The sequence below is a fragment of the Kogia breviceps genome, chromosome 1 (genome assembly GCF_026419965.1).
Source record: "Kogia breviceps isolate mKogBre1 chromosome 1, mKogBre1 haplotype 1, whole genome shotgun sequence".
In the NCBI taxonomy this organism is placed as follows: domain Eukaryota; kingdom Metazoa; phylum Chordata; class Mammalia; order Artiodactyla; family Physeteridae; genus Kogia; species Kogia breviceps.
In genome coordinates this window covers 115378307-115450395 of record NC_081310.1, presented here as the reverse complement: position 1 = coordinate 115450395, position 72089 = coordinate 115378307, and the positions used below count along the sequence as shown (strand labels likewise).

General features: G+C 38.8%; 1 protein-coding gene and 1 non-coding gene across 2 annotated transcripts; both read right to left on the bottom strand.

Moving 5' to 3' along the window:
• Positions 1 to 13398: 13398 nt before the first annotated feature.
• On the bottom strand, positions 13399 to 13501 carry LOC131746777 (U6 spliceosomal RNA). Its single transcript, XR_009332650.1, has one exon. It is a non-coding gene; the product is annotated as a U6 spliceosomal RNA (small nuclear RNA).
• A 9871-nt stretch (positions 13502 to 23372) lies between these two features.
• On the bottom strand, positions 23373 to 55469 carry CD53 (CD53 molecule). Its single transcript, XM_059081992.2, has 8 exons — positions 55351 to 55469; positions 37099 to 37178; positions 36016 to 36204; positions 33910 to 33984; positions 33240 to 33335; positions 26244 to 26324; positions 24893 to 24976; positions 23373 to 24035 (listed from the first exon to the last, which is right to left on the bottom strand). The coding sequence occupies exons 2-8, from the start codon at positions 37159 to 37161 to the stop codon at positions 23964 to 23966; spliced, it is 660 nt and encodes a 219-aa protein (XP_058937975.1). The 5' UTR covers positions 37162 to 37178; positions 55351 to 55469; the 3' UTR covers positions 23373 to 23963.
• Between the last annotated feature and the right edge of the window lie 16620 nt (positions 55470 to 72089).

The following is a 72089-nucleotide window of genomic DNA, read 5'->3' as shown; positions in this document are numbered from 1 at the left end:
TTTGTACAGCTCCTGGGGTTCAGCTTTCAATTTGGCCCTGTCTCTGCATGTAGGTCACCTAGGGTGTCTCTTCTTCGCTCAGACAGGACAAGATTAAAGTAGCAGCTGATTGGGGGGCTCTGGCTCACTTAGGCAGGGGAGGGGGAAGGGATATGGAATGTGGGGCAAGCCTGCAGAGGCAGAGGCTGGTGTGATGTTGCAACAGCCTGAGACGCCATTTGTTCTCCCAGAGAAATTGTCCCTATATCACAGGACCCTGGCAGTGGTGGGCTGAACAGGCTTCTGGGAGGGGAGGTATGGATAGGGACCTGTGGTTGCACACAGGCTTCTTGGTGGCTGCAGCAGCAGCCTTAGCATTTTGTACCCATCTCTGGTGTCCACGCTGATAGCCGCAGCTCGTGTCTATCTCTGGAACTCATTTAGGCAGTGCTCTGAATCCCCTCTTCTCTCGGACCCCAAAACAATGGTCTCTTGCCTCAGGTCCAGACATTTTCCTGGACTCCCTCCCAGCTAGCTGTGGTACACTAGCCCCCTTCAGGCTATGTTCATGAAGCCAACCCCAGTCCTCTCCCTGGGATCTGACCTCAGAAGCCCAAGCCTCAGTTCCCAGCCCCTACCTGCCCCAGTGGGTGAGCAAACAAGCGTTTCAGGCTAGTGAGTGCTTGTTGGCACTGATCCTCTGTGCGGGAATCTCTCCACTTTGCCCTCTGCACAACTGTTGCTGCACACTCCTCCGTGGCTCCAAAGCTTCCCCCTCACCACCACCGCCCCCCACCCCCCCAACCCCAGTCTCCACCAGTGAAAGGGCTTCCTCGTTTGTGGAAACTTTTCCTCCTTCACAGCTCCCTCCCTGTGGTGCAGGTCCTGTCCCTATTCTTTTGTCTCTGTCTTTCCTTTTTTCTTTTGCCCTACCCAGGTACGTGGGGAGTTTCTTGCCTTTTGGGAAGTCTGAGTTCTTCTGCCAGTGTTCAGTAGATGTTCTGTAGAAGTTGTTCCACATATAGATGTATTTCTGTTTTACTTGTAGGGAGGAAGGCTATCTCCACGTCTCACTTCTCTGCCATCTTGAAGGTCTCTCTCAATCATTGTGGTTTTGATTAGAATTTCCCTGATGATTACTGATTTTAAGCACTTTTTTCATGTACCTGTTGTATTTATATTTCTTCTTGGGAAAAAATGTCTGTTCAGGTTCTTTTCCCCATCATTAATTTTTTTTTCTGAGTTGTATGAGTTCCTTGCATATTTTGGAGATTAGCCTATTTTCTAATATGTGGTTTACAAATATTTTCTCCCATTCCATAGGTTGCCTTTCTCTTTTTTGATGGTTTCCCTTGCTGAGAAGAAGCTTTTTAGTTTGATGTAGTACTACTTGTTTATTTTTGCTTTTGTTCTTTTTGTGTTAAATCCAAAAAGAATAATTATCAAAGCCAGTGTCAAGGAGCTTACAGTCTCTGTTTTCATCTAAGAGTTTTACAGTTTCAGATGATCTTATGTTCAACTCTTTAAGCCATTTTTCATTCAATTTTTTGTAAAAAAATTTTGTGTGTGTGTGTGTAAGCCAGGGGTCAAGTTCTTCTCTTTTGCATGTAGCTGACAAGTTTTCTCAATACAATTTATTGAAGAGACTGTTGTTTCTCCTTTGTATATTTTTGGCTCCTTGTTGTAAGTTAATTGACCACATATCCATAGGTTTATTTCTGGGCTCTCTATTCCGGTCCATTGGTCTCTATATATTTTTTATGCCAAAAATCATTCTGTTTTGATGACCATGCTTTGTAAAATAGTTTCTTTTAAATATGTATTTATTTTTATTTTGGCTGCACTTGGTCTTAGTTGTGACATGTGGAATATTTGTTGTACCATGTGGACCCCTTAGTTGCAGCATGCAAACTCTTAGCTGCAGCATGAGTGTGGGCTCTAGTTCCCCAACCAGGGTTTGAACCTGGGCCTGCTAAATTGGGAGTATGGAGTCTTACCCACTGGAACACAAGGGAAGTCCCTGTAAAATAGTTTGAAATCAGGAAATGTGATGCCTCCAGCTTTGTTCTTCTTTCTCAAGATTGCTTTGGCTATTTGGGGTATTTTGTGGTTCCATATAAATTTTAGGGTTGTTTTTCTAATTTATGAGAAAAGTGTCATTGGAATTTATAGGGACTATGTTGAATCTGTAGAGTTCTTTGGGCAATATGGACTTTTACTTTTATTTTTATTTTTTGGCTACATTGGGTCTTTGTTGCTGTGCGGGGGCTTTCTCTAGTTGTGGTGAGTGGGGGCTTCTCTTCATTGTGGTGTGTGGGCTTCTCGTTGCAGTGGCTTCTCTTGTTGTTGAGCACAGACTCTAAGGTGTGCAGGCTTCAGTAGTTGTGGCAGGTGGGCTCAGTAGTTGTGGCACATGGGCTCTAGAGATCAGGCTCAGTAGTTGTTGTGCATGGGCTTAGTTGTTCCACAGCATTTGAGATCTTCCAGACCAGGGTTCAAACCCCTGTCCCCTGCATTGGCAGGTGGATTCTTAACCACTGTACCATATGGGAAGTCTGCAGTATGGACATTTAACAATATTCTTCCAATCCATGAACAAGAACATCTTTCCATTACTTTGGGTTTTCTTCAGTTTCTTTTAGTTTTCAGTATATAGAACTTAGAACTCCTTGGTTAAATATATTTCTAAGTATTTTATTCTTTCTGATGCTATGGTAAATAGGATTGTTCTCAATTTCTCTTTCTGATAGTTCAATGTTGGTGTACAGAAACAATTTACTTTTTATATTAATTTTTATCCAGCAACTTTGTTGAATTCGTTTATTAGTTCAACAGTGTTTTTGGTGGGGTTTTCAGAGTTTTCTATACATAATATTATGTTATCTGCAGATGGAAATAATTTTATGTGTTCCTTTCTTATTTGGATGTTTTTTATTTCTTTTTCTTGCCTGATTGCTCTGGCTAGGAATTTCACTACTATGTTGAGTAAAAGTAGCAAGAGTGGGCATCCTCATCTTGTTCCTGATCTTAGAGGAAACGAATTCAACATTTCACTGTTGAGTATGATGTTAGCTGTGGGCTTGTAATTTATGGACTTTATTACTTTGTGATACATTCCCCTATAGTCAATTCATTAAGAGTTTTATCATGAAATGTTGAATTTTGTCCAATGCTTTTTCTGCATCTGTTAAGATGATCATATAATTTTTATTTTTCAGTTTGTTAATGTGGTATATCACATTGATTTATTTGCAGATGTTAAATCATCCTTGTTTCCCTGGAATAAATCCCATTTGGTTATGGTGTATGATCTTTTTAATGTAGTGTTTAATTTGATTTGCTAATATTTTGTTGAGGATATTTGCATTGATGTTTGTCAGGGATTTTGGACTATAATTCTCTTTTCTTGTAGTGTCCTTGCCTAGCTTAGGTATCAGGGTAATGATGACCTCATAAAAAGAGTTTGGAAGTGTCCCTCCCTCTTATTTTTTGGAAAAGTTTGAGAAGGATGTATATTAGTTCTTCAAATGTTTGGTAGAGTTTATCAGTGAAGGCTTCTGATTATAAACTTTTATTTCTTGGGAGGTTTTTGATTACTGACTCAAGCTCTTTATTAGTAATTGGACTGCTCAGATTTTTAAATTCTTCATGATTCAATCTTGGAAGGTTTTATGTTTCTAGGAATTTATCGCTTTCTTCTAGATTGTTCAATAAACAAGCATATACTTGTTTTTATGATTCTTTGTATTTCTGTGGTATCAGTTGTAATGACTCTTCTTCCATTTCCAATTTTATTTATTTGAGTCCTTTCTCTTTGTTTCTTGGTAAATATAACTAAAGGTTTGTATATTTATTTTCTTTTTCTTTTAAAAAAACTGCTCTTTGTTTCATTGATTTTTTTTCTATTTTCTTTTTAGTCTCTATTTATTTCCACTCTCATCTTTATTATTTCCTTCCTTCTACTAACTTGGGGTTTAGTTTCTTATTATTATTCTAGTTCCTTGAGGCTTACAGTTAGTTTATGTCAGATCATCCTTTTTTCTTAATATAGGCATTTATCACTCTAAACTTTCCCCTTAGAACTGCTTTTGCTCCATGCCATAAGTTTTGGTATGTTGTGTTTCCATTTTTATTTGTCTCAAGTTTTTTTTTTAATTTCAATTTCTTCTTTGACCCTTGGTTGTTCAGGAGCATGTTGTTTATTCTCCACATATTTGTGAATTTCCTAGTTTTCTTTTTGTATTTGATTTCTAATTTCATACCATTGTGGTAGGAACAGATGCTGGATATAATGTCAATATTCTTAAATTTATTAAGACTTTTGTGGCCTAAGTTATGATCTCTCTTGGAGAATGTTTCATGTGAGCTTGAGAAAAATGTGTATTGTACTACTGTTGGATGGAATGTTCTTTAAGTGTCTGATATGACCATCTGATCTAATGTAGTTAAAATTGAATATTTCTATATGGATTTTCTGTCAGGATGATCTATCCATTACTGAATTGTGGTATTTAAGTTCTCTACTATTATTGTATTGCTGTCAATTTCTCTCTTCAGATCTGTTAATATTTTCTTTATATATTTAGGTGCTTCTATATTTGGTTCAGAAATATTTACTACTTTTATATACCCTTTGGTGAATTGATCCCTTTTTCATTATAGAAAAACCTTCTGTGTCTCTTGTAACAGTCATTCGCTTAAAGCATATTTTGTCAGATATAAGTATAGCTCCCCCTGATTTCTTTTGATTTCCATTTGCATCGAATATCTTTGTTCCATTCCTTCACTTTCAGTTATGTGTGTTCTTAAAGCTGAGGTACATCTCTGGTACACAGCATATAGTTGGGTCTTGGTTTTTGTTTTTTGGGTTTTTTGAATCCATGTAGTCACTCTGTGTGTTTTGATTGTAAAATTTAGTCCATTTACATTTAAAGTAATTATTGATAGATGTGGACTTACTATTGCCATTTTTTTTGTAGTGGTATTGTTTGATTCCTTTCTCTTTATCTTCTGTGTATCTACTATAAGTTTTAACTTTGTGGTTATTTGAGATGTATAAAATATTTATAACAGTCTCTTTTAAGCTGATCACTTGTCTTTGAATGCATACAAATGCTCTACATTTTTACACTCCCTCTCTCCACATTTGGTTTTGATATCACTAATTTATATCTTTTTACAATGTGTATCCATTAACAAATTGATGTAATTATAGCTGTTTTTTAATACTGTTGTTTTATACTTTCATATATTTTTCTGTTATTAATTAGACCCCTTTTGTTTCAACTTGGAAATGTTCTTTAACATTTCTTGTTAGGTCAATTTAATGGTAATTAATTTCATAAGCTTTTGGTTGTCTGGAAAACTCTTTATCTTTCCTTCAATTCTAAAGGCACACCTTGCCAGGTAGTGTATTCTTGGTTGGAAGATTTTTGTTCAACACCTTGAATTCATCTTCCTGCCTGCAAAGTTTCTGCTTAAATATCTGCTGAAAGTTTATGGGGTTTCCCTTGTAAATTATAAGTTGCTTTTCTCTTGCTGTTTAAGATTCTCTCCTTGTTTTTAACTTTTGACAAGTTAATTATAATGTGTTTTGTTATGGTTCTTTGGGTTTATTTTTTTGGGTCCCTCTCTGGGATTCCTGAACCTGGATATCTTTATCTTTCTCCAGGTTAGGGCAGTTTTCAGCCATTATTTTTTAAAAATAAGCTTTCTGCCCCCTTTCTCTCTCTTGTCTCCTTGTGGGACCTCTATAATGCATATATTGGTTGGCTTGATGATGTCTTCTATCATCATCAGGCTATATTCACTTTTTTTCATTCTTTTTTATTTATTCATCTGATTGGATGAATTCCACTGCCTTGGAATTCTTTCTTCTACTTGGTCTAGTCTGCTGTTGAACCCCTCTAGTGAAATTTTCAGTTTACTTATATTTTTCATCTCTATGATTTCTTTTTGGTACTTTTTAATATTTTCTATCTCTTCATTAAAATTCTCCCTTTGTTCTTGCATTACTCTTCTGATATAAGTGAGCATCTTTATGACTATTATTTTGAACTCTCTATCAGGTAAGTCACTTATCTACAATTCATTAAGATCTGTTTCTGGAGATTTATTTTGCTTTTTTGTTTGGAACTTACTCCTCTGTTTCTTCATCTTCCTTGATTGTATTGGTTTCTGTGCATTAGATAAAACAGCCACCTCTCCCCATCTTGATAGAGTGGTCTTTTATAGGAGATTGAACCTCATTGATGGCTTGGCCTGAGCTCCTAACTGTCTTTCAATCTTCTGTGACTGTCCAAGGCTCCTATTCATTTTCAGTGGCTCCCAGTAGTTTAGGGTATGCCAAGACATCTCAGTGTCCCAAAAGGGAGGATATCAATCAGCACCTAGATGCAGGTTGATTAGAACCTGGATCCTCAGGTAGCACCTGGGAAAGTATGCATTTAAGCTCCTCCAAGGGAGAAACTGGGAGATGGCCATTTTTCCTGTTCCTTCTGTATTGATCCTTGGTGTACAGCCATGGAGAAGGGGGTGTTCCTACACCTGTTAAGAAAGTGTTTCTATATTTATTACAGTCCTGTGGGACTCATGAATGCAAGCAGCACTGGCTATAGAGCCAAGTGATCCAGTGACACATCCCTCATATGGGACCTGCAAATCCTGGGGCACTATATGTGTGTACAAGCTCCTTTTAGGAAGACACTGTCAACTTAATCTTGTTATTGGATCAGGGTGTACATAAGCTTTCTTGGTCTCTGGGGAAGATGGCAGTCAGTCTCTAGTGCCTGCTAACTTCAGACAATAGTTTTTAAAGTACGCAAATAAACCTCTTTCAGGGAAAGATTTGGAGATGTATGATTTTGCCTGCTCCCTTTGCACTAAGCCTTGGGGGATAGCCTGTTAAGAACTGTTTCTTTATATGCTGTATGAGTCCTATGGGACTTTTGAAGGAAGTCTCTGGTTATCAGAGCCAGGCAATCTGGGGACATACTCCTTTTGTGGAAGCTCTAAAAACTGGGTTACACACATGTGTACAATCTCCTTCCAGTCAGATACTAATAATTTGGAATGGGATGAAGGGAGAAGGTGGGATGTGTGTCTGCCATCTTCTCTGGTCTTTGGGGAGAATTATAGCCAGTCCCTAGTACCTGCAAAACTGTAAGGCTGGCCCTCAGATAGTAGATTTCAAAGTATTTTGATAACTGTCTTTCAAGGAAATACTAGGAGATACATGATTTTACCTGTTTCCTCTGTGCTGAGTCCTGGAGGGAGAGGCATGGTGAGTTCTTATGCGCCCATTAGGAATTGCTTTTTTTTGTTTGCCATTGTATTGTGGGTCTCTTGGACACAATCCCCACTGGGTTTCAGAGCTAGGTGTTTTGGGAACCTGTCCGTCTGATGGGAGTCTCAAAAGTTGGCGTTCAAACTTTAGCGGGGTCCAAACTCTTCACTCTTTGAGAAGAATCTGGGAGTTGGCTGTTCCCTCCCAACTGTATGGCACTGTGCTAAAGGTGGGGTTTATGGTGTAAGAGAGTGTCTCAGTCTTTCCTACCCATTTCAGTGTCAGTATTTTCTCATTAGTCTGTTGTGTAGAAATCACTCAGCTAGTTTCTAGATCTCTTTCAGAGGAAATTTCTATGTATGTAACTCTACATTCATTGCATCCATGGGAGGAAGGAAACTCAGGATCCTCCTATGTCACCATCTTGTTGACTCCCAATCTAGAATTTCTTTCTTTCTTTTTTTTTTTTTTGTGGTACACAGACCTCTCACTGTTGTTTCCTCTCCCGTTGCGGAGCACAGGCTCCAGACGCACAGGCTCAGTAGTCATGGCTCACGGGCCCAGCTGCTCCACCGCATGTGGGATATTTCTGGACCGGGACACGAACCCGTGTCCCCTGTATAAGCAGGCGGACTCTCAACCACTGTGCCACCAGGGAATCCTTAGAATTTCTTTTAAAGAGGTTTTTCTGGTGATAAATCCCTGTATTATTTTTGCCTCAAATTGTCTTTATTTCACTTTTATATTTTAGATTGCAAACTTTATTTTTTAGAGCAGTTTTAGATTCACAGAAAAATTTAGCAGAAATTACGGTTTCCATATACCTCATGTACTCATACATGCACATCCTCCTCACACTGTTGGCATCCTTCTCCACAGTTGTACATTTGTTAAACTTGATGCACCTACAATGACAAATCATGATCATCCAAAGCCCATAATTTACATAAGTGAACATTCTATGGGTTTTGGCAAATGTATAATGACATGTGTCAACCATTATGATATCCTACATAATGGTTTCACTGCCCTAAAAATACTCTTTGCTCTGTCTATTCATCCTCTTTCCCCTGAATCCCTGGTGATCACTAATCTTTTTTACTGTCTCCATAGATTTTCCTTCTCCAGAATGTCATATAGTTGGAATCACAATATTTAGCTTTCAGATTGGCTTCCTTCACTTTGTAATATGCATTTAAGATTCCTCCATGTCTTTTCATGACTTGATAACTAATTTCTTTTTAGCACTGAATAATATTCTATTGCCTGGATGTACCACAGTGTGTTTATCCATTCACCTACTGAAGGACATCTTGCTTACTTCCAAGTTTTTGAAATTATGAATAAAATTACTATAAACCTGTGCACAGGTTTTTTTGTGTGTGCATAAATTTCAACTCCATTAGCCAGGGTGTGTGAGTGACTTCAGTGAGAAGTGGCCCTCTCCCAACAATAAACGTGTAACACAAGCAAGAAATAAATCTGTGTTGTTTTCTGCTACTGTAGAATATCTAGCTTATTCTAATAGATGATGCTCTTATTATCTGTTTAATGTCATTGCAGCATCTGTAATGATGTCCCCTTTTCCATTCCTGGTATTTTCTTTTTCTCTCTGGTTCTCTCTCTCTCTCTCTCTCTCTCTGTCTGTCTCTCTGTCTCTGTCTCTGTCTCTCTCTCTCCCCCTCTTTCTCCTTTCTCCCCATCCCCTCCCTAAGTCTCACCACCAGAAGTTTGTCTTTTCAAAGAACATACTTTGGACTTTGCTTATGCTTGATTTTTATTTTTTAACTTCTGCTCCTTTGTTTAATTTTCTTCCTTCTGCTTTAAAAAATGTTTTACATTTAATTATTTTGCTTCTTTTTTTCTGACTTCTTGAGATGTTAGCTCATTAATTCTCATATTTTCTTTTTTTCTAATATATGCATTTAAGGCTGTATATTCTCTCCAAATTGCAGTGCCTTCCCATAGACCATGATATATAGTATTAGTGTTATCATTCAGTTCAAAATATATTCTAATTTATATTAGAAAATTTACATTTAATTTATATTTCTTCTCTGTTCCATGGGTTTATAGGAAGTGTACTTCTTAAATTCTAAATGAATGGAAATGCTTTTTTGTCTTTCTTTAGTAGATTTCCAGTCTAAGTGGATTATGAGCAAAGGACATATCCTATATATTTTCATTTGTTTGAAATTTTAGATATTTCTCTTGTAAACAATATATAGCTTAACATTAAAAAATTCAGTATGATAATTTGTCCTTTGACTACTTAATATCATTCATTTACATTCAATTTAATTACTTATAAATTAGGGTTTCTTTCTACCCTCTTATTTTGTTCTTTACATTTATCATATATGTTCACTGTTTTATGTTTTTCCTTGACTTTGCTTTAATTGACTAAATATTATTTTATCATTATTATATTCTCTTGGAAGTTTTAAAATGTTATTTCTCCTCATATGGTGCCTACTCTAGAAATTATAGCATGCACACTTTACTTTTCAAAGTCTGAATTTAAAAAATATTTATCTACCTCCTAGATATACAATGAACATTTTAACTCCATTTATCCTCTTCTTGACTTGTTGTTGTCTAGTGTTTTAAATCTGTCTCTTTTTCCACCCCAACAATACATTATTATGATTATTCTACAGAATCAATGGTCATTTACATTTACCCACATATTTACTACTATTTTTTTCTCCTTCATTCTATTTGTATTTCAGATCTTCCATCTAGGATCACTTTCTTTATGCCTGAAATTTATCCTTTAGAATTTTCTTTCTTTAGTGAACATCTGCTGATGACGCATTCTCTTGACTGTTATTTCTCTAAGAACATTCTTATTTCAAACTCAGCACTTTGAAGTCCACTGTCTTCGGAGAGATTTACTACTGATCAATGGTCAATCTGTCATTTCTCCAGAAATAATCTTTCTTTGGCTGCTGTCAAGATTTTTCTGTCTTTGGTTTTCTTCAGTTTTCATATGATAGTCATGACTGTTGATTTATTTTTACTTATCCTTGAAATTAAATGGACTTTTTCAATCTATACATTGGAGACTTTCATCAATTCTTAGATATATTCTCTTCAAATATTTCCTTTGGCTCATTTCTCTCTATTCCTTCCAGGACTAAAATCAAATGAAATCAAACTGTATTTTATGTATCTCTTGTCCTCTGTACATTTTCTACATTTATATATATCTATGCTGCATTCTCAATATATTTTTCTCTTCTGTCTTCCTGGTCACAAATTTTGTCTTTTGTTTGTATTCAATCTGTTACCACCTACATCTGTTGAGGTTTTTAATTTCAGTTATTGCTTTTTTCATTTCTAGATGTTATTTGGTTCTTTTTAAAGTCTGTGATTTTTTTATAGTTTCCTATTTCTGGTAGAAATTTTAACATTTGTAACTTACTTTTATAACACGGTAAACACAGTTGATTTAAAACATGTGTTTGAAAAGTTTAACATCTGACCTTTGTCTCTGCTGACTCTGGTTTATGTTGGTTCTTGCTCATGTTATATTGTTGCTTTCTTTTTTGGCTCAGAAACTTTGATTGCTTGCTAGCCATTGTCCTTGAAAAAAAAAATATTTCAGAACATTTCCTGAGGCATAAGATGGATTTTCCCTCTTCAATATAGGTTTTTAATTTACCTCTCTTAGGTCTCTGGGAATGTTTCGTTGGGACAACTTCAAACCAAATTTAAGTTCTGTGAGTCATTAATCCACCTAGACCTTGCTTACCTAGTGTGCAACAACATGGGAGACTTGGTCTGCTGTTATAACCACACAAGTATGTTTCTTTTTGCTTTTCCTGTTCTTTTTCCTTTCCTACTTGGTTCAAAACCACAGCAGTCTATTCCACAATTAATCAGAGTTTGAAGGAAATGTAGTGGGTAAACCTCTGGATTGTTATGACTGAAGTTGTGGTTCAATATAAAAGTCTCCCACAAGAATTTTTCCCCACCCCCAAAAAATCAAAATGCAAGTACTTGTGGCATTAGTTCATACCTTTTGACATAGGAAACTTTGGTGTTCTAATATTATACTTCTGTTTGCCCATTACTAGAACCACAACTGCTATGGTTGTTTTAAAATTCTTTATTTTTACTGGGCTTTATCATGCTATGTCTAGGTGTGAGTTTCTATTTTCCCTCATGATAATAATTCATTGGACTTCTTATTTATTAATTGTATTTTTCATCATTTCTGGAATATTCTCCCCTGTTATTACTTCAAGCATTGTGTCTACCATGCTTTGTATCTCCTCTCTCTGGAACTCCAGTTACACATATGTTAGACTCTCTAACTCATTCCTCATCATTTAACTTCACTTTTATATTTTTCCTCTTTCTGTGTGATACTGTGTTCATTTGCTAGAGCTGCTGGAACAAATTACCATGAATTTGGTGCCTTCAAACCACAGAACTTTATTCTCTCATTGTTCTGAAGGCTAGAAGTCCAAAATCAAGGTGTCTTCGGGGTTTGTTCCTTCTGGATGCTCTGGGGAAGAATCTGTTCCATGTCATTCTCTTACTTCTTGTGGTTGTTGGCAATTCTTGGTGTTTCTTGGCTGTAGACCCATCACTTCATTCCCTGCCTCTGACTTTACATGGTCTTTCCTTATGGGTCTTCTCATCTGTATCTGTGTTTCAAATCTTCCTCTCCTTTCTCTTATAGAGACAACAGACATTGGATTTTGAGCCCACCCTAAATTTAGGATGAACTCATCTCAAGATTATTAACTTAATCACATCTGCAAAAACCCTATTTCTGAATAAGCTCATATTCATAGGTGCCAAGGATTTTTTTTAAGATTTATTTATTTTTGGCTGCATTGGGTCTTAGTTGCAGTGCACAGGATCTTCATTGAGGCACGCGGGATCTTTCATTGCAGCACATTGGCTTCTGTCTAATTGTGGCGTGTGGGTTTTCTCTTCTCTAGTTGTGGTGTGCAGGCTCCAGGGTGCGTGGGCTCTGTAGTGGTGCACGGGTTCCAGAGCATGTGGGCTCTGTAGTTTGTAGCATGCAGGCTCTCTAGTTGAGGTGCACAAGCTCAGTGGTGGTGGCATGTGGGATCTTAGTTCCCTGACCAGGGATTGAACCCAAGCCCCCTGCATTTTAAGGAAGATTCTTTACCACTGGACCACCAGGGAAGTCCCAGTGCCAAGGATTTGAATATATCTTTTTGGGGGACACAATTCAACACACTGCAGCTACATTCTGATTAATCTACTTGTATAAATCTTCCTGTTTATTAATCTATCTTTAATTGAATCAAATCTGTGTTAAATGTTTTCATTTATGTTTTTAAATTTTCAATTATTACATTTTCATTATTCAAAGTGCTTAGTCTTTTAAATTCTTCTCTGCACATTTTAAAAAACTGTCCTTAATTTTTGTAAATATATAAAAACATGACTATATTTTGTGTCAAGTTACTGCAATATCTGAAGTTTCATACGCCCTTTCCTATTTTGTTGTTTCTCTTGGTTAAGAGTGCCTTGTTTTCTCATGTGTTTAGTGAATTTTGTCTGTGAGTAGTTCAATGTCATTGAAAATTTGCTTTTTAAGATTCATGGAGATCTGATATTATGTGGGTTCCTTCAGAAAGTGTGTGCATTTTGTTTCTGTCAGAGCTAAGGATAACATTTTATTTGGAACTACATTAAATTTTTAGTTTGATAGTTTAAGAATGATTCAGACACTATAAATTTGCACCTTAAGTGCAAATTTAATCTCACACCTTAAGCCAGATTATGAATTCAGTTTTGTAGGGCTGTTACCTTCCTCTGCTAAACTGCCAAGTTTCAGACAGATTTTCATGTAATCTTTGGTGAAAGTGAGCAGTATTTCTAGCTCTCTCTTACACTAATGTGAAACCCTTTGTGGTCTTTGACTTAAAGGGGGAAAGATCTCTTCTTATACTCCATATTTTGAGCAGATCACAAATTTTTCCTCCTGTACTCCATGTGCCATGAGACTATGAAAACTGATACCCAAGTTCACCTAGTTTGGCAAACGCCCTCAAATTCCTTTTACCTCTCTCGTTCACACCATCACTATATCCCTGGATTGAGAATTTCTTATTTTCTTTGCAGCTCAAAAGTGCTTTTTTTTTTTCAGTATTGAATGCTTTGAAAATTTGTGTATTATCCTTATGCAGGGGCCATGTTAATCTTCTCTGTATCATTCCAATTTTAGCATATGTGCTGCCAAAGCAAGCATTCAACAGTGTTCTTAATAAAACATTTTAAAGTTTTTATCTAGCATCTTAGTTATTTAAAATAGGAAGTTTAGTCTAGTAATATTGTCTGTTGTCTTATCAGAAACAGAAATCCTCTTTTTCTTTTTGAATCAATTTGGATGATTTCTATTATTTTAGAAAATTATCTCCACCACCTACATTTTAAAAAATGATTGGCCTAATATTTTTTACCATATTCTCTCAAGAGCTGTAAAATTTTAACTATATCTGTGGTTACGGCCCAATTTTTATTTATAGTTAATTTGTACATTTACCCTCTCTTTTTCTAATGTGATCAGGCCAATGTAATTAATATAAACAAATAGTTGATAAAAGAAAATGTGATAAGAACTATGAAATTTCTATGAGTGTGTTATGGAGGTAAACACAAGAGACATTTTGTCAAGATTTAAATAGGAATACGTATGTAAAGCTCTTAGCACACTGTCTCATACTTGATAAAACCTCAATAGATATTGATGCCAAAAGCTCAGCCTCTGTGCACCAGTGCCAAATTGAATCTTGGAGACAGAGTTTTGGTTGAAGTAGAAAAGAATAGCTTTATTGTTTTGCCAAGCAAAGGTGGACACAGTGGGCTCCTGCTCCAACAACTATGTGTCCCAACAGGGGAGGATTTGATGAGGGGTTTTATAGCAATGGTACAAGGGTGATGTTGCTGACAAGATTAGGGTGTATGCAGGGCCTCCACTCCTCTAATCTGATCTCAGGTAATCTTTTTCCTTTTTTTTTTTTTTTTTTTTTTTTTTTGCGGTAAGCAGGCCTCTCACTGTTGTGGCCTCTCCCATTGCGGAGCACAGGCTAAGGACGCGCAGTGCACAGGCTCAGTGGCCATGGCTCATGGGCCTAGCTGCTCCACGGCATGTGGGATCTTCCAGGACCAGGGCGCGAACTGCTTTCCTTGCATCCGCATGCGGACTGTCAACCACTGCTCTACCAGGGAAGCCCTCAGGTTATCTTCTTGATGAGTTTCTCTGGTTCATTTAATGTAGCCTCAGGTGGTCTTTCTCTGGTATGAAGAATGATGACATGTTAAAGAGCTTAAAGACATTGTTATGTGCATCCCTTGAGGTGGAACCAGGAACATGCCTTAAGGCTGCACTATTGTTTCCTGGCTGCCCCTCCCTTGTCTTTGCATCCCTTCCTTTCCCAGATTAACAACTGTTGGAATCTGCCCTTTGGAACTCAGAGAAGGTCATGGAGGCCAAAGTCAAGAAACAGGAGACAGAAAGGCTTTTGTGCCCAGGGTTCTGCTCAATTTCAATATTAAACTTTACAGTATTAAGGAAAACTTTCTTAGAGAAAGCAGAGGGTAAGAATTGTCCAGACAAAGGGGATCAGTGGATGAGTGGGAAAAGCTTAGTACTGATAAAACTTAGAGCAACTAAATAAATTTTAACATAACTAAAGCATAGAATAAAAGAGTGGTAATGGCCAGGGGTGTGTGTGGGGGTGAGGTTGAAGACCTAAGAGTAAAGCATATCATGTAAAGCCTGGTAGGCATAGTAAGGAATCTGGACTTTATTCTAAGAGAAACATAGTTATTGAAGGGTTTCAAGCAGGAAAGTCTCCTGATTTTTTTTTTTTTTGTGGTAAAAGTCACATAATATACAACATATGATTTTAACCATATTTAACTGTACAGTTCATTGGCACTAAGTACATTCACATTATTGGGCAAATCTCACCATCATTCATCTCCAGAATTTTTCACCTTCCTAAACTGAAACTTTGTCCTCATTAAACACTAACTCCCCATTCCCCCTCTCCAAACCACCCCTCACCCCTTGGCCCCTAGCATCTTTCAATGTACTTTCTGACTCTATGAATTTGACTATTCTAGGTACCTCGTATAAGTGGAATCAAACAGTATTTGTCTACACCTACTGTATATTAGAATGCATTTTTAAGGTTAGCTTAATATATGTCTTACAAACAGATTGTATCTTCTTTTTTTCCCCCTTGTGCTATACAGTAGGTTCTCATTAGTTATCTGTTTTATACATAGTAGTGTATGTATATCAATCCCAATCTCCCAATTTATCCCAGCCCCCGCTTTCCTCCCTTGGTGTCCACACGTTTGTTCTTTATGTCTCTGTCTCTATTTCTGCTTTGCAAATAGGTTCGTCTATACTATGTTTCTACATTCCACATATATGTGTTAATAATCGATATTTGTTTTTCTCTTGCTGACTTACTTCACCCTGTATGACAGTATCTAGGTCCATCCATGTCTCTGCATATGGCACAATTTTATTCCTTTTTATGGCTGAATAATATTCCACTGTATATATGTACCACAACTTCTTTATCCATTCCACTGTTGATGGACATTTAGGTTGCTTCCATGTCCTGGCTATTGTAAATAGACCTGCAATGAATATTGGGGTGCATGCATCTTTTGTATTATGGTTTTCTCTGGGTATATACCCAGTAGTGGGATTGCTGAGTCATATGGCAGTTCTATTTTTAGTTTTTTAAGTAACCTCCATACTGTTCTCCATAATGGCTGTATCAGTTTGCATTCCTACCAACAGTGTAATAGGGTTCCCTTTCTCCACACCCTCTCCAGCATTTATTGTTTGTAGATTTTTTGATGATGGCCATTTTGACCGGTGTGAGGTGGTACCTCATTGTAGTTGTGATTTGCATTTCTCTAATACTTAGTGATGTTGAGAATCTTTTCATGTGCCTCTTGGCCATCTGTATGTCTTCTTTGAAGAAATGTCTATTTAGCTCTTCCACCCATTTTTTGACTGGGTTGTTTGTTTTTTTGATTTTGAGCTGCATGTGCTATTTGTATATTTTGGACATTAATCCCTTATCAACTGCTTCATTTGCATATACTTTCTCCCATTCTGAGGGTTGTTTTTTCATCTCGTTTATGGTTTCCTTTACTGTGCAAAAGATTTTAAGTTTCATTAGGTCCCACTTGTTTATAATTGTTTTTATTTTCATTATTCTAGGAGGTGGTCAAAAAGATCTTGTAATTTACGTCAAAGAGTGTTCTTCTAAGAGTTCTGTAGTGTCTGGTCTTACCTTTAGGTCTTTAATCTATTTTGAGTTTATTTTTGTGTAGGGTGTTAGGGAGTGTTCTAATTTCATTCTTTTACATGTAGCTGTACAATTTTCCTAGCACCACTTATTGAAGAGGCTATCTTTTCTCCACTGTATATTCTTGCCTCCTTTATCAAAGATAAGGTGACCATATGTGCGTGGGTTTATCTCTGGGCTTTCTATCCTGTTTTATTCCTAGGTATTTTATTCTTTTTGTTGCAATGGTAAATGGGATTGTTTCCTTAATTTCTATTTCTGCTGATTCATTGCTAGTGTATAGGAATGCAAGAGATTTCTGTGCATTAATTTTGTATCCTGTAACTTTACCAAATTCATTGACTAGCATCAGTAGTTTTCTGGTGGCATCTTTAGGATTTTCTATGTATAGTATCATGCCATCTGCAAACAGTGACATTTTACTTCTTTTCCAATTGTATTCCTTTTATTTATTTTTCTTCTCTGTTTACCATGGCTAGGATTTCCAAAACTATGTTGAATAATAGTGTCAAGAGTGGACATCCTTGTCTTGTTCCTGATCTTAGAGGAAATACTTTCAGTTTTTCACCATTGAGAATGATGTTTGCTGTGGGTTTGTTGTATATGGCCTTTATTATGTTGAGGTAGGTTCCCACTATGCCCAATTTCTGGTGAGTTTTTATCATAAATTGGTGTTGAATTTTGTCAAAAGCTTTTTCTGCATCTATTGAGATTATCATAGGTTTTTATCCTTCAATTTGTTAATATGGTGTATACATTGTTTGATTTGCATATAGTGAAGAATCCTTGCATTCCTGGGATAAACCCCACTTGATCATGGTGTATGATCCTTTTAATATACTGCTGGATTCTGTTTCCTAGTATTTTGTTGAGGATTTTTGCATCTATATTCATCACTGATATTGGTCTGTAATTTTCTTTTTTTTTGTCGTATCTTTGTCTGGTTTTGGTATCAGGGTGATGGTGGCCTCATAGTTTGAGTTTGAGAGTGGTCTTCCCTCTGATATATTTTGGAAGAGTTTGAGAAGGATAGGTGTTAGGTCTTCTCTAAATGTTTGATAGAATTCTCCTGTGAAGCCATCTGGTCCTGGACTTTTGTTTGCTGGAATATTTTTAATCACAGTGTCAATTTCAGTGCTTGTGATTGGTCTGTTTATATTTTCTATTTCTTCCTAGTTCAGTCTTGGAAGTTTGTGTTTTTCTGAGAATTTGTCCATTTCTTCCAGGTTGTCCATTTTATTGGCACATAGTTGCTTGTAGTAATCTCTCATGATCCTTTCTATTTCTGCAGTGTCAATTGTTACTTCTCCTTTTTCATTTCTAATTCTATTTTTTTGAGTCTTCTCCCATTTCTTTTCTTGATGAGTCTTGTTAAAGGTTTATCAATTTTGTTTATCTTCTCAAAGAACCAGCTTTTAGTTTCATTGATCTTTGCTACTGTTTCCTTTGTTTCTATTTCATTTATTTCTCCCCTAATTTTTATGATTTCTTTCCTCCTATAGACTTCCCTCTTAGGACTGCTTTTGCTTCATCCCAGAGGTTTTGGATGGTTGTGTTTTCTTTGTCATTTGTCTCTAGGTATTTTTTGATTTCCTCTTTGATTTCTTCAATGATCTCTTGGTTATTTAGTAATGCATTGTTTTGCCTCCAAGTGTTTGTGTTTTTTATGCATTTTTTCCCCTGTAATTGACTTCTAATCTCATAGCATTGTGGTCAGTAAAGATGTTTGATAAGAGTTAAATTTTCTTAAATTTACCAAGGCTGGATTTGTGACCCAAGGTGTGATCTATCCTGGAGAATGGTCTGTGTGCACTTGAGAAGAAAGTGTAATCTGCTGTTTTCGGATGGAAAGGCTTATAAATATCAATTAAATCTATCTGGTCTATTGTGTCATTTAAAGCTTGTGTTTCCTTATTCATATTCTGTTTGGATGATCTGTCCATTGGTGTAAGTGAGGTGTTAATGTCCCCCACTATTATTGTGTTACTGTCAATCTCTTTTATAGCTGTTAGCAGTTACCTTATGTATTGAGGTTCTCCTATGTTGGGTGCGTATATATTTGAAATTGTTATATCTTCTTCTTGGATTGATCACTTGATATTTACGTAGGGTCCTTCTTTGTCTCTTGTGATAGTCTTTATTTCAAAGTGTATTTTGTCTGATATGAGAATTGCTACTTCAGGTTTCTTTTGATTTCTATATGCATGGAATATCTTTTTCCATCCCTTCACTTTCAGCCTGTATGTGTCCTTAGGTCTGAAGTGGGACTCTTGTACACAGCATATATACAGGTCTTGTGTTTGTATCCATTCAGGGAGCCTGTGTCTTTTGGTTGGAGCATTTAGTCCATTCACATTTAAGGTAATTATCAATATGTATGTTCCTATGACCATTTTCTTAATTGTTTTGGGTTTGTTTTTCTAAGTCCTTTTCTTCTATTGTGTTTCCCACTTAGAGAAGTTCCTTTAGCATTTGTTGTATAGTTAGTTTGGTGGTGCTGAATTCTCTTAGCTTTTGCTTGTCTGTAAAGCTTTTTATTTCTCTGTTGAATCTGAATGAGATCCTTGCTGGGTAGAGTAATCTTGGTTGTAGGTTCTTGTCTTTCATCACTTGAAATATATCCTGTCACTCTATTCTGGACTGCAGAGTTTCTTCTGAAAAATCAGTTGATAACATTATGGGGTTTCCCTTGTCTGTTATTTGTTCCTTTTCCCTTGCTGCTTTTAATATTTCTTTGAATTTAATTTTTGTTAATTTGATTAATAGGTGTCTCAACATGTTTCTCCTTGTATTTATCCTGTGTGGGATTCTCTGCCCTTCCTGGACTCGGGTGGCTATTTCCTTTCCCATGTTAGGGAAATTTTTGACTATAATCTCTTCAAGTATTTTCTCAGGTCTTTTCTCTCTTTCTTCTTCTTCTGGGACCCCTATAATTTGAATGTTGGTGCATTTAATGTTGTTGCAGAAGTCTCTGTGACTGTCCTCATTTCTTTTCATTCTTTTTTCTTTTTTATACTCCTAGGTAGTTATTTCCACCATTCTATCTTCCAGCTCACTCATTCATGCTTCTCCCTCAGTTATTCTGCTATTGATTCCTTCTAGTGTATTTTTTATTCCAGTTATTGTGTTGTTCATCACTGATTCTTTGTTCTTTAGTTCTTCTAGGTCCTTGTTAAATATTTTTTGTATTTTCTTGACCCATTTCTCATCGGTATTTTCTCATGCCTCCATTCTGTATCTGAGTTTTTGGATCATCTTTACTATCATTACTCTGAATTATTTTTCAGGTAGATTGCCTATTTCCCCTTCATTTATTTGGTTTGGTGGCTTTTGCCTTGTTCCTCTATCTGTGACATATTTCTCTGTCATCTCATTTTTGTTGATGGGTGGGTCTATGTTCCTGTCTTGCTGCTTGTTTGGCTTGAGGCACCCAACACTGGAGTTTGCAGGCAGTTGTGTGGAGCTGTGTCTTGGTGCCAAGGTGAGGATCTCTGTGAGAGCTCACAGAGATTAATGTTCCCTAGTGTCTGAAGTTCTCTGTTAGTCCAATGCTCCCACCACAGGGGCTCAGGCCCAACCTCCAGCCTGGAATCTAAGATCCCACAAGCCATGAGGTGCAGCAAAAAGGAACAAAAAAGAGAAACAGACAACAAACAAAAAAGAGCAGAACAATAACAAAGAATAAAAAATAAAATAAAATTAGAAAAATTAAAAATATATTAGAAAAAATAAAACCACAAAACACAACAGCCAAAAAATTTTTTTAACTTAAAAAATTTTTTTTAATTAAAAAATTAAAATTCCCTGGTGCCTCTGCTATCAATTTCATTGCCCCCACAGTGAGCTACATCCAACCCCTGCCTCCCCAGGAGGGCCTCCAACACCTTTAGGTAGTTGTCTGGACCCTCTGTGTCAGCCCCACCTCTGTGTGTGTTTCTTTCACCAGTGTCTGCTCCTGAAGTTAGTCCAGAGCACACGTGCTTGTGCAAGCCAGCTTGGGGGCAGGCTTCTGTGGGTGTGTCCACAGGGGCCATCACAGCTTGAGGAGGCTTTGGAGAATGGTGGTGCTCTGCCTCCCTGGACTTTCACAGCCCTAGGAGGGGCTTTGTCAGGGGTGGCACATGGACCACCAGGACCTGCGCAGCCTTTGTAGGGGACAGTGCTCAGGTCCACCAGGACCCAAGCAGCCCCCAGAAGCCCTGGGGGGTGTTGTACTTGTGTCCATTGGGACCCGAGAAGCCAGAGGAGGCCTCAGCAGGTACAGGGCTCAGGCATGGGACCTATATGGCCTGAAGAGACCTCCATAAGGTTAGGGCTCAGGCCTGGTACCCTAGCAGGCTTGCTGGGGCCTAGTGGTGGGGGTAAACCCTGGTTTGAGGGGTGGTTGAGCCTGCTTAAGTGTGTGCCCCTGCCACTGCCCAAGGAGGCCAGGCTGGTGGGCAGAGAAGGGTGTTGCAATGGTGGCCTTGCCCTCTGTGCGCACCACTCAACAATTGCACCCCACTTCTCTGGTGGCCCGGGCCTCCTCCACCAACCTTCCTGGCTGTGGAACACTTCTCCTTGCTATTCCAGGTCATCTTCCCACCTCCCACAGCCATCCCCTCCCTGGGTCCACCTTCCAAACCCCACTGTCCAGCACCCAACCCTTCTCCCCACCAGGGGACACACAACCCAGGCTAGGGTGTTTAGGGGCCTGGCACAGACCACACACACAGGCCCCACCCTGTCCCTCTCCCCACAAACCTTTACAGGGTACCCTTCTGACCCCCCACCCCTTGAAGATGCCCCCTGTCATTGCTGATCCCCCCACCACTAGTGGGTCCCCCTGAGTGCTGAAACCTCTCCTCTCCCCCAGGTCCTCCCCCTAGGGGTGCCAGCCCTGTCCCATCTCCATCACTTTTCCCTCCCACCGTCCCTCTCTCCTTCCTCCCATGTCCCACCCAGCTGCACAGGGACCCCTCCTGTCCCCCAGCTGTCCAAGGTTCCCCATCAATGCCCAGCAGGTGCTCTGCACGAACTGTTCTGATGCACCCCTGCTGTACTTGTGAGGAGATGCAAACTCCACTTTCTCCTACTCTGCCATCTTGAACCAGGGTTTGAAAGTCTCCTGATTATATTTATGTTTTAGAAATATTATTTTGGCTACTGCATGGAGAATAGCTTTGACGGAGTCAACAGTGGGTACTAGGAGAACAGATAGTAGACAACTGAAGGAATATAGGTAAGAAATGAAATGGGGAGAGTGGATGAATTAGGTATTTTGTAGCTGAATCCTTAGAACTTTATGACTGACTGGATATTGGGAGTGAAGGGCAGGCTAGAGTTAGGACAAAGCCCAGGTTTCTGGCTAGGGCAACCAGAAGGTGGTCTTATCACTCACTGATATGGGGGAATAAAGAAGAGAATCAGGCTTGGAAGATACAATAAGTTTTATTTTGTGCATGTTGAATGTGAGACATGTTTGATACTTGTGATAATCATGAGAATGTCTCCTCTGCTCCTTTGCCTCAGGAAAGTGCAAAAGATATAGATTTCCCTATAAACTACTATGAATTTGACCAATTTTCCTAAAAGGAAGTTGAAGATCCTACACAAATCTTTGAGAATAGAAACCAATTCTGTCACCCCTTTCTTTAACTTCTCTACATTTGACTCTGTATTAGATGTGGTCTGATCTTTTACTTTCAAAGTATGGTTATCATATAGACAATTAAATTTAGCTTCTCCTGACCCAATAAACATGGTGTAGTTGACCACCTCTAAGAGAGTCCCCAGTGATCTCCACCCCATAGTATCTACACACTTGTGTAATTTCATCCCCTTGAGTGTGAACTTTTCAACTTTCTTCTAAGGAATAGTATACAGCAGGACTGATGTGATGGCACTTCTGAGTTAGGTTATAAAAGGAGTGTATGGCTTGTTTTGGGTGCTGTATTTCATGCTGTCTCTTGAATACCTTGCTATGGGGAGAATCAACCTCCATGTCATAAGGCAGTGCTATGAAAATGTGCATGTGGCAAAGAACTGATGCCTATCAGGAGCCATATGAGAACTTGGAAGTGTATCCTCTTCTAGTTGAGACTTGAGATGACAGCAGCTGACATCTTTTTTTTTTTTTTTTTTTTTTTTTTTTTTTTTTTTTTTTTTTTTGTGGTACGCGGGCCTCTCACTGTTGTGGCCTCTCCCGTTGCGGAGCACAGGCTCCGGACGCGCAGACTCAGCAGCCATGGCTCACGGGCCCAGCTGCTCCGCAACATGTGAGATCTTCCCGGACCGGGGCACGAACCCGTGTCCCCTGCATCGGCAGGCGGATTCTCAACCACTGCGCCACCAGGGAAGCCCAGCAGCTGACATCTTGATTGTAGTCATGTGAGAGATCACAAGCCAGAATCACCCAATAAAGCTGCTCCTAGATTCATGATCAACAAAAACTGTCAGATAATAAATGTTCATTGTTCTCAGCAACAAGTTTTGGAGTAATTCATTATGCAGCAATAGATAACTAATATCCCTAACTTGCTGGCAGGGCAATCAGGCTGAGTCATGGAAACTATATTTGAGACAAAGGCATGAAAATGTAGTGATTGACAGAGCATAAGCTATTTTACTTATTGAAGAATTAAAATAGTACATTAACAAAACCTTATCTGAAAGAGAAATAACACCAGAACTCTTTTGAATGTGATTATCATCTAAACCACCAGAAATACCTATCCTGTTGAATTCCTTCATAGTTATGTAAATCAAAGGCTAAGAGATTGGCTGGAATCAGGATGTGAGTTATTGGATAGTTTATTTTGGAAAGACTTAGATGAATCAATAAGACCCTTTAATAAAATTGAAATGAAACCTAACCTCTGGAGAAAGGGTACTCTGTCATTCCTGTAGCCAAGGCCCCCAGTCAAAAGGAAACAAAGGATTGTGACAATGATCCAGTGAACTTGGCCCCAGAGATCCCTTAAGCTTATCTCTTGGTTGACTTTGGAGAGTGGACTGGGCATGATTTAGAGGCCAGAGACTTGTTTGACAATGGGAAGATGAAAAAACTCAAGCTGCAGACCCATCCTTTGATCTTGAGCCATTAGAACCACAGAGTCTCTTGGACTCTCATGTCTGACAAATGCTCAGTTATTAATGAGTGACAAGGCTGCTGCCATGAATGGTAAAGGATTGTCTTGCTATCTGAGATGGGAAGTGCCTGACCAACACCCTCTTCTCTGGTTGTATGAGACAGGGACTCAACAGGGAAGAGATAGGAGGGGGACAAAGACATCAGTTCAGGAGATGGTCATTTAGAGCTTCATGTTACAAGTGGTTTTGGATTTCCAATGATGAAACAAGTCTCTCCAGCACAAGGCAGCCGCAGGTCATAATCCTAGGACCTGGCTGGTTTTGTCAATCTGGCAGTTCAACGTCAGTGCAAAGGACATCCCCAATACCTGAGGAAAGAGTTGGGAAAATGTGAGGTCTTTACAGGTGGAAACATCTCACCCATGGTCCCTGGGATCAGTCCCAGAGAAAAAGAAATTGTCCATCACACTGAGACTACCCTTCCTATTATCACTTCTAATTCTTTCTCAGGAGTTTTCTCCTTTAGCTTTAGAATGGCAGTGGGGAGACAAGTGGGGTTAATGATGGCAAGACAGTAGAGTATAAAGTGTTGGGACATATTTTGTCTCCTTAAGAAATCACAGAACTTCTGCTGCTGGTATAATCAAGCTCTGCACAGGTCAACACTTTGTTCAGTGAGTGATCTCTACCCTTGCCTTTGGTCTGCTTGGTTTCCTAGCAGAGAAAAGTCATTTCTCTCTGAGCTTCTTGATTAGGTCTTAGCTAATCTGTGATACACTCAAGACACTTGGGTATAAAAATGGTAGAAATATCACATAATTAAAAAAACAAAAAACTACCTCCCATTCACCCCTGACTTGTCAAACTAAGCAGAGAAGCAATGAAGAAATTGATTACAGTTTTCATCACCAACTCCTGATTAGCACACAAGGCCAATTTTTCAAGCAGAATGATTTATTCATCACAGGTTTTTCCAGACCAGCTCTGTGAAGGAACAAAGTAAGGTTCTGCTTGGTGGCTTTTAATTTGACAATGAAATACTCATTTCCCTTAGGGATAAATTGACCAGATAGATCTTACAGCATACTTTCTGTATGCCTTAAACTGGTAATAACATCATTTTCTACTAGACTAGGGGAGCTCATATTTATGTACCTGGTACCGTTCTAAAAATTACATGGCATCTCATTTAATCCTCAAAGTAGTTCTCTGGTTAAGCTCTTACCTGGATCACACATACACAGATAGTGATGATTCCAATATACAGGAAATTGGAGTGAAACCACAGTTTTGCTTTTACATAGCAACCCTAGAAAAAATTACAAGTACAAATGACATTACTATATTACTCAACTTTATCAGGTAGCTTATTTGGGAAGATAGTTTGTATTTTGCCTTATGCCAAGAGACTTAGGCCAGGCATTATATTTTTATTTTTTTATATGGATGAAGAAATGGGCATAAAATAGAAAATATTAAACTAGAGACTTTTCTGGTATTGTTATCATTACAGTGTCATCTAAAGTAGAAGCCTTAGATCTTTACACACTGAGTTAAACTAGATCCTAAGAGGCAGGTCAACAACATATGTCTTTGTGTTTTTTGAATATTCATTAGTGTCTTGGGATTGACAAATGGAATATAGGCTATGCAATCCTAGGACTGGTTGCATTTCAGCTTCTGCATCAAAAGCCAGCAAACATATAATAGGCCTGCCAAGCTGCAGGGCAGTTTTTGGTTGGTAGGTGTCACAGTCTTTCTTCACAGACCCTCCCAAATTCCAGAGATTTCCAAAGAACCTCAAGTGAGTAACATGGGGTAACAGGACATTAGGGACTTAGTCTAGTTGAAAGTTGATTTGGACTTCTTCTCTGGGTCTAGTCAGAAGTTCCATCAACTCTCTCTTCCCCAACTCCTCACTCCTTCACTTATGATTCATTGTGCTAAAGGGTTGGATGCTGCCATCTCCAAGGAAGGAGAGCAGGGAAACAGGTAGAGAGAGAAGCTTTTCTGCTTCACCCTTACAATTTCACTTTCAACCATAAGAAGACCTAATTCTTGCTCAAGAAAAATCTAGACATAGTCTTCTGCCACTATCACATAAATTTTCCCCTCTAATGTAATAGTTTATAGTAGCAATATTCTTCATGGCATCTCTAATCTAGATGAACTTATTCTTTTTGTTTTTTTTTTTTTTTCTTATTTGTCTAGTTATATGGGTTGTTTCCCTGGTCTGTCTCTTTTTTTTTTGTGGTACGCGGGCCTCTCACTGTTGTGGCCTCTCCCGTTGCGGAGCACAGGCTCCGGACGCACAGGCTCAGCGGCCACGGCCCACGGGCCCAGCCGCTCCGCGGCATGTGGGACCTTCCCGGACCGGGGCACGAACCCGTGTCTCCTGCATTGGCAGGCGGACTCTCAACCACTGCACTACCAGGGAAGCCCCCCTGGTCTCTCTTTTGTTTAAGGTTTCCTGTTTCTGACTGGGAGGACTAGGTCCTGTATGACTGGAGTTTCTAAGGTAATTAAAAATTTAACCACAGTGGCCAGTAGCAGAAAAGTTTCTAAAAATAAATTACCTTAACTTGTGGATCTGAGGGGCAAGATGCTGGTGGGCTGCCCGTCCAATCACTCGTGCCATTTACACCACAACACTTCAGCTGAAAGCCAAACCCCAAACAAGTGATGGTTAGTAAGGTAACAGAAAGAAAACCATGGGCCTTGGAGAAACCGTAGGCCCTTCAGATCTGACTCTGTACCAGAAAATCCAGAGTTGGTCTGACTACTATGGCTCCTTAGAACTAAGTACTTTCAAATCTGTGATACCATTTCCTTCACAATAAACTTCTTGAAGTAGAGAGGGCATATTTAATTTATTCACATTTTACAAATAAAAAATTAGGCACACAGGAGACTTTATAATGGAGGGATCAGGCTGACCACACCTAGACCCATTGTATGGCTGTTAGCATAGCTGATGCTATCTTGGGCCCTTACAGTTTCTCCTGTCCTACCACTGACCCTACCCAGGGTACAGTAAATCACTTCTATGTCACAAAGAGCTTTGTAATTAATAGATATTGTGACCTCTATGCTCTATTAGTCCCCAAACAATGATGATAACCTTTTCTGATGTACTCCCAGTGCCCACAAGACTAGTTACCATCCATTCTGACTTAGGAATGTATGTCCTGTTTCCAAGCATCTACCTCCATACCCTAAGCTAACTATAAAATTGTCCCAACAGCTCCTTGGCAGTGTGGAGTGTAGCTTCCAGATCATTGTTCTCCAGATCCTAATACTACCCTGTGAGTAAGTTATCCTATAATAAACTGATCCAGTGATTATATGGAGCTGCCTGCCTTGTGTTTTTGTCTCAAGATGCCTCCTCAGTTTACTGGGCACTTTCATTCCCTCCATCCTTGGACAATTGGCAAGCCAGGCAGGAAACTGAAAATAAGGCAGAAATGGGTGAAGGGGCCAAACAGGGAAAAGCTTGTTGTCTGTGGGGGAAATCCCAGGCTGGCCAGCCATTTCCATGTGTGGTGATCTGGCTATATTTATGGAACACTTCAGGCTGGTGCAAGAGTAGAGAGATACACTGAAAACACCAAAGGCCATACTAGATGTATTAACTGAAGAGGTAGCAAAGCAAATATGAGGTGAGAATAAAAGTGAGCAAGCTATTGCAGCTGTTGCATGGCCTTTGTTATGCACTCTAAATATTAGCACAGAAAAGGAATTACAGTTCACCTGGGAACTAGAGAAGACTAAAGAGGAGCTGGCACTAGAGAGGACTGTCTGGATGGCATGTTTTGCAACTTAGGACATTATGTCAAAGAAAATACAACAAGAGGAAGAACATATTAAAGTGATGGAATGTAAGATGGCTAATCTTGACTTAGGAATGCACGTCCTGTTTCTAAGTATCTACCCCCATACCCTAGGTTACCTATAAGACCATCCCAATGGCCCCTTGGCAGTGTGGAATGCATCTGCAAATGCCTCCAAATCATCTGCCCACTCCCAATCCCACTCTGTAAGTTACCCTATACTATAATAAGCTGATCCATTGATTATATGGAGCTGCATGCCTCACTTTTGGGCCTCAAGATACCTTCTCAGTTCATTGGGCAGTTTTTCTTCCCTCTGTCCTCCGACACTCACCAATAAGTCTTAAGATCACACAAAGTAGGACAATCAGATATTCTGTGCCTGCTTACATGATGCTGTAGGAAATATTTATGTTAGTCTCACCTCAAATGGAACCTTTATCAAGTCTCCAGATTCACAAGTATGGGAGACAGAGACTCCCTGATGCTAAAATATTTTGAGAAGCAAGTAGACAAATCCAGAAATTGGGGGATTCTATAGGACAAACAACCTAATTTCTTTCCATAAGTGAATAGCATGAACACAGAGAGATACTATAATAGATTAAAAGAGATTTAGAGACATATTATCCAAATATAATATGTGGACCTCGTTTGGATCTTGGTTGGAAGAAACCAATTAAAAATAATATTTTTAGGTAAATGATTATAGACATTTATTAATGATATTAAAGAATTATTGTAAAATTTTAGGTGTATTAAAAAGACCTTATTTTACAAGAAGATTAAACAACACACTTCTAAATAACACATGATCAGAGAAGAAATCTCAAGAGAAATTTTAAAATATTGGAAAATGTATATAAAAATGAAAACACAACTTATAAAAATATATGGGATGCAGCAAAAGCAGTGCTTAGAGGGAAATTTATACACTGAATAAAAATATTAGAAAAGAAGAAAGATCAAAAAATCAATAATCTCAGTGTATATCTTAGAAAACTAGAAAAAGAAAAGCAAATTAAGTTCAAAGTAAGAAGAAAAATAAATGAGAATTAAAGCAGAAATCAATGAAATTGAAAACAGGAAATCAATAGAGAAAATCATCAAAATTAAAAGGTGGCTTGGAAAGATTGATCAAGATGGTGGAGTATGAGGAAGTGAAGCTCACCTCCCCCTATGAACATATCAAAAATACATCTACATGTGGAAAAATTCTTACTGAAAACTCACTAAAAACTGGCAGAAGGACTCCTCTACAACCAAGTCTGTAAAAAAATACGCATATAATTGGGTAGGAAGGGAAAAAAAAGTGATTAGGTCAGGACCTGTGCCCCTGGGAAGGAACTCAGAGTGAAAGGGAGAATGCATGGGTGAGATACTGACCCTGGGGAGTGAGTGGTGAGAACCATAAATTTGGAGCCCCAGTCGTGGGGTCCTATGCTTGGGAGAAAAGGTGCCTTGTCTGACTGAAGTACTGGTTGGATCAACAGGAGGGCTGTGGAAGCCTGGACTCCACTCGTGAGGAGCGCATGCATGCTGGCTTGCCTCCAAGGCAGAGTGGAGAGATGTTTGCTTTAGCAGCTGCCAGATTTCTTGCAACCTCATACTCACATGTCCTAACCCAAGCCAAGCAAACGTTCTGGCCCCACTTATTCCATGTCACAGTGCAGCCTTGATCTGGGGTGGCCATGACCAAGGAGAAGATGTAAATCGTGGGACACAGAGGTGACCCAGTATCAGGGCGGAGCCTGGGTGGGGCAGCAGCTGCCATTGTTGGTGTTTACTCAAGCAGTGCATCAGAAACATCCTAGATGGAGGCTGTTCCACCACCTTCCCCATGCCCGTCATACCCTGAGAGTCCATGCGGACCACACCTCCTCTGAGGTGTGGCTCCACAACAGGGCAGGGGAGGCAGAGGCTGGGGGCAGTGATTGGCTGTGAGGGACAAGGGGATTTGCACCCACGGCTGCTTCTGAGCAGAAGGAGGGAAACAATTGCAGGTGTCTGTGAAGCAGCACATCAAAGAGCTCAGATGTCTGTCTTCAGCTGACACAAGCCAAGAGCTCACAGGGCTCCCACTTGCTTCAGCACTTCCCCTTTCTGGGTCAAGGGTCCAAGTGCAGGCAGAGGGGAAAACACACACTTAAAGGGAACAGAGCCAGTTCAGGTCTGACTCTTGGGGCTTTGGTTCCAGCAACTTGGATCAGACCCTGCCACTGATAGGACAGTGATGATCACTGAGCAGAGGGGAAGTTCCACCTTACATCTGGCTCTAGATCTAACCCTTCCATCTCTAGTCCCATTCCCCACCAAGGTGATAGCTGTCAACACACACTAAGGAAAGACATGACTTGCATCCACATCAGATCCAGCTCTCCCACCAAAGGCTTTGGGCATGCATAGTCTATACAGGGACATTCCCACATAAAAACACTCCTTCAAGACTGCAGTAGGTAACTCTTTCACATAAATTCATAGAGGCAGAGAAAGTTAAGCAAAACAAAAAGACAAGGGACCTGCTCTCAACTGAAAGAGCAAAAGAAAACCCCTGAATAAATAAATAATGCAATATAAATAATTTACAGATAAAGAATTCAAAATATTGGTAATAAAAATGTTAACTGAATTAGGGAAAATAAGAGATGTACACAGTGAAAACTTTAGAGGGGAACACAAAAATATAAAAAAGAAAGAAAGAAAGAGTATACAGAGTGGGAAGGAAGACATAAAACCGTTTTTGTTCACAAGTGATATGATCCTCTGTGAAGAGAATCTGAAAGAATTGACATAAAAAATTCCTGGGACTAACAAGCAATTATAACAAGGTTGCAGAACATAAAGTTAATATACAAAAGTCAATTGCTTTCCTATATTACAACAATGAATAAATGGAATTTGAAATTAAAAACACAATACCATTTACACTAGCATCCCCCATTACTTATGTATTCAATATAAATCTAACAAAATATGTACAAGATCTGTATGAGGAAAAAAATTCATAAAACTCTGATGAACAAAATCAAAAAAGAACCAAATAAATGGGGAGATATGCCATGTTCGTGGATAGGAAGACTCAGTGTTAAGGTATTAGTTCTTCCCCACTTGATCTATAGATTCAGTGTTATCCCAATCAAAATCCCAGCCAGTTATTTTATGGATATGAACCAACTGATTCTAAAGTTTATATAGAGAGGCAAAAGACTCAGAATAGTCAATACAATATTGAAGAAAAAGAACAAAGTTGGAGGACTGATGTTACCCAGCTTCAAGACTTACTATAAAGCTACAGTAATCAAGAGAGTATGGTATTGGTGAAAGAGACAAATAGATTTAGAGAGCCCAGAAACAAGCCTGCAAAAATATAGTCAAATGATCTTTGACAAAGGAGCAACGGCAATACAATGGAAAAAAGATAGTCTGTTTAACAAATGGTGCTGGAGCAACTGGACATTCACATGCAAAAAAAAAAAGAAAGAAAGAAAGAAAAAAATCTAGACTGAGACCTTACACCCTTCACAAAAATTAACTCCAAATAGATCATAGACCTAAAAGTAAAACACAAAACTATAAAAATCCTAGAATATAATACAGGAGAAAACCTACATGACCTTGGTTATGATGATATATTTTTAGAAACAACACCAAAGGTATGACCCATGAAAGAAATAATTGATAAGCTGGACTCAGTTAAAATTAAAAGCTTATATTCTGCAAAAAACAATATCAGGAGAATTAAAAGACTGGGAGAAAATATTTGCAAAAGACACATCTGATAAAGGATTGTTGCCTAAATGTTAAAAAAAAACCCTCTTAAAACTCAACAATAAGAAAACAACCAACCTGATTTAAAAATGAACAAAATGACCTTAACAGACACCTCACCACAGAAGTTATACAGATGGCAAATAAACATATGAAAATCCATATCATATGTCATCAAGGAAATGAAAATTAAAACAATGAGCTACCAGTACACACCTATGAATGTGGTCAAAATCTGGAACACTGACACTAAATACTCATGAGACGTGGAGCAACAGGAACACCCATACATTGCTGGTGGGAATGAGAAATGGTACAGATGCTTTGGAAGACCATTTGGAGGACTTTAAAAAATTATACATACTTTCACCCAATGAACCAGCAATCATGTTCCTTGGTGTTTATCCAAAGGAGTTGAAAAGTTATGTCCACAGAAAAAAAACTGATCATGGATGATTATAGCAGCTTTATTCATAATTGCCAAAACTTGGAAGCAACCAAGATGTCCTTCAATAGGTGAATGAATAAGTAAACTGTGGTATATCCAGAAAATGGAATATTAACACTAAAAGTAAATGAGCTATCAAGCCATGAAAAGACATGGAGGGATCTTAAAAGTATATTAGTAAGTGGAAGAAGCCAGCTTGAAATGATTATATATAGTATGACTTCAACTATACGACATTCTGGAAAAGGGAAAACTATGGAGACAATAAAAAGATCATTGGTTGCAAAGGATGGGGTTAGGGGGAGGTATAAATAGGCAGAGCACAGAGGATTTTTAGGGTAGGGAAACTACTCTGTATGAATTATAATGATGCACATATGTCATTATAAATTTGTTCAAATGCATAGAATGTGCAACACCAAGAGTGAACCCTAATGTTAACTATGGACTTTGGGTGATAATTATGTGTCAATGTAGGCTCATCCTTCATTTTAAAAAAATGTACCATTCTGGTGAGTGATGTTGATAATGGGGGAGGCTATGCATTTGTGGGAGTATATGGGAAATCTCTGTACCTCCCTCTCGGTTCTGTTGTAAACCTAAAATTACGCTAAAAAAATAAAGTGTTTGTTAAAAAAGAAGTTATTATCTTTATATTTAATTTTAATTGATATAATATCTACTATTTGCTTTAATAAATACTAGAAAAAAAAGCACAGAGGGTTAGCTAAAACTACATCGGCAAAATGTTGACTATTGATGCTGGGTGATATGTACCCAGAGATTCATTTTTCTATTATTCTCTTTTCTTTTGTATAAGTCTAGAAATTCTATAATAAGAAGGCTTCTAAACAGTATTTTTTTAAAAAAAGAAAGAATTGGTGATCCAGAAAGGTTAAGTGACTTTTCCAAGACTACCCAATCCTGGTCTCTGGGCTTTAATTCCTGTGCTATTTCTTTTACTCCACACTAAGAAGGCATAGCAGGGCCACAGGCAGCTCCATGTGGTCATAATGGTATTGTCTGAGACACAAGCTATGCCAGTGTCATGCTGGCTCCCTGACCCCAACACACCAAGGCAGGAATACCAAGTTAATATATATGTGTTTGGGTGGGTTAGGGCATGAGGAATGGGGTGCTGGTGAGCTAGATAACAGGAATGATTTGGGCTACTCAGGACTTCAAAAGAGATTTCTTGCATTAAACAATTTCTGTTTTCAGAAAAATTTTGGAAAATACATAAACGAATCCAGTATAACATGTTTGGGTCTTTCTTACATCTTAGTAGGGTTTACAAAATGAGCCTGAATGGGTGAAGGGTAAAAGAGAGAATGTAGAAAACTTTGTACCAATCAAGCTGATTCCTGTGCTCTCCTGTTTGTGATAGCCAAACATTATTCTGAACCTAGGGGCTGCGGACCTTAGATTCTGAAACTTTCATGAAAAGAAGACCTGTCTAGTCCCCAGGGACTGAGCTTGGAAAATTATGTCTGGGCTGAGCTGAGGAGGATTCCACTTGTACTCACAAATGACTGGATGGAGTCCCATGCCGCCTTGGTGCTGTTGTCTGAGTAATATTGCTGGATGCTGTCAGTCAGACCCTCAGCCACATAGTCATTCAGCTGGGTGGGGCACATTCCAGCATAGAAGACATTGTAAAAAGCAAGTGAGTTCAAGGAACAAGGAATTTCTAATGTAGCCTAACAAAATGGTTCCATCTGCTCCTCCCTTCCAAATGGTCTCCTCAGAACTAGGAAGTGAGGGGAGGGAGCTTATATTTAGGAAGAAATGCTGAGGATGAGATGGCATTGAAGGAAGAAGTACACAGTGGTCTCTTGTCCTTCCAGAACTCTGGCTTTACAAAGGAGGAAAACGGACAATCAAAGCATGAGTTCTCTTAGGCACTGAGACAGATATTCTGTACTGCCAAACACATGGAGAAAAGTAAATAGGTAAATAGGAGGAAGATAAACTTGCTTTTTTACTGTTCTTCCTATTGATCCTTCAAAACACCACTTAAATACAATCTCCTTCATGATTTTTTTTCTCTCCCCAATTGCAATTAATTCCTCTTTCCTTCTTCCTTCTACTTTGATTCTAACTCTATCATAGGACTTATTTTGTGCCAATTTCTTCCCCACTGCACACTACCCACTCTTAGCAATACAACAATGAATTTTATTCTCTATAACTTACCTTCTGTTCATACACGAAGAGCAGGATGGCCAAGGTCACCTCAGAAAGGAGGATAATCAGCAGCAGGACAAAGAACTGGGGCAAAGAAGACAGATGCTCACAGCACTGATCCTCATTCCTCCCCCACTTCTACTCCACCCTGGGAGCATCCTGCCTGTTCGAGCTTTCATAAGCTTTCTCTTGTTTTGTGAGGAATATTTCTTTTCCTACAACTAGACTCCAAGACTCTAGAGGGCAGATCAGCTGTCTTCTAACTTTGTTCTCTTCTTCCCATTGTGCTTCTACCCATTGTGCCCACTGAGCTCCATGTGCATAATGAATACGCAATACCATTTGTTGAATCAGTGAAGAAGTTTTGGCATCAGCCTATTGAAACAACTGAGCAAAAACTAGTAAACTAAACCACGTGTCTTTAGAGTTTGGGGCCTTGTCTTTTCTTCAAGCAAAGGGCTATTTTGGAGTGGAGGAAGGTAATGGTAGAGCTTGAGAGGAGCCCTGTACAGATGGAGAGAAAAGGTGCTCTAATCATGGTCTTAACTCATATTTATCTCCAACTCTAGGTGCTTATGCTAATCACAATTAACAGAAAACTCATTTTCACATATTCACTATCCTTCATTTTTTACCCCAACACAAATTTTGACTACTTAAAACCTTTTCCCCAAGTCTATAATCTTCCATCTTTTACCACTAGTCTGGGAACTATCTGAGAACAAAGACTTTCTTATTCTATCCTCTTTTTTAAAAAAAATTTATTTATTTATTTTTGGCTGTGTTGGGTCTTCGTTGCTGTGTGCTGGCTTCTCATTGTGGTGGCTTCTCTTGCTGCAGAGCATGGGCTCTAGGTGCACGGGCTTCCGTAGTTGTGGCTCACAGGGCTCTACAGTGCAGGCTCAGTAGTTGTGGCACACGGGCCTAGTTGTTCTGCAACATGTGGGATCTTCCCAAACCAGGGCTCGAAGCCATGTCCCCTGCATTGGCAGGTGGATTCTTAACCACTGTGTCACCAGGGAAGCCCTCTTATTCTATCTCTTGACTCCAGTTTAACAGTTGACCCATAATGGAAAGAAGATTAACCACATGACTTGAGGAAAAAGATAGGTGATTGGGAACCCATATTTATGGATAGAGTGGCACTGTTATACCGAACTCTGTTCTGAGCATACCAGACAAATGAAGAGCTCTTCCTCCATAGATCTTACAGGAAAAACCCAAGTCTAAAGGTACTCCTTAGGATAGGTAACTGACAGGGAGCAAGTGAAAAGCTCTAGCATCTCTCTTGTTAGACCTCAATGGCTGCAGCCTAGGCCTTCACCCGGTTGGGTCACTCAAACTATGGTGTATCTAGTGCAGATATCAGATAGGTAAGCATCCTCTGCCATTTTAGGAGGTTTACAGCACTCAGAAGAATCTAGAGACTATATTTTCCATCAGTTAGTGACTCTGAGTCAGATCCTGGAAATATATACTAATGTGAGGAGGATTTAAGCAGATGGATGACAGTTGATTCCAACCAGATATAAATAAGAAATGGGAGGGGATAAATTGGGAAATTGGGATTGACATATAAACACTACTATATATAAAATAGATAACTAATAAGAACCTGCTGTACAGCACAGGGAACTCTACTCAATACTCTGTAATGGCCTGTATGGGAAAAGAATCTAAAAACAAAAAAAAAGAGTGGATATATGTTTATGTATAGCACATTCACTTTGCTGTACACTGGAAACTAACACAACATTGTTAATCAACTATACTTCAATAAAAATTTTAAAAATAAAATAAATGATGAAATCATTAGGAAAAAATGAAGAAATTAAAGTTATGAAGGCAAATTATAATGATAAGGTCATCATTAACAGTGTAAAATGGATGTCAAGGAGGATAGCAATGCCCTCTCTTATCTATCCCTGGGACCCCGGTCAAAAACAAAATACTACTGGTCTAGACAGAGTGGACTGATCTGAGGTGCCAATTTTATGTTCCTATGATTTCCCTGCACTAATAGGTGAGCTTCCAGAAAACATCTTGCCTGTGGCTTAAGCCAAGGCATCATGTCGCCCCACTTAGGGCACCACATCAGCTGTGAGAGTAACTCACCGACATAAGCAGGCACTTATTCTCCTTGATGGATCCCATGCAGCCCAGGAAGGCAACCACCATGATAATGGAACCCACGATGACAAGCACATTGCCCAGCGTGAGAGAGGGTAGGTTATGGAAGAGCACTCCAAAGTTGTTATGGATCAGGAGGTAGATCCCAAATCCCAAAATGCAACAGCCACAGAACTGAAAGGAAGAATCACATAACATTCTGAAATAAAATGTGGTTCTTGAATATCTCCTCATACTCACTTACTTGAGATTAGAATCACCTTTTTCTATTGGTTCTACCCAACAAACTCTTTACCCAGATTTCCCCGTGCACCTAGAAAAAAAGTTGTCACTTCCTGTGATGTCCCACTCATGCCTCATCCTACCCATATCAGATACCAGGAAAAGCTCATTCCTATGGGTAACACAGTATCTTCATGCTTCAGATTCTCACTCTTGCTTCCAGATCTTCATGATTCAGATCCCTACTCCTTGTTCCCTCAACTGCTTATATATGGTCTTCCTTTTGGAAACCAGAACCATGTAAAGGGAATACCCTGGTTGAGAAGTTCATCTTTCTTGGCAGAAAACTACAGAAGTCAAACTTTTAAGAATCTTCTCATAGAAACATGAGTACCAACCTATCCTATATCTGAAATTCAATTGCTGAATCTGGTATAGTGACACCTCCCCAGAAAAGGTGACTTCCTTTTCAATCAGCTATTTTTTCCAAGGGGTCAGGTTTGGGCATTGGTGGGGAGCAGGAAGAAAAGAGCCATTCAAGACAAGGAATGTAGAGTCTTAGGCTTCTGACCCATAGATGTCAGCAGTGAGCAATAATAGCCTAAATTTCCCAGAGAAACAGTATCCCCTACTGCACTGGTATCTTTCAATTTTGCAGGCTTATACTATGGTAGGATAGAAAGAGGGGAGAAAATTATCATTCCCTTCTTCTTAGACTGGGTATATTGCACCTGACCTGGGCATGTGTGGGTTCCACTCCACACCAGGCTCTTCAGGAGAGCAGAGAGAAGTAGAGTGTAGCTAGGAAGAGGTGAGTTCAATCATGCTCAGAAGAGACAGACTTACCCAAAAGATCAAATTGAAGAAAAACAGGACATATTTCAGCAATTTCAAGCTACTCATGCCCATGCTGAGATATTCTTGCCCTAAAAAGTAGAAGGAATAAAAGAGGACATAAATGACCTGACTCTGCAAAGTGGCACCAGAGATCAGAGGACACATATGTCCAGGGTTCAAGGATCTCCAGCATCACCTTGGGTTTGAGCTGTGAATCTTTTCTGGAAAGTTTCCCCAAACTTCTTGCTCTTTTAGTCTCTGAACTGAGGAACCAGTTGGTTCATCTTGGACACTCACGTTTGTTTCATTTCAGCAAGCTAAGGATGCTGAACATTGAATTAAGCACTCTAGAAGTAAGCAATAGAGCCATTCTTAGAGGAGGGTTAGTCAGTGACACATACCAGACCAGTGCTCAGGGACTGAAGGAAGCCCTGGGATCAGGGATAGCTGGTCAATCAGCTGTGGAGAAGGTCAGTGACTTGATATACCCAGTTTCTTATGTACCCTGAGATGCATATACACTCTACATTTAGTCTATGAACTTCTCCACATGAAAAATGGGGGGTAACATATCTATGCCTCATTCATTCTACTGAAGAAACATATATGGTGTTTTCTGTTCTAGGTGCTGTGGGAGGTATAAACATGACTAAGCAATAGCTATCCTCCAGAAATTGTCAACCTTACAGCAGAGGTAACACTGACCAACAAATATCCAGTGAAGAAACAAAAAGAGATTACAATGAGAGCTTGAATTTTTTTTAAATAGAATTTTGTTTTTCAGTGAGGACATCAGTATCCACAGTCTGGTCCTCAATTCTAGAGATCCAGATACACAGTTTTGAATTTTCTCTCAGAAGTAATGAGTTTATGTAGAGTGACTCATACTTTAAAACTGCACATAAGGCTGATATACAAAGCAAGAAAGTCAATTTATTGTTTTTTCTCCCATTAGAACTATGCTTTTTCTAGTGCATAGATTGCTTTTATAATCCATCATACCCTTGTTGCAGTGTCAAGATACCCAGAAATCAGATGGTTTTAAGGGATAGTTCATTCAGGCTATAAATAAGCCTGATGAGCTACTTATGTTATATAATAGAGTAATCTTCTCTGTTAAAAAGGTCAAATACTTATATCTATCTCATACCATTTTCCTATTTCTTTATTTTGTCCTTCTCTTTTCCCTTCCTTCTTATCTTGACCCTCAGAATTATTCTTAATTGTTAATAATTACTTTAACCAAGTTAAAATAAAGGTAGATTTTAACTTTATGTGGAAATGCTTAGGAGGTAAAAAAATAAAAGTATGATGATTTATTACATAGGCTTTGAAGTCAAACTTGAAGTCAACTTTCACACATGCCACTGAACAGGTGTATGAGATTTGTAAACCTACTTAACATTTCCAGTTACAATTTATCCCTGTGTAAAATGAAGTAATACTTATACATTATAGGATAGAAGTAAAGGTTAAATCATCTTACCACAGAGATTGCTATATGACCAGTACTCAATAAATGGAACCCATGTTTATTTAGATGGATTTGAGTATTTCCCAGGCCTCATAGTCAAGGGTTAGCTGCTCAAAAAGACTACACTCATTTGAATGTGTTCATTTGAATGTCACCTCCTTCATCAATCCAGATGAAAATCTTTGTATTTCCATGGCAGTTAGTACTGTTCTTTGGGACTTGACATATTCATTGTTCATTACTTGATATTGCCTGTGCAAAGGGCTATCATAAGGAATCTCAAAAATTTGGAGATAAGGACTGGTAAATTTTATATCTTAAGAGTTAAATTAATTAAAAATTCTAGTTAAATAATTTATCCATAGATATATCTTAGTCTGGGAGATACTTGGTCAATGTACAGAGAAAAAAGAACAAAGCTGGAATTATAACCCTCCCAGATTCACACGTACTATTGGGTTGGCCAAAAAGTTCTTGTGGGTTTTTCTATAAGATCTTATGCATAAGATCAATACAAAGTTACAGTAATCAAAACAGCATGGTATCAGCCCCAAAACAGATACATAGATCAATGGAACTGAATAGAGAGTCCAGAAATAAACCCATGCACCTATGGTCAATTAATCTATGGCAAAAGAGGCAAGAATACACAATGGAGAAAAGACAGTCTCCTCAAAAAGTTGTGCTGGGAAAACTGGACAGCCACATGTAAAGCAGAGAGGTTAGAACATTCTCCCACACCATATGCAAAAATAAATGCAAAATAGTTTAAAGACCTAAATGTAAGACCAGAAACTGTAAAACTCCTAGAGGAGAACATAAGGTGAACACTCTCAACATAAATCATAACAATATTTTCTTGCATCAGTCTCCTAAGGCAAAAGAAATAAAAGCAAAGATAAACAAAAGAGACCTAATTAAAGTTAAAAGTTTTTGCACAGCAAAGGAATCCATCAACAACAACAACAACAAAAAAAACAACCTATGGGATGGGAGAAAATATCTGCAAATTATGCAACCAACAAGGGGTTAGTATCCAAAATATATAAATAGCTTATACAACTCAATATCAAAAAAAAAGATAATCCAATCAAAAATGGGCAGAAGACTTGAACAGACATTTTTCCAAAGAAGACATGCAGATAGATGGCTAACGGGCACATGAAAAGATACTCAGCATCACTAATTATTAGAGAAATGCAAATCAAAACCACAATGAGGTACTACCTCACATCTGTCAGAATGGCTGTCATCAAAAAGTCTACAAATAACAAATGTTGGTGAGGATGTGGAGAAAAGGGAACCCTTGTACACTGTTGGTGGGGATGTAAATTTGTGCAACCACTAAGGAACTATGGACGTTCCCCAAAAAAACTAAAAATAGAACTACCATATTATCTAGCAGTTCTACTCATGGTTATATACTGAGAAAAACCAAAAACTCTAATCCAAAAAGATAATTGCACCCTAATGTTCATAGCAGCACTACTGAAAATAGCCAAGACATGGAAGCAACCCAAGTGCCTATCAACAGACGATTGAATAAAGAAGATATTGAATTGAATAAAGAAATATATATTATATATATATTAGCCATAAAAAAGAATGAAATACTGCCATTTGCAACAATGTAGATGGACCTAGAGAATATTATGCATAGTTAAATAAGTCAGAAAGTCAAATACTATATGATATCGCTTAAATGTGGAATCTAAAAAAATAATACAAATGACTGTATATGCAGAGCAGAAACAGATTCATGGATATAGAAAATAAACTTGTGATTACCAAATGGGAGAGGGAAGAGGGAGGAACAAATTAGGGGTATGTAATAACAGATACAAATTACTATATATAAAATACATAAGCAGCAAGGATATACTGTATAGCATAGGGAATTATATCCATCATCTTGTAATAACCTATAATGAGTATAATCTGCAAAAATAATGAATCACTATGCTGTACACCTGAAATAACACAATATTATAAATCAACTATACTTAAATAAATAAATAAAATCCATAGTACTTCTGTATATTAGCAACAAATAATCAGAAGTCAATTTTTAAAAAATACATTTACAATAGCATCAAACTATGAAATATTTAGGGATTAATCTTACAAATGATGTGAAACACCTACACACTGAAAACTAAAAAACAAACATAAATAAACAAGAAAAACATTGCTGAAAGAAATTGAAAAAGATAAATAAATGGAGAGATATACCATGTACATGGGCTAAGAGACAGTGCTGTTAAAATGTCAATTCTTCCCAAATTTATAGATTCATTGTAATTGCAATCAATGTCACAGCAGACTTCTTTGTAGACATTTGACTATTGATTCTAAAATTCGCTTGGGAATGCAAAGGTCTTAGAATAGCAAAAACAAATTTGATAAAGAACAAAGGTGGAGGACAAGTACTACCTGATTTTGCTACCTTCTATGAAGTTACAACAATAAAGAAGGCATAGTATTGCCATGAAGATAAACAAATAGATTAATGGAACAGAATAGAGAACTAGACATATGTGAACAACTGATTTGCAACAAAGATACAAAGTTAATACAACAGAGAAAGGATATTTTTTCAACATGATACTGGAACAATTGGATATTGCAAATATGCAAAAAAATTAATTTGGATACATATATCTCAAAAATTAAGTAAAAAAATAGATCATAGATCTAAATATAAAACCTACAACTATAATACTCCAGAAGAAAATATAGGAGAAAATATTTGCAACCTCATTAGGCAAAGAATTCTCTGATAAGGCACCAAAAGCACAATCCATAAAAGAACTGATAAATTGGACTTCTATAAAATTTTTAAAAACTTCTGCTCTTCAAGAGATACTGTTAAGAGAATGAAAAGACAAGCCACAGATGAGGAGAAAATATTTCCAAATGACATATGAGATAAAGGGCTTCTATCCAGATTCCAAAATAGGTTATGGGAACCTCTGACTTAAAGGAAGTAGGTCAGAAGCACAGGTAATAACCTGGGCTTGGGACTGGTATCTTAAGTGGAAGGAAGTCTTGTGGAACTGAGCCCTTTACTCATGGAATCTGATTCCATCTCTGGGTAGACAGTGTCAGAATTGAGTTGAATTCTTGGACACTCTGCTGGTCTTCAAGAATTGCTTGTTAGTGTGGGAAAGCCGCCACACACACATATGTTGGAATTAGGTCCAGGAAGCTAATTTACAACCTAGAGCTCTAACAACAGGTGAATGGATAAATAAACAGTGGTATAACTATATAATGGTATACTACTCAGGAATAAAAAGGACTGAACTGTTGGTACACTCTAGAGCATAGATGAATCTCCACATGATTAAGGTGAGTGAAAGAAGCGAGACAAAACAGGAGTGCCTAATATGTGATTACAGTTATATAACATTTTAGAAAATGAAAACTATAGCAACAGAAAGCAGATGGATGATTGCCTGGGGACTGGGCTAGAGGAGTATGGGGTAGGGTAAATAGAGGGGGAGCAGGGAAGGACAGGAAGAAGAGATCATAAAAGACCATGAATAATCTTTTGTGAGTGATGAATATGTTTGTTACCTTGACTGTAGTGACAGTTATTTTATTTTATTTTTTTAGGTAGCTACTGTGTGCAGTCTGTATTCTTTTTCTATTGCTGTCACAACTTAGCATCTTTTTTTAATTTTTGAATTTTATTTTATCTTTTTATGCAGCAGGTTCTTATTAGTCATCAATTTTACACACATCAGTGTATACATGTCAATCCCAATCGCCCAATTCATCACACCACCACACCCACCCCCTCACGGCTATCTCCCTTTGGTGTCCATATGTTTGTTTTCTACATCTCTGTCTCAATTTCTGCCCTGCAAACCGGTTCATCTGTACCATTTTTCTAGGTTCCACATATATGTGTTAATATACGATATTTGTTTTTTTCTTTCTGACTTACTTCACTCTGTATGACAGTCTCTAGATCCATCCCCGTCTCAACAAATGACTCGATTTCGTTGCTTTTTATGGCTGAGTAATATTCCATTGTATATATGTACCACATCCTCTTTATCCATTCATCTGTTGATGGGCATTTAGGTTGCTTCCATGACCTGGCTATTGTAAATAGTGCTTCAAAGAACATTGGGGTGCATGTGTCTTTCTGAATTACAGTTTTCTCTAGGTATATGCCCAGTAGTGGGATTGCTGGGTCATATGGTAATTCTGTTTTTAGTTTTTTAAGGAAGCTCCATACTGTTCTCCATAGTGGCTGTATCAATTTACATTCCCACCAACAGTGCAAGAAGTTTCCCTTTTCTCCACACCCTCTCCAGCATTTATTGTTTCTAGATTTTTTGATGATGGCCATTCTGACCGGTGTGAGGTGATAACTCATTGTAGTTTTGATTTGTATTTCTCTAATAATTAGTGATGTTGAGCATCTTTTCATGTGCCTCTCGGTCATCTGTACGTCTTCTTTGGAGAAATGTCTATTTAGTTCTTCTGCCCATTTTTGGATTGGGTTGTTTGTTTTTTTAATATTGAGCTGCATGAGCTGATTATATATTTTGGAGATTAATCCTTTGTCCGTTGATTCATTTGCAACTATTTTCTCCCATTCTGACATTGTCTTTTCATCTTGTTTATGGTTTCCTTTGCCGTGCAAAAGCTTTTAAGTTTCATTAGGTCCCATTTGTTTGTTTTTGTTTTTACTTCCATTACTGTAGGAGGTGGCTCAAAAAAGAACTTGCTGTGATTTATGTCAAAGAGTGTTATTCCTATGTTTTCCTCTAAGAGTTTTATAGTATACAATCTTACATTTAGGTTTCTAATCCATTTTGAGTTTATTTTTGTGTATGGTGTTAGGGAGTGTTCTAACTTCATTCTTTTACATGTAGCTGACTAGTTTTTCCAGCATCACTTGTTGAAGAGACTGTCTTTTCTCCATTGTGTATCCTTGCCTCCTTTGTCATAGATTAGTTGACCGAAGGTGCGTGGGTTTACCTCTAGGCTTTCTATCTTGTTCCATTGAGCTATATTTCTGTTTTTGTGCCAGTACCATGTTGTCTTGATTACTGTAGCTTTATAGTATAGTCTGAAGTCAGGGAGACTAATTCCTCCAGCTCCGTTTTTTTCCCTCAAGACTGCTTTGGCTATTCGGAGTCTTTTGTGTCTCCATACACATTTTAAGATTTTTCGTTCTAGTTCCATAAAAAATGCCAGTGGTAATTTGATAGGGATTGCACTGAATCTGTAGATTGCTTTGAGTAGTATAGTCATTTTCATAATATTGATTCTTCCAATCCAAGAACATGGTATATCTCTCCATCTGTTGGTATCATCTTTAATTTCTTTCATCAGTGTCTTATAGTTTTCTGCATACAGGTCTTTTGTCTCCCTAGGAAAGTTTATTCCTAGGTATTTTATTCTTTTTGTCACAATGGTAAATGGAAGTGTTTCCTTAATTTATCTTTCAGATTTGTCATCATTAATGTATAGGATTACAAGACATTTCTGTGCATTAATTTTGTATCCTGCAACGTTACCAAATTCATTGATTAGCTCTAGTAGTTTTCTGGTGACATCTCTAGGATTCTCTATGTATAGTATCATGTCATCTGCAAACAGTGACAGTTTTACTTCTTCTTTTCCAATTTGTATTCCTATTATTTCTTTTTCTTCTCTGATTGCCATGACTAGGACTTCCAAAACTGTGTTGAATAATAGTGGTGAGAGTGGACATCCTTGTCTTGTTCCTGATCTTAGAGGAAAGGCTTTCAGTTTTTCACCATTGAGAATGATGTTTGCTGTGGGTTTGTCGTATATAGCCTTTATTATGTTGAAGTAGGTTCCCTCTATGCCCACTTTCTGGAGAATTTTTATCATAAATTGGTGTTGAATTTTGTCAAAAGCTTTTTCTGCATCTATTGAGATGATCATATAGTTTTTATTCTTCAATTTGTTAATATGGTGTATCACACTGATTGATTTGTGTATATTGAAGAATCCTTGCATCTCTGGGATAAATCTCACTTGATCATGATGTATGATCCTTTTAATGTGTTGTTGGATTCTGTTTGATAATATTTTGTTCAGGATTTTTGCATTTACATTCATCAGTGATATTGGTCTGTAATTTTCTTGTTTTGTAGTATCTTTGTCTGGTTTTGCTATCAGGGTGATGGTGGCCTCATAGAATGTGTTTGGGAGTGTTCCCTCCTCCACAATTTTTGGGAAGAGTTTGAGAAGGATGGGTGTTAGCTCTTCTCTAAATGTTTGATAGGATTCACCTGTGACACCATCTGGTCCTGGACTTTTGTTTGCTGGAAGATTTTTAATCACAGTTTCAATTTCAGTGCTTGTGATTGGTCTGTTCATATTTTCTATTTCTTCCTGGTTCAGCCTTGGAAGCCTATATCTTTCTAAGAATTTGTCCATTTCTTCCAGGTTGTCCATTTTATTGACATAGTATTGCTTGTAGTAGTCTCTTAGGATGCTCTGTATTTCTGCAGTGTCTGTTGTAACTTCTCCTTTTTCATTTCTGATTTTATTGATTTGAGTCCTCTCCCTCTTTTCCTTGATGAGTCTTGATAATGGTTTATCAATTTTGTTTATCTTCTCAAAGAATCAGCTTTTAGTTTTATTGATCTTTGCTATGGTTCTCTTTGTTTCTGTTTCATTTATTTCTGGTATGATCTTTATGATTACTTTCCTTCTGCTAAAGTTGGGTTTTGTTTGTTTTTCTTTCTCTAGTTACTTTAGGTGTAAGGTTGGACTGTTTATTTGAGATTTTTCTTTTTTCTGGAGTTAGGCTTGTATAGCTATAAACTTCCCTCTTAGAACTGCTTTTGCTGTATCCCATAGGTTTTGGATTGTCGTGTTTTCATTGTTATTTGTCTCTAGGTATTTTTTTATTTCCTCTTTGATTTCTTCAGTGATCTCTTGGTTATTTAGTAACATAGTTTTTAGCCTCCATGTGTTTGTGGTTTTTATGTTTTTTCCCCCCTGTAATTCATTTCCAATCTCATAGCATTGTGGTCAGAACAGATGCTTGATATGATTTCAATTTTCTTAAATTTACTGAGGCTTGATTTGTGACCCACAGTGTGATTTATCCTGGAGAATGTTCTGTGCGACTTGAGAAGAAAGTGTAATCTGCTGGTTTTGGATGGAATGTTCTATAAATATCAATTTAATCTATCTGATCTATTGTGTCATTTAAAACTTCTGTTTCCTTATTTATATTCATTTTGGATGATCTGTCCATTGGTGTAAGTGAGGTGTTAAAGTCCCCCACTATTATTGTGTTATTGTTGATTTCCTCTTTTACAGCTGTTAGCAGTTGTCTCATGTATTAAGATGCTCCTATGTTGTGTGCATAAATATTTATAATTGCTATATCTTCTTCTTGGATTGATGCCTTGATCATAATATAGTGTCTTTCCTTGTCTCTTGTTACATTCATTATTTTAAAGTCTATTTTATCTGACATGAGTATTGCTACTCCAGCTCTCTTTTGATTTCCATTTGCATGGAATATCTTTTTCCATCCACTCACTTTCAGTCGTATGTGTCCCTACGTCTGAAGCGGGTCTCTTGTAGACAGCCTATATATAGGTCTTGTTTTTGTATCCATTCATCAAGCCTGTGTCTTTTGGTTGGAGGATTTAATCCATTCACGTTTAAGGTAATTATCGATATGTATGTTTCTATGACTATTTTCTTAATTGTTTTGGGTTTGGTTTTGTACGTCCTTTTCTTCTCTTGTGTTTCCCACTTAGGGAAGTTCCTTTAGCATTTATTGTAGAGCTGGTTTGGTGGTGTTGAATTCTCTTAACTTTTGCTTGCCTGTAAAGCTTTTGATTTGTCCATCAAATCTGAATGAGATCCTTGCTGGGTAAAGTAATCTTGGTTGTAAGTTCTTCCCTTTTATCACTTTAAGTATATCATGCCAATCCCTTCTGGCTTGTAGAGTTTCTGCTGAGAGATCAGCTGCTAACCTTATGGGAATTCCCTTGTATGTTATTTGTCATTTTTCCCTTGCTGCTTTCAATAATTTTTCTTTGTCTTTAATTTTTGCCAAGTTGATTACTGTGTGTCTCAGTGTGTTTTTCCTTGGGTTTATCCTGTATGGGACTTGCTGTGCTTCCTAGACTTAAGTGACTATTTCCTTTCCCAAGTTAGGGAAGTTTTCGACTCTAATCTCTGCAAATGTTTTCTCTGGTCCTTTCTCTCTCTCTTCTCCTTCTGGGACCCCTATAATGTGAATGTTGTTGCATTTAATGTTGCCCCAGAGGTCTCTTAGGCTGCCTTCATTTCTTTTCATTCTTTTTTCTTTATTCTGTTTCTCAGCAGTGAATTCCACCATTCTGTCTTCCAGGTCACTTTTCTGTTCTTCTGAATCAGTTATTCTGCTATTGATTCCTTCTAGTGTAGTTTTCATTTCAGTTATTGTATTATTCATCTCTGTTTGATTGTTCTTTAATTCTTCTATGTCTTTGTTAAACATTTCTTTCAACTTCTCAATCTTTGCCTCCATTCTTTTTCCGAGGTTCTGGATCATCTTCACTATGATTATTCTGAATTCTTTTTCTGGAAGGTTGCCTATCTCCACTTAATTTGGTTATTTTTCTGGGGTTTTATCTTGTTCCTTCATCTGGTACATAGCCCTCTGTCTTTTCTTCTTGTCTATCTTTCTGTGAATGTGGTTTTTGTTTCACAGGATGCAGGATTGTAGTTCTTCTTCCTTCTACTGTCTGCCCTCTGGTAGATGAAGCTATCTAAGAGGCTTGTGCAGGTTTCCTGATGGGAGGTACTGGTGCTAGGTAGAGCTAACTGTTGCTCTTCAGTTTTTTTTTTTAAGAGGAAAATTTACAACTTTATTTATTTATTATATTAAAGTATTGTTAATTTACAGTGTTTGTAGTTATGGTTTTATGCATGTATATGTATGTTAAAAGGTCCTTCCTAATTTGCTCCTGTCCATCTCTCCAAATTCATAGCAATGTTCTCGGCCTTATACTTTGAAATCTAGCAAGTAACATTGAATACTTTTCTCCATGATTCCTTTCTTACCTTTGCTCAGCAGTCCTTTGTTGGAATTTGCCCCTTTCTTTCTCTCTGACCCCTTTATTATGTTAGCTACTAATCATCCTGAGACCCAGCTCACTAGATTGTCAGCTCCTTGAGGGATTCATCTTTGAATACTCAAGGCCTAACACAGTACCTAATTACACTAAAAAAGTAAGTTGGTTGAATGAACAAATGACTGGAACTTCGCTCATTAACTCTAGTCTTGTGTAGTGGAATGAACATGACACTGCAGAGTGAGGAGCTTTGGGCTTGAGATTTATTGTGCCATTAAACTAATCTTTTAGACATGGAAAATAACCGACCCAGAAGAAGACTGGGCAAGATGCCTCTTAAAGTCACCTCATGTCCAATATCTTCAGATCCTGTGACAGCTGCTTCAGGACCCTGTAATCTAATTGTCCACAGAGCACCAAATAATGAGGTTCCCACAAACCTGCGGATATCCCCACTGATTCTTTCCTTCACAGACAGGAAAAAGAACCTCTTTCTCCTTCCTGATTTTCCACTTAGACTTGCACCAAACTGAAGGAGAAAAGCTTCCCATTTTGTGAATATCACTACTACTTTTACCATATGCAACATTGAACCCAGCTTTTACATAAATCAAGAGAGAACGTCACATAAATCAAGAGAGAATTCCCCTTTCCTTTCTTCACTGTAGCTGGTCAGTTATTGAGTTCCCACCCCTCCCAACCCCAATGGAAAAACTGACACCCTCTGCAGTCAAAATCTGTGACTAATGTGGCCCTGTGAAGAAAGTCCCTGACGTCAGCTTCCAGGAAACCTCCGTGACTGAACTGCAGTTAATTGCCCAATGTGGAGGTCAGGGAGGAAGTTCACCCTTTACTAATTTTCTTCCAAGCAAAGAGCTTGGGCTGATAAGCTCTCTCATGGATTTCTAGTTCAATCTCTTTCTTTTTTTTAACTCATACTTGCAGGTCATCTAATACAGTCTTGAAGGTAATCAAGCTTAGAAGTGGCTAAAGTTGGACAGAAGTTCCAAGAAACTATCAATTCTTGCTCTCCAGCCTTATCTGATCCAATTTTAGATTTGGAGCCACAGCGAGACATCTTTGGTGTTACACGGACTATTAGATTTATGAGATGTTAATAAATATTTCTCAAACAAAAAAGAAACAAACAAAACCATAGGGAGTGAGAGGAATCCATGATCAATAATTTTGGAAGTGAGATTAAATAAAAATAAAACATAAAATAATACAGTTTTTTTAGTGAGTGACTTCCATGAAAACTGATATATACTAATGTACATTGTGGTTGTCTAAGAGAAAAGTCTACTTATGTAACTATAAGCCTATTCATATATTACAGATTACTTATTAACAGCTCAGAGAACATAGTGTTCCATGGAACACAGTTTGACACACACTAGTAATGGATGTGGGCAAATTTAGTTTTGAATTCTAGCAGTGGTACATACCAGAAGTATGGCCCTGGACAACTTCCTTAATCTCTCTAACTTTTCCAATTTCCTCATCTTTAAAATGATGATACATTAATACATACCTCATAGGTTGTTCTGAGTGTTAAATGAGATAATATTTCCTGGATGGTTCAGTATCAGAGTGTCTGGTTCAGTGAAAACTGAGGAAAAGATCAAGTTCAGAGCTTCCCTAACAGTCCATTCTTAAGGGTGACTCTTAAATTTCTGCTAGATTTTCAGGAATAAAATACATTAAGTGCCAGAAGTCCTTTTTAGTAATCCTTTGCTTGTTTCATTTTTTGTAAATATCTTTTAAAAAAAGTTTTGTGTGTTCTTGTGAAAAAATTTAAATCATAAAGAGAATACAAAGAAGAAAGCATAAAATCTTCTGAAACTCCACATCCCAAAGATAACCACCATTAACATTTTTGGTGAACATCTTTCCAGACATTTCTTGATATACAGATCTATTTGCTAATTTACATAGAAGAATATGTAATGTTCTTACATCCAGCAAGGTAATTATTGGCTTCCCATTTATTCCTACACAGAGTCTGTGGAGGTCTTTAATTCATCACTGAACAATATTGGAGCCATTATTAACATAAGTCTTTTTCTAAATAGGAAAGGAAATCTGTTCTCCATGAAGGCTCCCAAATTATGGCCGTCTTGACAAAATAAATTTAGATAAATGATATAGTTCACTGAACTCTGCAAAATGCCAAGCTCTTCCTACATAAATTTTATTTATAATCCTCATATCAACCTCGTAACTTAGGTGTCAATAGCCCCACTTTTCAAACAGGAAGTCCAAGACTCAGACAGCCTATGTAACTGGTACAAGATCACCCACCTAATAATCAACAACGACAGGGCACAGGCCAAGGTTTTTTCAGTCTCCCAAGCCTACGTTCCTTCCATTGTCCCAGGCTCTGAGTTCTTACCTCCCACTTCCCAACTCAACTCCCCCCACTGTAATGTGATGAGCCTCCAGGAGGACTCCTTCCATCCTTCATAGTTTGAACCCCTGTGAGCAGTGGCTGAGGTAGGATGTGGGTTTTGCATGTATGTCTATTCATGGAGTAATAAGCAGTTACAGGGGGAGGGGTGATACTAAAATTAAATTAAATCAAATCAAACCATCAACTTTCATGCATTAGTTTCCTCTCACCTCTCCATCACTTTGTCAAAGGAATGTGTCTGTCATCTTATTCTTCCCTGAAATTGTGTTATGGTGAAATTTTCCTTTCAAGGCTGTCCTCAAGAGAGAGGAATTAGCGATTTATAAAAGAGAGAAAGAAGGAAGAAGCAAAGAGAAGAGAAAAAATGAGGAAAAATAAATCCAGATGATCTTGGGGGTCTCATTTTCCTCCATTTGGTAGCTTAGGAAGATCATCACTCAACAGAAAAAAATCATAGATGTTCTCAGCAGCTGAGCTGAGACAGGGACTTATATAACTTATATAACAAGGCCTCTCTGTAAATCAGGAACAGTTACATAAAACAGTTACCATTGTTCCAGAGTCAATGGAGTAGTGGTTCTCTTTCCTTAGCATAAAATATGTAGAATTTTGCTGTGGAGGGTCCCTGTCCTAGAGACCTGTCCATGGTGTGTTCAGGCAAGCTATGCCCACAGTGGGCAAAGCTCTCTGTGGGATAACGAAAGCCATTTCTGTGATATTCCTATCAAAAGTTGGAATAGCCTGAATCTAGTCACAAGGAAACATCAGAAATACCAGAATGGAGAGACAGTCTAGAAAATACTTGCCTGTACTCTTCAAGAATATCAGTGTCATGAAATACAAAGAAAGACTCAGGAACCATTCCAGATAGGAGACTAGAGAGATGATGGTGAAAAACAATATATGATCAGAGATTTCCCTTTGCTGTAAAAAATATTAGTAGGCAATTGGTGGAATCTGAATAAAATCTATAGAGTGGTAATAGTATTGTATCAGTGTTAAAATCTTGATTTTGATAATTGTAAAGTGGATATATAAGAGGGTGTTTTCGTTTGTAGAAAATGCACACTAAAGCACTTAAGGGGAAAATATATCATGTCAGCAATTACTCTCAAATGAGAAAGCTGGAGAAGGATAAAGAAAATGTGATAAAGTGTTAATATTTGAGAAATCAGAATGAAGGGGCTTCAGAAATTCTTGGTATTTTTTTTGTAACTTTTCTGTAAGTACAAATTTTTGTCAAAATAAAAAGTAAAAAAAAAAAAAAAAAACGTTGAACATAAGTAAATGATCTGAAGGATACCTATCTCAAAATCATTATGATTTACGTCCCTCATGGTATAAATACTGTGATTCTACAATAACTATTTCTAGAAGAATAAACCATGGGATAATTCTTTAAGGCCTCTATTTCTTCCTAATATAGAGTAAATATTAAGTCATGAGTTCAAATTTACTTGAACAAATTTTAAAAGATGTGAGTTATCAAAATCATTTCTCACCTTTATTCTTCAATCTAGTTCTCCTGAAATATAAACGTCAAACAAAAGTTTGACAAATTAAATAAATATTAAATACTTGATTTGTTAACATATTGATTTCAGATCATCTGGATTTATAGTTAAGTTGTATTTTCATGTCTACCTATGTTAAAAAGCACTGGAAACTTCTTTATATGAACAAATAACACAGTTTAATGATACCTATTTAAAAAGAAGTCTATAAGAAAAGATGTATAGTGTAATGTGGAGAAAAGAACATTTCACAGAGACTCAGGAAACATTCTAGATAACTAGTTAAGTAATTTTATGACTTTGGACTAGTCACCTGACCTGAAAAATACACAGATTGGAATGTTATAATAGTAAAACAGGGCTCTCACTATGAGTTGGACAATTTATTTAAGCTTAAATAATCTCTAAGTTCCCTTTAAGTATCAACATTCTAACACTTGGAATATAGTGCATTTATTTTATTTTATTTATTTATTTACTTATTTATTTATTTTAACATCTTTATTGGAGTATAACTGTTTTACAATGGTGTGTTAGTTTCTGCTTTACAACAAAGTGAATCAGTTATACATATACATATGTCCCCATATCTCCTCCCTCTTGCATCTCCCTCCCTCCCCCCCCTCCCTATCCCACCCCTCTAGGTGGTCACAAAGCACTGAGCTGATCTCCCTGTGCTCTGCGACTGCTTCCCACTAGCTATCTAATTTACATTTGGTAGTGTATATATGTCCATGCCACTCTCCCACTTCATCATAGCTTACCCTTCCCCCTCCCCATATCCCCAAGTCCATGCTCTAGTAGGTCTCTGTTTTACTCCCGTCCTACCACTAATCTCTTCATGACATTTTTTTTCTTAGATTCCATATATATGTGTTAGCATACGGTATTTGTTTTTCTCCTTCTGACTCACTTCACTCTGTATGACAGACTCCAGGTCCGTCCACCTCATTACAAATAACTCAGTTTCATTTCCTTTTATGGCTGAGTAATATTCCATTGTATATATGTGCCACATCTTCTCTATCCATTCATCCATTGATGGACACTTAGGTTGCTTCCATGTCCTGGCTATTGTAAATAGAGCTGCAATGAACATTTTGGTACATGACTCTTTTTGAATTATGGTTTTCTCAGGGTATATGCCCATGGTTATGGAAATGTATCCTTGTGGCTGAACAACTTTAGGCCATAGCTAGGATGTATTGTTGCTACTGCTTGTGTAGGAACTCTACTGTGAAATGGGAAATGAATAGAGGAATTGTTTCTATATCCCAACACAGACTGAGGGCTCACCCACTGGCTTTGGAAAAACGTTATCTTCCTCTTTCTGAAGGCCTACTTCTAGACGGCCTTCCCAAACTGACCACACAACCTCCAGTTGCAATCCTCTCCTCCTCTGTCCCAGCAGCCACCCTGGAGGCCCACTCTGCAGAGCTGTCTAATGTCTCTGCATTACTCTGCTTCAGTGCTCTGTACCTGCAGTGGCAGCTGGGTCCTGGAGGTTCTTGAAGGCAAGTGTCCAGTCCCTAGGCCCATGGTGATCTGCACACATTGGACGCTCACTCAATACAGGAAGTACTGTAGGCTGACTAATTCAGGAACATAAACCAAACCACCATAACTAAGTCAACACAGCATTTCCGGAAACAGAAGCTGAGAGAAAGAGAATGGCTGTAACCTTGTAAAAAGCTCCACCTTTCACTTAAATCTAGGGGGAAAACCTAGGTTGAAGAAGAAGAAATCTGACTCTCACCCTCATTTCAAGCCACATTCCATCAAGCCTGTCAAGTGGAGGTTTCAGGCATAGCTCCATCCAGGGCTGGGCTTGGGACTCTCCTGGTTAGAGATCTTGCCTTCCATTTTCAGGTGTTGGGGTTCTAGAACCAAGTAGGAGAAATTTCCTACTTCCTGTGGTCCTGAAACCATGGTTTGATATAGTCCAATCTCATTTGCTTACTCTCATTTCTAGCATGCCTGGGTGTTCACATCTCTTTGAGTTTGCATATACTGTGTCTTGTCTGAAATGCCATTACCCCCAGTCTCCATAGCAAACTCATCCTTCCTTGAAAATGAACCCAAGCAGTCACCTCTCCCAGGGAGTCTTTGGCACACTCCTGAACTCCTACATTTTGTGCACACGCTTTCTCCATTATAGAAAAGATCACATTGTGTCATATTTGTGTATTTCTGTGTCTGTCTTTCATGTTACTCTACAAATGCTTTGAAATTGATAACCGCATCAGTTATCCTTGGGTCTCCAATGCTTAGCATATGACTAGATGCTGGCATGTTGCAAAGTAGGAGTGAGGAAGTTTAAACAGACCTCAGATCCTAGTCTGAAGCCCTCTGCAGGGTCAGAAGTCAACCTGAGGACATAAGAAACTAAAGCCCAACAGAGTTTGAGGTTTCCAGTGTGTGTCTCTTGTCAATTACCAAATGAAAGGTCTCTTAGATAGCAGTAGATGTAAAAGGCTGGGCTTTGAATCATTCCTTGCTGGTATAAATGTGTCCAATCTTTTCATTTAAAGGTTGAATACTCTAATTGGCCCACACAGGAAACATCACAGGAAATCATGTTTCAGTTCAGCCTCTGCTCTAATTCAACCACAATTTCAAAATAGTGCAGATTCTGGTAGAGATTGAGAAAGCAAAACTTCTTTGTTTAGCCAGCAGCTAAGATTCTGCTTTTGCTCAGTTCTCTTCCAAAGCCCTTGCATACATATCTGATATTTCTTATTTCCCAAGGGAGTTCCTTAAGGGCAAGATTGTTTGCTGGACCAATATCTTCCTTCAACTTTGCCCCCTTCCTACCAGGCACAGTGCCTGGTCCTAGGAGGTACTTAACATCTGATTATTTTTAAAATTCAAAGCGCAATAGTCCCTGAGGTGCTTTGAGAACCTAGAGCCCTTTTCCCCATTCCCATGCCTCATTGTTAGGTGGGTGAGTGTGGTTCTAGGGGACTTTCCTCTCCATTTCCAGTAAGATCCTTGCAAATATTGGAAGGAGAAAGCTTTCATCTAGAGTTCCCTGTGGTAACCTTACCCCCAGTGACTATAGTGGTTACAGAAAGCCAAGACCAAAGCTTAGCTATCACTTTCTGAGTGGGAAAACTGAGGATCACAGTGGTCTTGCTGCCCTTTAAAAACAACCAATCTAAGCATCTCTTAGTGGTGTTCAGCTTTTACTTCTCAAAATACAGGTTCTGAGCATGTCCTATGTCCTTGACTCTGAGCTGGGTATTGTGATTTATAACAGTCCTTCTGTTTAGTGTCTCTGAGGAATCACAGTTGGAGTCACTAACTTTACTTTTGAAATTTTCTCAAATGAAGAAGATCTGCATCTCCCAGCTACCTTTTAAAATAGCTATGACTGTTGGTTCTCTGCTTACTTTAAAATCACAAGACAAATCTTCTGAAGATCAGTGTATGTAGGAAATCTCCCCAGCTTCATCTTGTACAGATGGCTCTGGTCAACAGAAATGACCAGACAGAGAAATTCAAGTTCTGAAGCAATTTAAGCACATAAATGCCCTGACCCAAAGAGATATCAGATAATGGGAATCCAGTTAATTGAAACTCCTTCCGGCCTGATTGTCTTTTGAGGGTCACTAGAATCTTGTTCATAATTTTACTACCTGCAGTAAATATTTGCAAACGTTTCAGGAAATTGTAAAGGTACTAAAGAGGTATATAGAGACTCCTAGGAAGATACCCTAGCCCACATAATATGGTTCAGGTCTCTGCTCTCAAACCAGATTAAAATATTACCAATCTTACCTTTTGCAGGCTCTTTTCCTCAGTTCTTTAGGCAGAATGGGTGATTATCAATGAGACGCCGAGACAAGGCTGGTAACCCGGATGTCGGGGCTATTTGTGTAAAAGGAGAAGTGAAGGGGGAATAAATATGATCACACTGTGACGACAGGAAGCCCAGATGAGGAGACGGAGGAAGTGGGGCTGGGCCCGCCCTCTTTAGCCTCAAAGATACAATCCTTCCCCCCAGTGGCTTTTTAGAAGCTTACTCCAGAACCCACCCAAATGTCTAAACCAGTTTCTCTGCAACTCAGGAAAAACTCAAAGACCAAGTTGGTTCAGGCAGGAATCTATGAGAACTGGTGGGTTCTGGGGAGATTTTGGCTTTGATTTTTGTCTAGAAAAGGGCAGTGCTTCTCAATCAAGGTGACATCTCAGAATTACCTGTGGATCTGTTCAAGAATAAGTATGCCTGACCCCACCATACTTCTTCAGTCCCATTCAGGTAGACAGACTGGAGTGGAACCCAACAATCAATATTTTAAGAAGTTTTCTAGGACTGAGACTTAGGAATGTCTCTTAAGCCACTCCACCTTCTCTCCACCCTCCCTCCAGCTACCTTCCAGAAGATCTGTAGTCTCCAGTTTGATTGGGTCACTATTTTCAGATTTCCATGTCTCAAAAGCTGGACTGTCCTTATATAAGGGTACTGTCAGGAGCAAACTCCAAGGCACAATCCAGTGGGCACTAGTAGAAATGGTTTGGTTAGTAGAGGGAGCTCCAGGTTTAGAGTCCCAAGATTTGGGTTTCAGTCCCAGCTCTATTTCTTTTAGCTGTGAGATACTGAGAAACTCTCAGCTTCAGTTTATTAATAATAACATCCAATAATAATTCTACTATCTTCCTTTGCCCTGAGGCATTAAGATTCTGGAGTAACTCCTGGCCAGGGTTGGCTCATGGGGAAAGCTGAGTTAAACAAAGAAGAAAATGTTCTTTACTGCAGACTGTGCTGTGTCAGTCCTTAATATTCTCTTAACATTCCCTAAATATGTAGCTTTTCCCAAATTTGTTAGATCATGGAACAATATGTGTGTGTGTTTGTGTGAGGTATTTCTCAGGGAACAATTTTTCAGTGTAACTATACTTCAGGAAATGCTGTTATAAACTCTCCTCTCTTCAGCTGGCATCACTCTGAGAAATCACTGCCCCTCACCCAAGGCTGCTGTCACACTGGCAGGCCCCTGAAGTGGAGTAATTGAGGAGAGACTTCTTGATGAGTTTGAATACTATCTCTCTGTGTCAAAGATGCACATCTCTATGTGCAACCTGGTCTCTCAACTTGAGTGCCACACAGGCACCTCAAGTACAGTATCCAAAATTCAGCTTAGTAAACTCAGCTTCCTCCCACTTAGCCTGATTTCCACCCCCTCACCCCCATTACCATCTCAGGGAAAGCTTGACTAAACTCTCAGTTGCCCAAGTCATCTTCAAAGCATCCTTTTAGGCTACTCTCTCTCCCACACTACCACATATTATTGCTAAAAAGTGATTGATTAAGGAAGACAATTTTGGTGACAAGAGCAAATTTTATTTAACACTTCTTGATGTAGACAGTCTCCATTCAGAGAACTGCAAAGTGGGGCAGAAGGCAGGAAGCTTTTATAGAATAGAAAATAAAGAGCAAAGAAGAGCAAAATATCTGGTTGACTGGGGCCACATAGTCAAACTTGTTTGGGGTGAGAAGGAACAAGGAAATAAGTATAGCGCCTAGAGTTGATGTGCTGACCAGTCAAGCAAAACGTTTACAAGGACACAAAAGTTATAAAAAAAATTTCAGTTTGCTGACATGGCACCTGGGGCAGGAGCAGCTCCCTCCTGGGCCTAAAGAGTTATGTCAATGTTATCAACCACCAAGTCTTTAAAATTATACCTTTGCCTAAATGTTTTTCAAATCAGGCTACTTCTTCACTCCAGGGCCATTACACTAATCCTTGTCTCTCACCTGGGTCACTGGATACCAGCCTCCTTCAAGATCAGCTTGGATGGCCTCAGTCTCGAAGAGCGCCTTCTAAAAATGCATATTTAATCATGTCACTCCCCAATTTAAAACTTTTCAATGGCTTCCCATAGGTTTTAAGCAGGTCCTATTAACTCCTGACACTCAGCTGGCAACTCCTTCCCCACCCCCACCCCCACTGTACTGCCATACTAGTTATTGAATTCCTTTGAATTGCTTGAACAAATCACTCTAGTTCTCTCTCTTTCTCTCTCTCTCTCTCACTCTCCCTTCTTCCCTCCCCTCTTGTCTTTGGAATATTCTCTCACCTCTAGACCCAAAGCTCTGTAAACCTCTGTGTTGCTCTGTGTATGTTGAACAATTGTGTCTAGAACATAAGAGGTGCTCTATAGATGTTTGAATAACTTCAGGCCTGAAAGTTAGGAGAACTGGAGATTTGGGAAGGGAGGAGAAAGTAAGAGAAGGAGAGAGAGATAAGTAGAGTGAACATCTGTGGAGAGAGAAGTGGTTTTTAGAGAGAGGATTTTAGGAATATCAGGAAGAATATCTCAAGACAACAGTTTCTCATAGCAGAAATGGATGATCATTTTGATGGAGAAAATGTTTTCTTTAATGTACTCCTCTCCATAATCCCAGGTGCTGATCCAAGTGCTCAACAACCAGAGACAGCTGTGATCTGGGAGTCAGGGAAGGGTAGAGAACTGTATACCCACTCAGACCCAACCCTACAAGATTTCATTGAGAACTTAATGTTGTGTCTGACCATTAGATGTTTACAATCCATTTGGAGGAACAAGAAAAAAAAAGGAGAATAAGACAATGTCAGGACAGCCCATGTTGTTGAATAATCCAGAAGAATGCTCAAAAACTATGAAAAAAACTAAATTAGAAAAAGGATATAGCAGAAGGTCAGACTCATGGTTTGGTTTTCTCAGTGCATGTTATTGATCAAGCATCATAGGTGATGACAGAACCTGGGTGTTTAGGAGACTTGAAGTTGGCCAGATAAGGAGTGGGAACACATAATATTGATGCTGCATTATCATGCAGTAGTACCTACTAAAATGCCTCCTGAATGGACAAAACCTCACATAGACATGGAGAAATCACTGGCTTCCCATTTAGGTCTTCTTCTTTTTTTTTTTTTTTTTTTTTTTTTAAGATGAGTGAGTCTTTTTTTATTATTGGAAAATATTTAAATATGAGAAGAATACAGATAGAATCCCAAGCTGAGGGTAGAGAGCATTTTTAAAAATTCCAGCTCTAATAACCAACAATGATACTGCCTTGCTTTTAAGGCATAATCCAATGTGACATTGGGATTGGGAAACCTGCATCCAAAGCAGACCCCTACTGGCATCATTGTCCCAGACGCCATACTGCCAAAAAGTTTGGCAGTTTTTTTTTTTTTTTTTGGCTGCGTTGCGTCTTCATTGCTGCATGCAGGCTTTCTCTAGTTGTGGCAAGTGGGAGATACTCTTCGCTGTGGTACAGAGGCTTCTCGTTGTGGTGGCTTCTCTTGTTGCAGAGCGTGGGCTTTAGGCATGTGAGCTTCAGTAGTTGTGGCACGCAGGCTCAGTAGCTGTGGCTCGTGGGCTCTAGAGTGCAGGCTCAGTAGTTATTACCCACGGGCTTAGTTGATCCATGGCATATGGGATCTTCACAGACCAGGGCTCAAACCCGTGTCCCCTGCATTGGCAGGCGAATTTTTAACGATTGTGTCACCAGGGAAGTGCCTGGCACTTTTTAATGTAATGTATATGATATATTATGCTTACCTGATTTAGGCCCTAGGTGTGATACGGGCTGTAGAAGTAGAAATACAGTGTTGTACACTGAAACTTACAGCATTATAAACCAAAGTTACCTGAATAAAAAATAAATTTAAAAAAATTTAAAAGTACTCTCTTAGTATGTTCAGTCTGCTATGACAAAAATACCATAGATTGGATAGCTTATAAACAACAGAAGTTAATTTCTTGTAGTTCCAGAGACTGGGAAGTCTGAGATCAAGGTGTCAGCAGGTTTGGTGTCTGGTGAGAGCCTGCTTCCTGGTTGATAGAAGTTCGTTTTCTTGCTGTGTCCTCACAAGGCACAGAGGAGAGATGGAGAGCTCTGGGGTTTCTTTTATAACGGCACTGATTCCATTCATGAGTGCTCCACCCTTATGACCTAATTATTTCCCAAAGGCCCCACCTACTAATACCATCACATTGAGGATTAGGTTTCAACATATGAATTTTGGGGACTCTTTCAGTTTATAGCACATACCCAGAAGAGAATAACTGAATTATGGAACTCAGAGCTAGGAGTACACTGTAAAGGAAATAAGAGAGGGTTGAAAACCAAAAGGCTTTCAGAAAGATACTTTAAGGAAGTCATTTATCTTTGAATCTTAGTTTCTTCATCTGTGCTGTGGGGATCATTTCTACTTTATAGACAAATGAGGACCAAATGAGAAACTATGTGAAAGAACTTTATAAAATTTAAAGTATGATATGAATGTTACTTGTTATCCTCAGCATATTCCTTAGAAAACACTTAGCCAATCTTCCTGATTTTTCAGATTCAGAGCTTAAAATCTAAATTGCTGAAGAGACTTGCCCCAGGTCTCTCAGCTAAGAAAGCCTAAAATTGGTGAGTTTAGGTAACTTGCCCAAAGCACATTACAAGAAAGTGGCAGAGCTAAAATTAAAATCTTTCCCATGACACAAAAGCCTGCTCTCCTATCCAATTTCCTGCAGAGCTAGTCTGACATTAACCCTTGCTCCCAATGAGCCACCTGTGGATAAATGAAAGCTGACAAGTTTTACTTTTACCGGGAGTACCCTAAGATGATCACACAATATTTTCCTAGTTTATAAGAGGAGCAAGAAGAGGGCAATTCTCTCTTCATAAAGCAAGATCTGAGAATGTTTTCAGATACCCAGAATAGTCTCATATGTGCTGTTTCCCATCCAGGGTTCTGAGTAACCCCCACACATGGTGAACATAATCTCTTTGCTTATCTCAAAAAAAGAAGAAATCTTCAGAAAAATGTTTAGGCAAGAGATAATCCTAACCTCAGCACTAGGGGAGCATAATTTGTAGGCTCTAGAAAAGAAGGCAGGCAGCATCTGAGTGTGCAATGCTGACCTCAGCTTTTCTACTCAGAAGTCAACTCAGCTCTTTAGAATTGCAAAGAGCAAAAAACACATGCCCACCACACCCTATGTTCTAACTTACTGAGAACATGTGCCAGTAGGAGAAGGAGCAAGTGCAGGCAAGAGCCTGGCAGAGGGCCTGGCAGGAAGATGTGGAACTCAATAAATACAATGTCCCAGCTTCCAACTGAGCCTGCCACCATAATAGCAGGGGAGATAGAGCATCATAGATTCATCATGGGTCCTCTGCTTAGCCCTCATTTCCCTAAATCTTTGTTTCCCACTTTTAAGTCTTGAGTGCAAGACTGGCAACCACTGATCTTTTTACTGTCTCCAAAGTTTTACCTTTTCCAGAACATCATATAATTGGGATAAAACACTATATAGCATTTTCAGATTGACTTCTTTCACTTAGTAATATGCATTTAAGTTTCCTCCATGTATTTTTATGGCTTGATAGCTCATTTCTTTTTAGTGCTGAATAACATTTCATTGTCTATGCATCACATTTTATTTTTCCATTCATCAGCTGAAGGACATCTTGGTTGCTTTCAAGTTTTGGCAATTATAAATAAAATTGCTATAAATAGGTGTAGTTTTTTGTGTGAACATACGTTCTCAACTCATTTGGGTAGATATCAAGGGGTGTGATTTCTCAAACATATGGTAAAAGTATGTTCAATTTTGTAAGAAATGCCCAAACTGTCTTCCAAAGCATTTGTACTGTTTTGCATTCCCACTAGCAATGAATGAGTTTCTGTTGCTCCGTATCCTCACCAGCATTTGGTGTTGTCAGTATTCTGGACTTTGGCCATTCTAATAGGTGTGTAGTAGTCATCTTATTATTTTAAATTTTGAATCACAAGTGTAATTTTATATTTATATATGTAGTTTTACACTAGTTATTTGATTAACATTTGTATTCCCCCTATGACTGAGAATTTAGTGAGAGCAGGGACTTCCTCTGTTTTTATTTATTTTGCACTTATATTTTGTACAATGCCTTGGACATAGTAGACCCTCAATGAGTATTTGAACAAATGAGTGACCAGCATTATCAGCTCATTTTTGAGATGAGCTTCTACACAAGGATCCTGGAGCAGAATGGAGCAGAATCTGACCTGCTTAGACCATTTCTGGGACACCAGTTCACCTGAGGCTGTCAGAATTCAGCAGTGTCCACAGCCGTACTCACAGGCATCTGGTCATCAGTCTTTGGTAGCTAATAATTTAGGTAGTTGCCTTTTATGTAGACTCTAAATTACTCAATCCAGTTTATGAACCACTGTACAAATATAGTTCTTTTCCTTTTTGCATTATCTAAGGAAACCTGGCTTCTTACTCAAGCACTTCTTCAGGGCTTCATGAATGTCTCTGTTTCTCAGGCTATTGATGATGGGGTTGAACGTGGGTGTTAGGATGGTATAAAGTAGAGAAAGTCCTTTGTGCAAGAGTTGGAAAGAGTTGGCTGAGGGCATGAGGTATGTGGCAATCAGTGTCACATAGAACACCATGACCATGGTGAGGTGAGAGGAACAGGTGGAGAAGGCCTTTTGCCAGCCTGTGCCAGATGGAATTCTTAGGACAGCAGCAAGAATGAAGGAGTAGGAGGTTGTGATGAGAAGAAATGGGATCAGAGTCACTACAGAAGAGCTGGCATAGGCAATGGTCTTGGTCAGTGAAGGGTCCATGCAGGAGAGATGGACCGGAGGGTGACTTCTTTTGTGAAGTCACAAAAGAAGTGATCAATTTCATTGGGTCCACAGAAGGTTAGTCTAGACAGTAGGACTATCGTGACTGCTGTGAGAAGGAAGTAGCATAAAAATGTGGCCATTTCTTTTGCCACATCCTGCAGTGTGTATGCATGTAATTGTGTGAGTAGTTAAGCTCGTCCTGCTATCTCTTATCATACAAAAGCCTTCAATACATTAATCCCATTTTAAAATTGACCCAGTGTCCTAGGCACCATTTTGTGGAGATCTGGTTCCAGTTTTTCAAAGGGGCTCACAGAACTAACCTGGAATCTGTGCTGACCAAAATTCCCGGTGCCCAGAAGATGCCCAGCAACTGGTGATTCAGAGTGAGCCCATTCAGTGGAGCATGGAGAAGGCACAAAGAGAGAAATTCTCTCAATCCCCTGCAAAGCGCAAATAACAACCTGAGGTCTCAGAGAGAGGGCTTTGGTCTGACAGAATACAACCAAACTCCTGGATGTTGCTGCTTGTTGCTGCTAATGATGATGATAGGACTTGATCCCAGGTACTGTCCTAAGTGCTGAAAATATGTAACCCACTTAATCATCACAACAACCCTATGTGGTGAGTACTCTTATTATCTTTATTTTCCAAATGGAGTCACAGAGAAGCTAAATAACTTAACCATGGTCATCAGCTAGAAAGTGGAAGAGGTGAGATTCAGACTTGCTCTGGATCCCTCACTCCTAACCATGAACACTGCCTCTCATGGGGCTTGGGTACATGGCTAGTTTGCATTATCTCACAGAGGTGGGAAGGGGAACGGTTCCAAAAGGAAGCCTCTCATCCAAGTTTTAACTTCAGGGAAGGTGAGACTTGCTTTGTCGGTTGGTGAGGGAACAATTCCATAAAGGGTCACAAACTCTGACAACCTTCTCTACCTGTCTCCTGTACTTGCTTTCACACTGCTACTTTTATGACCTTTCTTTATTACCTTAAAAAGATATATAACACTTTTTGGATATGTGCATAAGAAATTACTACTTTCCCTCTACCAGGAAATTATAGGGCTGCTGCACTATCTTGATGCAGTACAGGAAGGCATGATAGAGAATAGAAAGCAGGTGAAATGTATGAGAGAACTGACTAGAAAGGCAGTGAAGCCTGGTTAAGAGCACAGGCTCTAAAATTAAACTGGCCTAGATTCAAATTCCTGCTCAACCATGAAGATATGTGAGCAAAACCATTTTATAACCTTTAAGGGAAGAGCAACTCTGTTGCCTCTAGGTCTGATCAGATGAAGCTTTTAAGGGCAGCAGAGAGGTTGATGATACTCATCCCCCACCTCTGACCCTAATATACAACTACTGTCTCTCCCTCTATCACCTCAGCAGAAGCGAGGAAATCAAAAAAGGATATTATTGAAAAAGGTAGAGATGTGGACTCTGCTAACACGCTCCTGTGTTAACTCTGCTCATGCACACTGCTGGACTCTAGAGCCACATCCCAAATCGCATGATATGTCTGTGATTCATGTCTGCACAGAGCTGGGTCCAGAGTAAGGGCTCAATAAATTGTAGTGCATTCCACCCCTCCTCTCTTCTTCATCTCTTCCTCTTCCACTCCCTCCTTCCTCCCAAGTATGCTAGCCCAGTTAGTGGTATCTATAGGTAGATGAGCTGTTCTGCTAAAAGGACGGCATCTGCTTCCCTTCATTGGAGATATTTAGAGGACAAATTATAAACACAAAGGAGACTAAAGCACTGGTGAGTTATTTGGATTTGATGATTTTTAACATCCCTTCCAAACTTGAATGTTTTTCCTAATTGGGTCGCATTCCATCCCCTCAGGATACACACATAAAGCAAGCTCGTGGGAAAGAGAAGAGACTTATCACAAAGCAAAGTAAAAACACAAATACTCAGTAAATAATCAGAAGTTTTATATCTTCCACTAACAAAAAAGCAAGGAAAGACATGAAATGACTCAGGTGCTATCTGAAAAGGAGTCATTCTCTTAGCTGAATCCAGTGGTTAATGAATTAACCAATCAAGTCAGCCAACATTTGGCATATTGATAAGGGCTGTTGTCTCTTGCCAGCTGCTGGTTAATTCAGATGAACAGTTGGTCTACCAGACAGACAAATAATTTGATTTTCTCACTAGACTGATAACTGATTTAGTATGCCAGGGAATTGTATCTCTGACCTCATCTAGTAAAGGACAGATTTAAAACGGAAAATTGAAGCATACACCAGCAGAATAGATAAGCTCTACCTGTCAGTGCCTCAGAGGGGTCCACATCAAATTTGGGGAGTCAGGCCACAGAGACAATGCATATAAATCTCCCCTTGATTCGTAGAACTGAGCTAGATAGCTGGAATCCTGCTTTTATCCAAAAATACACCTCCCTGTGCAATTGACAAAGACAAAGTTGGAGCTGTCTTTCCACATGAACCTTAGGAGGCCAGTTGAGTTTTGGCCCCATCTTTCAACCTCCTTCCTCTGTGTAAACTTAAGTCCCTCTGTGGGCAAAGCCATAACCTCCTCTGATATTGGTGCTCATGGGCATTTCCCAAGTGACATTTGTGGGGAATTGTGGTTATTTTGAAAATAATATGAAACCATGTTACCTCAGAGGAAATCCTTTTCCCCTTGCTTTGTGTTAAGTTTCTACTTTAATAATAACTCTGTATTTATATGACCTTTGTAAAGAGCTTTAATTTAACTATTGAAAATATGTCATTAGGTTATGTTTTGGTAGAATGGATTAAAGTAACATTTTGAAGGAATTATTCAATTTTTTTCTATCTTCAGGAAGAAAAATTACTGTGCACATTTTTTTTTGGTGTAGGTTTGGTGGAAACTGAAACAAGTATCTCTGATAGTAAACATTTATCACCAAAGTCATTAATCAGGATTCTAAAGAACTTGTGTCATCTTGGATTTTTGTTATTGATTTAAAATAGTAACCAAGGCTAGTCTTGTTCTGGGAAGTGTACATTTGTGAGCGGAAACCTTATGGAATTAAAGTTATCATTTACTGATAGACATTAACAAACTGGAGAGCTATTAACTCAAACTAACATATTAATACAGATGATTCAGAAAAGATGGCGGAAGAGTAAGACGCGGAGATCTCCTTCCTCCTCACAGAGACATCAGAAATACATCTACACGTGGAACTTCTCCTATAGAACACCCACCGAACGCTGGCAGAAGACCTCAGACCTCCAAAAAGGCAAGAAACTCCCCACATATCTGGGTAGGGCAAAAGAAAAAAGAATAAACAGGGACAAAAGAATAGGGACGGGACCTACGCCAGTGGGAGGGAGCCGTGAAGGAGGAAAGACTCCACACACTAGAGGCCCCTTCGCGGGCGCAGACTGCGGGCGCCGGAGGGGGAAGCTCCGGAGCCGCGGAGGACAGCTCAGCCACAGGGGTGCGGAGGGCAAAGCGGAGAGATTCCCGCAGAGGATCGGTGCTGACCGGCACTCACCAGCCCGAGAGGCTTGTCTGCTCGCCCGCCGGGGCGGGCGGGGCCGGGAGCTGAGGCTTGGGCTTCAGTCGGATCCCAGGGAAAGGTCTGGAGTTGGCAGAGTGAAGACAGCTTGAAGGGGGCTAGTGCGCCACGGCTGGCCGGGAGGGAGTTCGGGAGAAGTCTGGAGCTGCCGAAGAGGCAAGAGACCTTTTCCTCCCTCTTTGCTGCCTGGGCGCGAGGAGAGGGGATTAAGCGCGCCGCTTAAAGGAGCCCCAGAAGCGGGCGCGGAGCTGCCGAAGGGACAAGAGACTTTTTCTTGCCTCTTTGCTTCCTCGGATGTGAGGTGAGGGGATTAAGAGCACCGCGTAGAGGAACTCCAGAAACGGGCGCGAGCCGCGGCTGTCGGCATGGACAGTAGAGACGGGTGTCGGACGCTAAGGTTGCTGCTGCCACCACCAAGAGGCCTATGTGTGAGCACAGGTCACTCTCCACACCGGCCCTCCCGGGAGCCCGTGCAGCCCGCCACTGCCGGGGTCCCGGGATTCTGGGACAGCTTCCCCGGGAGAACGCACGGCGCGCCTTGGGCCTGTGCAGCGTCACATCAGCCTCTGCCGCCGCGGACTCGCCCCGCACCCGTGCCACTCCCTCCCCCCAGCCTGAGTGAGCTGGAGCCCCCGAATCAACTGCTCCTTTAACATCGTCCTGTCTGAGCGAAGGGCAGTCGCCCTTGGACAACCTACACGCAGAGGCGGGACCAAGTCCAAAGCTGAACCCCAGGAGCTGTGCGAACAGAGAGGAGAGGGGGAGGTCTCTCCCAGCAGCCTCAGAAGCGGCGGATTAAAGCTCCACAATCAACTTGAAGTGCCCTCCATCTGTTGAAAACCTGAATAGACAACGAATCATCCCAAGTTGAGGAGGTGGACTTTGGGAGCAAGATATACTATTATTTCCCCCCTTTTTTTTCTTTTTGTGAGTGTGTATGTGTGTGCTGCTGTGTGAGATTTTGTCTGTATAGCTTTGCTTTCACCATTTGTCCTAGGGTTAGACCGACCCATTTTTCTGTTTTTTTTTTTTTAAAGGAAATTTTTCTTCTTAATAATTATTTTTTATTTTAATAACTATACTTTATACTACTCTGTCTTCTCCCTTTCTTTCTTCCTTTCTTCCTTCCTTTCTTCCCTCCTTCCCTCCTTTCTTCCTTCCTTCCCCCCTTCTTTCCTCCCTTCCTCTCTTCCTTCCTCCCTTTCTTCCTCTGCACCTTCCTTCCTTCCTTTCTTGCTTCCTTCCTTCATTTCTTCCTTCCTTTCTTCCTTCCTTCCCTCCCTCCCTCCTTCCTTCCTTTTCTTTCCTTTCTATTTATTCTACCTTTTATTTTGAGCCGTGTGGATTAAAGGTTCTTGGCACCCCAGCCAGGCACCAGGGCGGTGTCCCTGAGGTGGGAGAACCAACCTCAAGACACTAGTCCACAAGAGGCCTCCCAGCTCCACGTAATATCAGATGGCGAAAATCTCCCAGAGATCTCCATCTCAACACCAAGACCCAGCTTCACTCAAGGATCAGCAAAGAACAGTGCTGGACACCCTATCCCCAACAAAGAGCAAGACAGGTCTACAGCCCCATCCATTAGCAGAGAGGCTGCCTAAAATCATAATAAGGTTACCAACATCCCCAAACACACCACCAGACGAGGACCTGCCCACCAGAAAGACAAGATCCAGCCTCATCCACCAGAACAGAGGCACTAGTCCCCCCAACCAGGAAACCTGATCAACCCACTGAACCAACCTTAGCCACTGGGGACAGCCACCAAAAACAACAGGAACTACGAACCTGCAGCGTGCCAAAAGGAGACCCCAAACACAGTAAGATAAGTGAAATGAGAAGACAGAAAAACACACAGCAGATGAAGGAGCAAGATAAAAACACACCAGACCTAACAGATGAAGAGGTAATAGCCAATCTACCTGAAAGAGAATTTAGAATAATGATGGTGAAGATGATGCAAAATCTTGGAAATAGAATAGACAATTTGCAAGAAACAGTTAACAGGGACCTAGAAGAAATAAAGAGGAAGCAAGAAACGATGAGCAACACAATAAATGAAATGAAAAATACTCTAGATGGGATCAATAGCAGAATAACTGAGGCAGAAGGATGGATAAGTGACCTGGAAGATAAAATAGTAGAAATAACTACTGCAGAGCAGAAGAAAGAAAAAAGAATGAGAAGAACTGAGGATAGTCTCAGAGACCTCTGGGACAACATTAAACGCACCAACAATAGAATTATAGGGGTCCCAGAAGAAGAAGAGAAAAAGAAAGGGACTGAGAAAATATTTGAAGAGATTATAGTTGAAAACTTCCCTAATATGGGAAAGGAAATAGTCAATCAAGTCCAGGAAGCACAGAGAGTTCCATACAGGATAAACCCAAAGAGAAACACGCCAAGACACATAATAATCAAACTGTCAAAAATTAAATACAAAGAAAACATATTAAAAGCAGCAAGGGAAAAACAACAAATAACACACAAGGGAATCCCCATAAGATTAACATCTGATCTTTCAGCAGAAACTCTACAAGCCAGAAGGGAGTGGCAGGACATATTTAAAGTGATGAAGGAAAAAAACCTACAACCAAGATTACTCTACCCAGCAAGGATCTCATTCAGATTTGATGGAGAAATTAAAACCTTTACAGACAAGCAAAAGCTGAGAGAGTTCAGCACCACCAAACCAGCTCTACAACAAATCCTAAAGGAACTTCTCTAGGCAAGAAACACAAGAGAAGGAAAAGACCTACAAGAACAACACGAAACAATTAAGTAAATGGTAATAGGAACATACATATCGATAATTACCTTAAATGTAAATGGATTAAATGCTCCCACCAAAAGACACAGACTGGCTGAATGGATACAAAAACAAGACCCATATATATGCTGTCTACAAGAGACCCACTTCAGACCTAGGGACACATACAGACTGAAAGTAAGGGGATGGAAAAAGATATTCCATGCAAATGGAAATCAGAAGAAAGCTGGAGTAGCAATTCTCATATCAGACAAAATAGGCTTTAAAATAAAGACTATTACAAGAGACAAAGAAGGACACTACATAATGATCAAGGGATCGATCCATGAAGAAAATATAACAATTGTAAATATTTATGCACCCAACATAGGAGCACCTCAATACATAAGGCAAATACTAACAGCCTTAAAAGGGGAAATCGACAGTAACACAATTATAATGGGGGACTTTAACACCCCACTTTCACCAATGGACAGATCATCCAAAATGAAAATAAATAAGGAAACACAAGCTTTAAATGATACATTACAGAAGATGGACTTAATTGATACTTATAGGACATTCCATCCAAAAACAACAGAATACACATTTTTCTCAACTGCTCATGGAACATTCTCCAGGATAGATCATATCTTGGGTGACAAATCTAGCCTTGGCAAATTTAAGAAAATTGAAATCGTATCAAGTATCTTCTCCGACCACAATGCTATGAGACTAGATATCAATTACAGGAAAAGATCTGTAAAAAATACAAACACATGGAGGCTAAACAATACACTACTTAATAACGAAGTGATCACTGAAGAAATCAAAGAGGAAATCAAAAAATACTTAGAAACAAATGACAATGGAGACACAATGACCCTAAACCTATGGGATACAGCAAAAGCAGTTCTAAGAGGCAAGTTTATAGCAATACAATCATACCTTAAGAAACAGGAAACATCTCAAATAAACAACCTAACTTTGCACTTAAAGCAATTAGAGAAAGAAGAACAAAAAAACCCCAAATTTAGCAGAAGGAAAGAAATCATAAAGATCAGATCAGAAATAAATGAAAAAGAAGTGAAGGAAACAATAGCAAAGATCAATAAAACTAAAAGCTGGTTCTTTGAGAAAATAAAAAATATTGATAAACCATTAGCCAGACTCATCACGAAAAAAAGGGAGAAGACTCAAATCAATAGAATTAGAAATGAAAAAGGAGATGTAACAACTGACACTGCAGAAATACAAAAGATTATTAGAGATTACTACAAGCAACTGTATGCCAATAAAATGGACAACCTGGAAGAAATGGACAAATTCTTAGAAATGCACAACCTGCCGAGACTGAACCATGAAGAAATAGAAAATATGAACAGACCAATCACAAGCACTGAAATTGAAACTGTGATTAAAAATCTTCCAGCAAACAAAAGCCCAGGACCAGATGGCTTCACAGGCGAATTCTATCAAACATTTAGAGAAGAGCTAACACCTATCCTTCTCAAACTCTTCCAAAAGATAGCAGAGGGAGGAACACTCCCAAACTCATTCTATGAGGTCAACATCACCCTGATACCAAAACCAGACAAAGACGTCACAAAGAAAGAAAACTACAGGCCAATATCACTGATGAACATAGATGCAAAAATCCTCAACAAAATATTAGCAAACAGAATCCAACAGCACATTAAAAGGATCATACACCATGATCAAGTGGGGTTTATCCCAGGAATGCAAGGATTCTTCAATATACGCAAATCAATCAACGTGATACACCATATCAACAAACTGAAGGAGAAAAACCATATGATCATCTCAATAGATGCAGAGAAAGCTTTTGACAAAATTCAACACTCATTTATGATAAAAACCTTACAGAAAGTAGGCATACAGGGAACTTTCCTCAACATAATAAAGGCCATATATGACAAACCCACAGCTAGCATCGTTCTCAATGGTGAAAAACTGAAACCATTTCCACTAAGATCAGGAACAAGACAAGGTTGCCCACTCTCACCACTCTTATTCAACATAGTTTTGGAAGTTCTAGCCACAGCAATCAGAGAAGAAAAAGAAATAAAAGGAATCCAAATACGAAAAGAAGAAGTAAAGCTGTCACTGTTTGCAGATGACATGATACTTTACATAGAGAATCCTAAGGATGCTACCAGAAAACTACTAGAGCTAATCAATGAATTTGGTAAAGTTGCAGGATACAAAATTAATGCACAGAAATCTCTGGCATTCTTATACACTAATGATGAAAAAATCTGAGAGTGAAATTAAGAAAACACTCCCATTTACCATTGCAACAAAAAGAATAAAATATCTAGGAATAAACCTACCTAAGGAGACAAAAGACTTGTATGCAGAAAACTATAAGACACTGATGAAAGAAATTAAAGATGATACAAATAGGTGGAGAAATATACCATGTTCTTGGATTGGAAGAATCAACATTGTGAAAATGGCTATACTACCCAAAGCAATCTACCGATTCAATGCAATCCCTATCAAATTACCACTGGCATTTTTTACAGAACTGGAACAAAAAATTTCACAATTTGTATGGAAACACAAAAGACCCCGAATAGCCAAAGCAAGCTTGAGAACGAGAAATGGAGCTGGAGGAATTAGGCTCCCTGACTTCAGACTCTACTACAAGGCTACAGTAATCAAGACAATATGGTACTGGCACAAAAACAGAAATATAGATCAATGGAACAGGATAGAGAGCCCAGAGATAAGCCCACACACATATGGTCACCTTATCTTTGATAAAGGAGGGAAGGATATACAGTGGAGAAAAGACAGCCTCTTCAATAAGTGGTGCTGGAAAAACTGGACAGCTACATGTAAAAGTATGAAATTAGAACAATCCCTAACACCACACACAAAAATAAACTCAAAATGGGTTAAAGACCTAAATGTAAGGCCAGACACTATCAAACTCTTAGAGGAAAACATAGGCAGAACACTATACGACATAAATCACAGCAAGATCCTTTTTGACCCATCTCCTAGAGAAATGGAAATAAAAACAAAAATAAACAAATGGGACCTAATGAAACTTAAAAGCTTTTGCACAGCAAAGGATACCATAAACAAGACCAAAAGACAACCCTCAGAATGGGAGAAAATATTTGCAAATGAAGCAACTGACAAAGGATTAATTTCCAAAATTTATAAGCAACACATGCAGCTCAATAACAAAAAAACAAACAACCCAATCCAAAAATGGGCAGAAGAACTAAATAGACATTTCTCCAAAGAAGATATACAGATTGGTAACAAACACATGAAAGAATGCTCAACATCATTAATCATTAGAGAAATGCAAATCAAAACTACAATGAGATATCATCTCACACCGGTCAGATTGGCCATCATCAAAAACTCTAGAAACAATAAATGCTGGAGAGGGTGTGGAGAAAAGGGAACCCTCTTGCACTGCTGGTGGGAATGTCAATTGATACAGTCGCTATGGAGAACAGTATGGAGGTTCCTTTAAAAACTACAAATAGACCTACCATACGACCCAGCAATCCCACTACTGGGCATATACCCTGAGAAAACCATAATTCAGAAAGACTCATGTACCAAAATGTTCATTGCAGCTCTATTTACAA

What these genes read in the sequence shown, in the direction of transcription:
- CD53 (XM_059081992.2), bottom strand. Translation starts at nt 37,161, where the DNA reads ATGGGCATGAGTAGCTTGAAATTGCTGAAATATGTCCTGTTTTTCTTC. An exon ending in TCTTCAATTTGATCTTTTGG is followed by an intron (nt 36,205 to 37,098) that starts GTAAGTCTGTCT and finishes TCTTCCTTTCAG; the next exon opens with TTCTGTGGCTGTTGCATTTT. An exon ending in GGGACTCCATCCAGTCATTT is followed by an intron (nt 26,325 to 33,239) that starts GTGAGTACAAGT and finishes TTTGGCTTTCAG; the next exon opens with CTGAAGTGTTGTGGTGTAAA.